The following is a 69,748-nucleotide window of genomic DNA, read 5'->3' on the forward strand; positions in this document are numbered from 1 at the left end:
TGTGGCGGGAGGGTGAGGGCTCTGTGGTGGGGCTGGGGATGAAGGGCTTGGGGTGCAGGAGGATGCTCCGGGCTGGGATCAAGGCGTTCGAAGGGTGGGAGGGGGATCAGGGCTGGGGCAGGGGGTTGGGGAGTGGGGAGAGGCTCAGGGGTGCAGGCTCCTGGTGATGCTTTCCTCAAGGGACTCCCGAAAGCAGCAGCATGTCCCTTCTCTGGCTCCTATGAGGAGGAGCGGCCAGGCAGCTTGCCTGCAGTTCCTGGCCAATGGGAGCAGAGGGGCTGGCACTTGGGGAGGGGGCAGTGCGCAGAGCAGAAACCCCTGGCTGCCCCTATGTGTAGGAGCCGGAGAGGGGGACATGCTGCTGCTTTTGGGAGCCACATGGAATGGTCCCCGACCCTGCTCCCCAGCTGGACCACAGAAGCAGGGCAAGCCCCAGACCCCACTCCCTAGTGGGAGCTCAAGGGCCAGATTAAAATGGCTGGTGGGCTGGATCCAGCCTGTGGGCCATAGTTTGTCCACCTCTGGGCTGGGAGGACTGAACACAAAATCTTCCTTGGGGCACTACCACGGTACCACCTAATGTGCAACAACAAGGCTTAGAAGCACAAGCCAAACTCCCTCACCTTCCCTGCAGCCCGGCCTCCTTCACCTCATCTCTCCCAGCTGCAGTCGCTCTTGCTCCCAAGTTGACACTGAACAAATCAGTGTTATAGACATGGGCCTGTTTCGACCCAGACACCGTGGACTCCGTAGTTTCCGTGCAGAGGTGAATCCTTCCCTGGAGTCAATGACTAACACTGCAGGCAAAAGCCACCACTTTTCATCTCGTCCCTGCAGTTCCCGCAGGAAGAGTTTAGTGTGAACAATCTCCAGCTGGCCTGGTGCGCACAAAGTGGGAGAGATCAGCATCCAGCTCGCTTCATTTACAGCACCAATTCAGGAAGAGACGAATGAAATGCCCTGCTCCCTGCAGAGAGACATTGGTTTCTAGCTTGAGTTTTAATAATCAAAGCCAAGAGGATGCTAAATTCGACCGGTTTTCTCTGCTCTGCCCTTCCTGTTCTCCCCACTCCATGCACCTACCTTGTAAAGCCTCAAGTGGCAGTCCCAATTCCCTCCACTCCTCACCCTTCTTTCCTACCCCCCAAGGGCACGGGGTGCATTTTATTGATTTTTGGAGTAAGAAGGATTTTCTTTCTCTCTCTAATTCTCCTTGTTTCCCCACAGGCTGCTGGGCAGCGGTAGGCCCTGGGACAGTGCACAGGCCCCTGGGCGGGTTGGTGACTGTGCGGTGCCAGTATGAGAGAGGCTACAAGGATTATCCAAAATTCTGGTGCAGAGCAGGAACCCTGCTCTGGTTCCAGTGTTCCAGTGCTCAGATCGTTGAGACCACGGGGTCGGAGGCAGAGGTGAAGCGGGGCAGAGTCTCCATCCGAGACAATCACACCCTGAGTGCGTTCACCGTGACCGTGGAGAACCTGACACTGGCAGACACCAGCATATATCACTGCGGGGTAGACAGGACTTTGCTTCCTGATCCCAGGGCCACTGTGGAACTCACCGTCTCTGAAGGTAAATCCCTGTGCTGCCCCCCGGCAGTGTCAGGGCTGCCAGGCTCGGGGCAGAGCTGGGGGGCGCTGGGCGGGGGAAGGAGGGCAGGTGTCTAGACCGGCAGATCTGCTGTAACCCGGGTGGTGCCAAATGCCTCAGCCCACTCTGCACAGGGCCCAGCCTGGGGCTGCGAGGGGCCAGAGGGCGGGCGCTACCCCTGGCTGCACACCGGCCATTGAGCCCCTCTGCGGTTCCCCGCAGCACCCTTTGATCAGTGCTGCTCGGTCCCTGCCCAGCCCCGCAGTGCCTGTGACCATGGAGAACCTCACAGTGGGAGATGTGGGGACTTACAGGTGTGGAGTAGCGAGGACTCTTCTTCCCCATCTCTGGGATTCTGTGAAAGTGTCCTTCTCCCCAGGGAAATCCCTGCTCTGCTCCCCCATGCTAATGGCAGGAGTGTAGGGGTTTGGGGAGCATTGGCTGGTAGGAACGTGGGAGTGCTCCTTAGACACAACTATTTACTGTAAGCCAGTATGTCCAGAAACTACATCCACCTGCCTTAAGGGAGCTGGAGAGAAGACTTCAAACATGGTCAACTGAAGGAAAACAACATGCAAATAAGGACAGAAATCTGCTGTGGATCCCCGCAGCGTTCTAGAGAGCACTGGAGGAGGGAGGGAAGGTTCTTGGTGCACAAAGTAGTTTCTGGGTTCTAAAGAGCTTCGCTCGCCTTGTGTGTTAGCCACCTACAGGAGTCTTAGTGCTGTACAGGGCAACACCACCAAAATGAAGACAGGGAGCTGAGCCGACTAGGAGAGCCAGTAACTTGGCTCACTTCTTGGGAGTGACCTGGAAGAAATGCCACTTTAGGAGAGAGACCTGCATGTGGGGTGGGGGTGGGTTGGGAAGTTGGGTTAGAGGATATTCCATGGATAGGAGCTGGCATGGAACTAGACACCAAGCCAGCAGTAAGACAAGGGGACAAGGAATGGTGGCAGAACAGGGAGGCTCATCTGGTCCAGCATTAGGCTCATCTGCTGCCTCAGTTTACCTTCCTTTAGATCACTCAAGCCACCACATCACTGGTGCTATTGCATCAACTCTCCCCTTCAGTGCTCTGGTTTATTCACATACAATAACACTCAAAGGTAAATATTCCAGCCTTCTTACTTCACATCAAATTGTCATTTCAGTGTGAATCAGGCTCACCATCCTCATCGCCCTTCCTCCGGGGCCACCCAGCTAAGGCGGCTCCCTCTTTCCCCACAGCTCCTCCCACATCTCTGAATCATTCACTGACAACCTCCAGGCTTGCTTTATATACCATGGGTAGCTGCAGGTCACATGCTCTGTCACCTGACCCCCAGGACTATAACTCCCAGATCCTTCAGGTAGCTACATATCCCAGCATGGCCACTTGTTACGGGGCTGAGCCTCCCTCTCTACTATGGGAATTCCCTGCCAGCTAGAGGGATTTGATTATTAGATCTCTGCATACTCTAAACCCAAAGCGAAGATCAGAGTTGTACTGGTTCATGTTTAATTCTGATGTTCACATGGCAGTTATTGGTGAACCTCTTAAAACTTCCTAAACATCATAAAAAAGGGGGCTTGGCCTTGGGACAGGGTTAGCTGGCCCCAGGCTTCCCTTAAAGGGGGCAAGCCACCCTGTTATATGAGTGGAGAGAGACGTGATAAGATCAGAGATGCGGACTGGGGTGGAGCTGGCTAGAGCCTTGAAGGCCTGGACAAGAAGTTTCAACTTGAAGTGAAAACCAGAAACCTTTTTCTTCTTCCTGTAATTCAAGAGCAATCTCTCCTTTAGCTTCCAGAGGTTGGTCTGGAAGCCAAGCAGTCATATAGGTACCAGGCAGTATCTCTCTGCAGTGATCATCCGGCTGAGTATATTAGATAAATACCAGAACAGTGCTTTCAGAGGGTGATCCCCAGAAAGGACAGCACCCAGCTCGTCCGCATCCCCCAGGGAGAGGAGAGTCACATCACACTCACGTAGGAAAGTTTGTATACCTATGGTACCTTCCTTGTGTCTGTCACACTCAGCTCTGGCATCTTCCTGTAAATTAGACTGTGAACTCTTCCTGGCAGAGGCCACCTTGTGCTGAGAGTGTCTGTCTATAAAATGCCTCCATTGCAAAACAATGCCATTATCATTGTTACGGGAAAGCCCACTAATCCCAACCAAAATCACAGCTCATTTGCACTGGGTGCTGCACATACATACCATGTCTACACAGTGTGACGGGTCGGGTCACAGAAACCCCACACAGCCCCTGCCCCAAAGAGCTTACAACCAGACAAAGCAAGCAGTGTTCTCCTCACTTTAAAAGGTGAGGAACTGAGGCACAGGAAGATTCATGACTTGCCCAGGGTCTCTCAGGAAGTCTGCGGCAGAGCTAGGAACTGAGCCCAGATCTCCTGAGTACCGGTCCAATGCCGTATCCACCAGGCCAGCCAACCACGCTGGAATGAATAAGTAAGAGCAACTGCCTAGAAGAAGCTAAAAAAATATTCTAATAATTTACAGCTTCTGATAGTTTTACTAGACAAAACTCTGTCCCCCAACCCCCTTCACTTTTGACTACTAATCTCAATACTAAAATGAAGATATAAGCTGGAGAACAGGAGCCCAGATATACTAAAGGGAGTAAAATCCCTAAGTACATTGTAGGAGTTAAACCAAGTCTCGCCCTACTGAGCTGGAGATGGCAGTGAGATGAGTACCTTCCCAGTGAGGTCTGAACTCCCGAAACAAGCAACTTTACTCTCTTGGTAACAGTGATTCAGGTTGGGGTTTCTGCAAGTAACGCTGGCTCTCTCTGTTTTTATCTGCAGGCAATTATACCTTCACCTCCGCTGGAAGGCCCCCAGCGACAAGAGAAAAGCCCAGCGGGGCTGCTTCCACATCCATTACACTCTCTATAAGCAGCAACGACACTCATGCACTGTGAGTTTCAGGGATCCACTGGACTGAGTCTCACTCTTATTACCATCATGTGACCCATGCCCAAGGGCCCTTACCTATCCCCCCAGCTCACCCAGAGGTTTCTCTGCATCTCTGCCCTTCCTGCCCACCAATGTTACACACAGTTCCTGTTCCATTCTACCCTAATAACAAGTCAGCTGATTTTCTCTCTGATGCTGGGATCCAAATCTCTTTCACACAATCTTATCGAAACCAGATTTGCCACATCGAGAAACTCCCAAATATCCGTCACATTGGATGAGAGCTATGAGATATTTATGGTCATCTAGAGCAGTGACTCAACCTTCCCAGACTACTTTACCCCTTTCAGGAGTCTGATTTGTCTTGTGTACCCCAAGTTTTGCCTCACTTGAAAACTGTTTGCTTACAAAATCAGATATAAAAATAAAAGTGTCCCAGCACACGATTCCTGACAAATTGCTGACTTTCTCATTTTACCATATAATTATTAAATGAATCAATTGGAATATAAATACTGTACTTACAATTCAGTGTATAGTATATAGAGCAGTATGAACAAGTCATTGTATGAAATTTTAGTTTGCACTGATTTTGCTAGTGCTTTTTTATGTTGTAAAACTAGGCAAATATCTAGATGAGTTGATGGACCCTCTAGAAGTCCTCTGGGTTCCCTCAGGGGTAAGCAAAGCCCTGGTTGAGAACCACTGGTCTAGAGAAAAAAAGGTCCCACACTTAAGCAGAGAAGCAAAGAATTCTCACATCCTTGGTGATAGGGTCTCACAGAACAAACTAAAATAGGGACCTTGTGGAGTTAGATTCCTTGCCTGGCAGCTAGCAACTCTTGTTCCAGGGAAGCACTGGGCAGGGCCTGTCTGGGTCCAATCACTTCAGGGTCTAGATGTCTGGATGACTGTCCCGTGGGTCAAAGGCAGCTAGTTAGATTAATTGGGCAATGTCTAGAAAGGGAAGGTGCTACGGCCTGTGTCCCTCTCTCCTCCTTGTTCATACTGTCACACTCAGGCAGAGCAGCCAGAGAACTCACAGTTGGGAGCAGTCAGGTCATATCTACAGGGTTTCACAGCTTCTACTTACTCTCTCGCCATAGATCCCAGTTCAGCAACATCCATTTCTTGCTCCTGTTCATCTGGAAAGTCCCCATCTTTCTGTGCATCATCTGGATGAACATACGGTATAGGAAGAACTCCAGGGAGATGCCAGACGGACATGGTGAGAGCCTCCAAATTTAACACCTTGGACTGACATAGTCCATCTAATTATGCTCAGTCTTGTTTCAGTCAGCAGCCCCCCCTCTCTGACTGTGTGTGTGAACCTGATGGACATCCCTTCCCTCCTGTTCTATCACCCTGATCAGGAACTCACACATGCAGGAGAACAAACATGCTCCATGATGGGTATGAACAAAAAGATACTAGTACCAAGCATGTCTCCTCCACTAACTGGTGGTTTCTGGATTTTTGCTGTAGCTCCTTCCTAGTTTAGGAATGGCTTGAAACCAGCAGAAGAAAGATTGAGCTCCCAGCTCTGTGCACAGCAGCTACTCCCACCTAGAGCCCACATGGATCTGTGTAAAGGAAATCCTGTAACAGTCAGCCCTGCTGAAGGGTTCAGTGGATCCAGATCTTACTCCAGAGTGAAGACAAAGGCGAGGATGAGCCCCCAGGGGCACAGTTCCCAAGAGCGGCACCAGAGTTTCTTGCGCCCTAGGTAGAATTCGGGGGGTGGCATTTTGTGCACTCCCCACGGGGCATGCAGGAGCTTCCAGTTCCACTCCCATCATGCAGCTGAAGAAGGACACTCCGCCGAAATGCCGCAGGTGACAGCAGCTGTCATTGAGCTGCTCAATTGCCTGCCACTGTTTTCCACAGCACATTGGCAGAAGGTCTTTCTTCTGCGGCGCGACAGGAGTGGAACCAGAAGCTCCCGTGCACCCTGTGGAGAGCGCACAAAATGCCACCCCCCAAATCCTGGCACCCTAGGCGACCGTCTAGGGTCACCTAATGGAAGCGCCGGCCCTGACAGTTCCCCATCACAACCATAGAGGAAACATAAGGTGTAGGAGCCTGAGTAGCTGAAAGGAAACACTCATCCCTTCCCGCAGTTTGAGTTTGGCTCTTTGCAGCTGGATTGCACTTTCTACACCTCCTTTTCCATCATTCATCTTCACCCCTCCGGTCTCTTCTACAGCAAGCTCCTAGCAACGACTCATACATAATCTCGTCTCTCAGACATGCACACAGAGAGGTTAGCCTCAGATTGTATCTTGAAAGTGGTCATCTTACTTACTGCTAACCTGTAACACACGGCACCAATGAAATGTATTTTACAATAAAGCTTCTTCCTGGTGTTCTGCAGAGAGGCTCTCCTGGAGACATCTGTCTGGCTCTCTGCCCCTCTGGCAGGCAGGTATCTGAATCCTTATCACTTACCGGTCAGGGCTGCCCAGAGGAGGGAGCAAGTGGGGCAATTTGCCCCAGACACTGTGTCCTACTGGGGCCCCCATGAGGATATAGTATTCTATAGAACTGCAACTCTTTTTATGGAAGGGGCCCCTGAAATTGCTTTGCCCCAGGCCCCCTGAATCCTCTGGCAGCCCTGTTACTGGTGTCAGAGAGAAAAATCCCTGCTGGAAGCTGTATGAGTTTGACAGGAGACTCCTACCAAGAAGAACAAGTGAGAAAGAGCTGCCCATGGGAGAGAGGGTGGGAGAACAAAAAGCCAAAGTCTCTGCAGGCGTAAGCCACTGTGGCTCCAATGCGGAGGTGAAAGTGAGCTGGTGCGGGCCGATAAGGACTACTGGTAAGAAAGCCAGTACACAGCCAACGGTACTGGCAGGGCCACTGATGGGGGGGCAAAAGGGGCAGCTGCCCCAGGGCCTGGTGATTAAATAGGGCCCAGAGCTCCCCGAAGAGGCCAGAGTCCCGGCCCTTTAAATTGCCGCCAGAGCCCCAGGCGGCACAGGCCAGTCAGTGCTGAAGGGCTGGCTGGGGGAGTCTGGTCTCAGCCCTGCCCCTTCCACCCAAGACCCCGCCCCTTCCAGGGGCCAAGAACCACCCCATCCCCACGCCCCGCCCAGGACCTCAGCCACCCTGCGTACCAGTAAGTTCGTTAAGTTACTTGCGCCCCTGCTCCAGTGACATCAAGCACCAGATTGTCCCCTCTGGTCTATCAGTGCTACCCTGTGTAGTGTGGAAAGACTTTGTCTCCACGTTGTATAAAGTGCCCCAGCACCTCCAGACCGTTTGGTTTCACTCTTGCCTTGGGAGAGAACGTGAGCATTCAGTGATCTCCAGTAGGCTGACTTGTGGTAGTAATTACGGTGGTGTGGTCCTGCCTCAATGGTTACGGAGCTGTCGGATGTTTTCAGTTTCACAGGAGTTTTAAACCTTTACTTTATAAAATTCCCATTGAAGAGGCAAAATGCAAAAGCCAGAACATGAACTTAGAGCATAATTTGAATTGTTCCTGTTCTAATGAAAAATGTTCCCATTTTGCAAGAAATCTAAGACTCTCTGGGCTCTGTATTTGGCCACATTGTTGCTCTTCAAATGCTAATTGCCCGAAGAGCAGTTACACAAGGGGGTATTTGCCTATAGAGTATTTTGTAACTTTCTAGTCATAACTACCTTGACAGGAGAACCCCTCCCATTGGTGATAGGTTGTGTCCACACCAGGGGTGGGCCAACTGTTTCGCGGTGCTGGGAGGGAGGAGATGCAGGACACTGTGGCGCGCTTGCAGAGGAGGCGGATGTGGAGCGGCAGTGAGCTGGAGCACGGGGGCGGGGCGGGGAGCTGCCAGTGGGTTCTGAGCACCCACCAATTTTTTTCCGTGTGCACCAGCCCCGGAGCACCCACGGAGTCGGCGCCTATGAGCATAGCGTCTTATCATCGGACTGAGCAAGCTAGCTACAGTGTTGAGTTAACCCATTCTCTGCTCTCTTCCTTCTTCCCCTTCTGGCCTCTCGCGACCTGCAAAGGAATCTTCCATTCCACACTCACTCACACCTTTGACCCTCCCCCAAAATGCCTTGCAATGCTTGCAACCCCGTTAGCAACATACAATGCTGCTCTGCCTCCGCATGGGACCCGTGAGAGAGGGAGTCCTTGGGCCTGTGACACAGGAAGGGTGTGAGGTGTAGGCAGCGGGCTTAGGGCAGGGTGTTGGGGGGCACAGTGCAGGAGGGGTTCAGGCTCCAGCCTGGTGCTGCTTACATAGAGCAGTTCCAGGTGGCCGTGATGTGCACTGGGGGCAGGGCAGGCTCCCTGCATGCCTGCCCTGTCCCTGTCCCTGCCCTGCTCCAGGAAGTGCTGCGACCCTTGAGGAAGGCGGGGCGGAAGGCTCTGCGTGTCCTGCCCTTGCTGTGCCTCCAGGTACCGTCTGCACAGCTTCCATTGGTTGCAGTTCCCCGTTCCCGGCCAATGGGAGCTGTGGGAGGCAGTGCAACACAGAGAGCCCTCTGCCCCCCTGCCCAGGGGCCACAGGGAAGTGGTGCCAGCCGCTTCTGAGAGCAGCGCGGGGCCCGCAGCACCACAGGGCCTGCAATGCCACAAGGGGCAATCCCATGAGCCAGATCCAAAGCCCCGAGGGGCCAGATCCAGCCCGCGGGCAGTAGTTTCCCTACCCCTGGTCTACACTGAAGGGCTACAGGGGCACAGCTACACCAGTGCCATTGCAGCCTTTCAAGTGTAGACAAGACCCCAGTCACTATCTCCAACCACAAAACCTTAACAAGCACTTGGTTGTGTTAGGGCAAAAGGAACTTGCCAAGTGCATGGGCCATGTAGCAGTCAGAGGTGCTGAGCTCTTGAGAGAAACACACATGAGGTCACTGTTAAGGGTGCAAGTTTGCTGACATTGGGTACATGTTGCGTTTGGTTGTTTAGAAATAGAAGTGGAAGCCTTGAGGGCTGAAGTGTGGAACTCCCAGCCCTACATGAAATACGGATGTGGAAAGAAATGCCAAAGTCTTTCCTCTTTATTTTTTATTTCCATGTGTTAACAGTTTTGGATGGAGGCGTGTGCGGGAGTGTAACCTTGGCTGCCATTGTTCTAGATAATTATGTCTAGCTCTGCCGTACCCAGAGAGCTCAACAGAGATCAGGGCCCAGTTGTGCTGGGAGCTGTACAAATGCCAAATAAGAGACTGCCCCTGCTGCCAAGTGTTTCCAATCTAAATAGGGACAAGAGACATGACAGTTGAGGGTAGGACAAAGCGGAGCTGATCAGAAAACAGACATTTTTCCTTATGAGAAATTACAAAACACCCCAAATTAAAAATCTTTGTTCAAAAATTCATTTGAAAATTTTCAAGTTTTCAACTTACTAAAAACAAGAATTTTCATTTTGAATCAACTTTTCCATTTGACTTCAAGTATTGTTTCATTTCATTCCCCCACCCACAAAAATAAAAGGAGCAATCCAAGTCAAAACAAAACTAAAATTTTAATTTCATTTTTTAATGTTGATTTAAAATAAAATAAATCATCCCAAATCTGCCTGCAGGAAAACACACACATTTCACTGGACTTTTCCCACAAAGTTTTTAGTTTCAATAACACATTGTTCAGCAGTGGGAAAGCTTTCCCCACTAAACCTTTCAACCAGATCTAAGGAGGAAGTTAAAACCTTAAGAGACATGTGGTGCCACTGGATGTGTTCATTTTCTGCAAGGCTAGGCTGGGTCACTGGGCAGCAGGAAGTTGGTTTACACACTGCCAAGCGCGTGCTTGGGGCGGCATGCCGCAGGGGGCGCTCAGCCAGTTGCCGGGAGGGCAGCAGGCGGCTCCGGTGGACCTCCTGCAGGCCTCCCTGCAGAGAGTCCTCTGGTCCCGCGGCTCGGGTGGACCTCCCGCAGGCATCGCAGAGCCACGGGACCGGTGAGTGGCAGAGCACCCCTCGCGGCGTGCCGCCGTGGTTGGGGCGGTGAAATGGCTAGAGCCGGCCCTGGACCCATGGAAAAGAAGCCCTTGAAGAATTCCATCATGATTTCAACAAATTCCACCTCACCATCAACCTCAGCCTGGACCAGTCCAAACAAAAGATTCACTTCCTGGACACTACAGTGCTAATAAACACGGCCACATAAACACCACCCTATACCGGAAACCTACGGACCGCTGTTCTTACCTACATGCCTCCAGCTTTCATCCAGACCACACCACTCGATCCATTGTCTACAGCCAAGCTCTACGATACAATTGCATTTGCTCCAACCCCTCAGACAGAGACAAACACCTACAAGATCTCTATCAAGTGTTCTTGTAACTACAGTACCCACCTGCTGAAGTAAAGAAACAGATTGACAGAGCCAGAAGAGTACCCAGAAGTCACCTACTCCAGGACAGGCCCAACAAAGAAAGTAACAGAACGCCACTAGCCGTCACCTTCAGCCCCCAATTAAAACCTCTCCAGCACATCATCAAGGATCGACAACCTATCCTGAATGACGATCCATCACTCTCACAGATCTTGGGAGACAGGCCAGTCCTTGCTTACACACAAGCCCCAAACCTGAAGCAAATACTCACCAGCGACCACACACCACACAACAAAAACACTAACCCAGGAACCTATCCTTGCAACAAAGCCCCTTGCCAATTCTGTCCACATATCTAGCCCACAAAAGCTTACGCTCAAATAAATTTGTTAGTCTCTAAGGGGCCACAAGTACTCCTGCTCTTTTTGCGGACACAGACTAACACGACTGCTACTCTGAAATTTGGGAATATTTGTGTGTTTAATATGAAGGGTTTCATGCTGGAAATGCACACACATTTCAGGAACTTCTTCCTACTGCAGCTCCCATTTTCCACCAGACCCTGTAATAGGTCCTGGTACAAGGAGCAACAAACAAATACAGAACATCCCAACCCCAGTAATCAAACCACCATGCACTGAGTAAGACACTTCCCCCTTGGTGTTTCCGAGGAAAGTGAGGTAGGGCAGATAAGAGGAACCCCTGCAGTGAAAGAACTAGTTAGAGAGGCTGTTTCATCGCAAATGCCTACAGGAGAAACCCGACCGGTGCTTCCTAGTAACACAAAGGACGGATTTTCCTGAAGACTCCCCTGGAGTCGATGTCCCACCAGGCAGTGGGGAGAGACAGAGAGCAATGAGGATTTTCCCCATTCTGGGTTGGATGCTTTTCCCAGGTAAGGCAGCAATGAGCTGCATATGCACCAGCAGAAACAGCGTTGTTCCTCCTCAGGCCCGTCACACACCCACGTGTGTGTTATGGGGAGCGGCTGCTGAGGAGGGATTCCAGGAACGGCCCCTGAGCCTGCAGGAGCCCCCGAGCACCGCTCCCGGAGACTGAGATTTTGTGCCTTTGCTAAGGGATCTGCCTCTCGGTCGGGGCAGGTATCATTTGAACGGCTCCTCGCGGTTCATGCAGCTGCTCGTTCAATAGGAGCTTTTTGGCAGCGATCCCCTGTTGGTAAAGCTACTGCGGGTTGGTAATTTACATTTGTAAGTTACCAAAAACTTCCCCCCTCAGAAGCGGACGACGGGTCTGTCCCGGAGTCTCTCTCTGAGGCCATGAAGGGTTTGTGTGAGGTTACATTTGCCCCCGCATTGCCCCGTGATGCTCCGTCAGGGGGTTACGGGGTGTCCAGACTTGCAGCAGCCCCTATGATCCTGCAAGCACGTTTGCTGCTCTGGGATATTCTGAGCGCCAGCGACCCGCTGCGGTTCCTGCAGAGGAGATACTTCTCCCTGCCCCGGCTCAGGAACCGGGAGAGGGAAAACTCCCCTCCGGTCAGGGCCAGTGCAACCATTTAGGCGAACTAGGCGGTTGCCTAGGGGCCAAGATTTGGGGGCGCCAAAAAGTGGCACCCCCAAAAAAATTTTTAAATGGTTGCAGCCGCTGCTGCTGGAGGGGCTGAGCTGCCTGCGGCAGCAGCTCCTGCAGCCGGCAGCCCGAGGTGTCCCCCCGGGTCAGGGCGCCGCCGCGGCACCCCAAGGAGCCCCCCCCAGGAGTCAGCGCGCCTCTGGCGGGGGGGGCAGCCCAGGGCGCCCCCCCCCCAGGGATCAGCGCGCCCCCGGGGTCAGGGAGCCGCCGCCGGGACCCGGCAGCCCCGGGCGCTCCCGCCGGGGTCAGGGTGCCCCCCCGTCAGGGAGCCACCCAGGGGCCGGCGCTTTCGCTGGGCGCCAGCATTGGGGGGCAGCATTTTGTCGGGGGAAGCCGCAAGACCCCGGCGCGGGGCGGCGAAATGGCCGGCGCCTAGGCACCAGAAACCCTAGCGCCGGTCCTGCCTGGGGTGTGTGTCTCCCTGGGGGTTAGTGATAGACGGACCCAGCCCGAAGGAAGGGACCAGGAATCCCACTGACCAGTGTCAACATCACGGACTCTGAGAGCAGGGGGTGTTAGCGGAAACCTGTGGGGGACAGTGATTGTTCGGGGGTTTTTGCCCGGCTGGCCATGAGGCTGGGTCCCTCATCTCCCAGCAGTGCCAGGCCGTTCCCTTGGGTCACAGGTCAGGGGCTCAGCTGGCGCCACCGACCGTCCCCGGGCCGTGGGGCGTTTTGTGTTTGTTCAGACGGAAGCGGCGCCCCGGGTCTCACTGTCTCTGTCCCTCGCAGGCTGCTGGGCGGTGACGGGCCCCGGGGCTGTGCGCGGCCCCGCGGGCGGGTCGGTGGCTGTGCGGTGCCGGTACCAGGCGGGCTACGAGGATTATCCGAAGTTCTGGTGCCGGGAAGGAGGCTTGATAGGTTTGTTCTGTTCCGACGGCGTCATAGTTCAGACCGATGGGTCGGAGGCGGAGGCGACGCGGGGCAGAGTCTCCATCCGAGACGATCGCACCCAGCGCGTGTTCACCGTGACCGTGGAGAACCTGACACCAGCAGACGCCAGCACCTACCTCTGCGGGGTAAGGAGAGATTGGCTTATTGATCTCAGGGACGCTGTGGAACTCACCGTCTCCCCAGGTAAATCCCGGCGCGGCTCTTAAAGGTACCGCGGGGGGCGGGGCCCGCAGCCAGGCAGGCCGGTGTCCGGCGCTCTGGACACACAAAGCCTCTGGGCTCCGCGGGGCTGCAGCGCCGGGCACGTGTGTGCGGGGGGGGGCACCGGGATGTCAATCAAGGCGCTGCCCTGGAGAGTCCGGTTTAGATCCAGGCCAGTTTCCTAGCGCCCCGCCCCGCGCTCGCTCCAGGGAACACGGTGAGCGCCCCTCGCCCAGGCCGGCTGGTAACACCTGTGAATAACGCTGCAGGGCGGTTTCCTGTGCATTGGGTCGTGTCCCGGTGTGGAGGGGGGTTGCAGCGGGGGAAGGGCTCTGGCTTTCACCCTGGGCAGCTCTCATCATAGATTGTGTGTGTCCCTCCCACTGAGGTCCCAGCCACGCACTTAGGTTTAAGGGGGAACCTTGATTGGGGACAGGGCTTTTGGTTCCCGAGGGCGGGGCTGTTAGCGCCCTGTGGACTCCTCCTGAACCAGGAGAGGACAGGGACTGGCAGCAGTGGGGGTAGGTATCACTGTTGCTGACAGGAATGGGGAAGTTCCAAGTGAATAAAAGACTCACAGTGTGAACCGGTGGAACTCCTCGCTACAGGATGTTGTGGAGGTGAACACTATAACAGTGTTAAAAAAAAAAACTAGATAAGTCCATGGAAGACATGTCCATCAATGGCTATTAACCAGCATGGGCAGGGATACAACCCCATGCTCTGGATGTCTGTAACCTCTGTTTGCCAGAAGCTGGGAAAGTGCGACGGGATAGATCACTTGATAATTACCGGTTCTGTTCATTCCCTGTGAAGCCCCAGACATTGGTCACTCTCAGAAGACAGGATTCTGGGCTAGACCGACCATTGGTCTGACCCCTAAGATTGTTCTTAGGAGAGGGATGATGTTTTGTGGGGACCAGCTTTCCTCCCCAGCTTTATGGCCCTGCCCTTTAGTCCCCCCACCCCCAATACACAAATCTCACATTCATAAAGAATTCCCATTAGCAGAGTCCAATTGCAGCGCTGAAATCTACATGGATTGACTTGTGATCCTTGATCCTGCCAGGCTGTACCCCCTAGTGCAGACAGTGCCCCAGGAAGGGGTGTAGCAAGGTTCATTGTTTACTTCCTGTGGCAGGGAATCAGTAACCAGTGTCTCTGCCAGGCAGTGGGGCTCTGCCCTGATTCAGCATCTGGACGCAGAGACTCCTCACTGCACTTAAACCAGATAAAGGAGCACGAGCGAAACGCAGAGCCCATTTACACATTTTCTAAAAAGCTGTCGATTCTGGCAGCTTTCCCCAGCTGATGCCCTGTTCCCTGGCTTCTTTCATCTTGCAGCTGCTGCTGTGGGTACCAGCCAGAGAGAGAGGCAAAGAGAACAGCAAGGGTGGATGTAGTAACTCTGTTGCTGGAGTGTTAGTTCAGCAAAGCATGAAGGGGAAGAATCTGTAACTAAAATTCTCTGCTCTGCCTCTGGGTGGCACACCCCGGGGGGGCGGGCAAAGATGGCTTTAAGTCGCCCTGGTGTCTTTCTAGGTCTGAGCTGTCACGTGTACTAGGTAGAGGAGCAGCTGCTCTAATTTCCCACCACCTGCCCCCACAGGCTGCCCATGTACTACTCTGCATCCCCCAAAAGCAGAGAGTTTCTATGGCCCTGAGTGATAGAGAGAGACATGCCTCACCAGCCTGGCACACCCCATGCCAGTGTTCTCAGTGGTGGGAGGCAGCATAGGGCCACTTGTTGCAGCCCGATGCAGTTGTTATGCTGGGCCAATTCTGCCCTGGTGACTGCAGGGCTTTCAGGGCCCCTCTACCCCATGGGAGCAGCCCGCAGGGGCCTCAGCAGAGAGGAGAATCCCTCCCCTGTGTCTCTTGAAGCCTAAACCTTGTTTTTAGGAACAAGAACGTTTAGTGCCATTGAGAAAACGACATTTCGTCCCAGGGAATCTGATTGAGTCTGCTTTTATCCACAGCTACTTCTTCCCCATCCCCAACAGAAAGGTCATCATCAGCGACAGTGCAACCAGCTTCTTCTTCCTCCTCAAAACCTATTTTCATCTGGACAACTGCTGAGGAAGGGAAATCCAGCTTCTCCACTAACCAAGACGCCACGTCCCCTGTGTGAGTACCAGTGCTCCAACCAGGGCCACTTATGGGTGCGTCTACACTGCAGCTGGGGGCGAGCGCCCAGCCTGGGCACACACTTGTGATTGTGGGGCTTGCGATAACATGCTAAAAATAGCTGTGCAGACATTGGAGCCCGGGCTCTCAAGCTCACACCTGACCCCTAGGTGTGATAACAGCCCAAACCACAAAGTCTAAGCAACAGCTACACAGCTACTTTTAGGACACTAGGGTGAGGTCCCACTACACAAGGAGGTTTGCCTGGGCTGGAAGAATCACTGCCAGCTGCAGAGTAAACATACTCCATGGGCTGCCAGCTCACTGGAATCAGTGCAACGTCAGGGTGTATATACCCCCTTATTCTTCCTTCACAGTTCACTATTGCATTTCACCAGACATTATGTCCAAGACTGGAAAAATCACAACTTGCCTGTGCCTCTGTACGTGAGCTCTCTGATCTGTGAGGCCAGGACACTAAACCCTGCTCCTCTGTCTTCTCTCATTTCCCCCTACAGCCTAAACCATGAGCTGTCTCCTGGGATGTGGAGCTGCCTGGGCTAAACCCTGCAGAACAGTCCTTCTGCCTGGGCTGCAGGAACAAGTGAAGCTGTTCTGGGCTCAGGGGCGGCTCCAGGCACCAGCACACCAAGCATGTGCCTGGGGCGGCAAGCCACGGGGGGCACTCTGCTGGTCGCCGCGATGGCGGCAGGCAGGTTGCCTTTGGCAGCATGCCTGTGGAGGATCCGCTGGTCCTGCGGCTTCAGCGGACCTCCTGCAGGCTGCTGCCAAATCCACGGGACTGGGGACCTCCCGCAGGCAAGCCGCCGAAGGCAGCCTGCCTGCCATGCTTGGGGCAGCAAAACACCTAGAGCCGACCCTGTCTGGGCTATAACCGAGACCCCTCTTCCTTCTCAGCAGTTTTGTGGGGCTGCTCGTGTGCTTAAAATGATGCACGTGGTTAGCTCTGTCAGGTTACATCTGATTACAACCCTCCCCCATTAAACCACTAAGATTTGCCCATCCCTGCTGGGAAGCGATGTGGTCACACTCCAGTAACCGTCCCCATTCCTCATTCATTTCCCTCCGTACAGCTTGTTTCTCCCACTCCTGTACCACCCCTGAGAGTCTGCCCCTGCTAGCATGTAGGCACATGGGCCATTTGAGTCACATGACTAGTCCCAGGGACATCTACATCCTGGTCTATATGATCTGTTCCTGACAAGGAGAGTCAGCAAAGGGTGCAGCCGAATCAGCAGTTAACAAGCTCCAACTAGACAAGCTGCAAGATCTAGAGCCAAAATATTTAAAACTAAGAATTTTAAAAATCGAACAATCTTTTCCCCGTATATTTTGTTTACTTTTTGTTTACTTTTTGAGCTCTGTGCATCTTCCAGAATGAAACCAACTGGTCAATTTCACTTTTGCTTCTAATTAATTCCACCCCAGGTTTGAGTTGCCAGATGCCAGCGCTACAAAGGACATCCTTACTTATTTACATTGGAATTTAAAACAATGCATGGAAACATCTCTGTTGGTCTTAGGTTTTTGTAAATGTTTTTACGACCTGCCTGCAGGAGTTTCCTCCAGAGCAGGAGAGAAGGTAATTCCCCCTCTCACCACCTCTGACAGCAAGTTAAACCGGAAATCTATCAGGATGTGGAATCAAATCAGGTCAGGCACCTACATCCCAGCCTGATTTCATACAGAAACTTAAAACCCATGGAACTGAATTTTGAACTGGTTGGACACTGGGCTATCACTATCTACAGAGAGGAGCAGTGCATGGGGAGGAACATGGGCCTCGGAGCTGTATCTATGCATTATTGGGGGAGATGGTATTATTAAGGTTGCTTCCCCAATACTTCTCATTATAATACCCTGTTTTAGTTGCTTAGAACTTTACCAAAGTTGAATTTTAAATTTTCCATGCCAGGTGTCTACCTCAGAATGGTTTTTGGTTTTGTGTGTTGTTGTTGTTTAAGTTTCAACCAAACAGTTCAGATATTTCTGAGAACAAGGCCAGGGATAAATATGCTGTGTTGCAATATTAAAAAAAAATTCTCTCCAGCTTTTCTTTGAGAAGCTCTAGTGCCGCCACACTTTGGAGCTGGGACTTGAAATCTGGCATATGGTGGCCTGTATGTCAGGGATGTGCCTTTTGCTGTGAAAATCCAGCCAAATTTGCCCCATTCATAAGCCTTTGAGAAATCCGTGTTTGAACATGCTCAGTAAAAACTTCATCCAACAGCACAGACCACCTTAATTCCGGCATTTCCTATCTTTTCATTGCTTGATTTTGCAACCTTAATATTCTTTTAATGTATTTTTTTGCATATAACATGTTATGCAAGGAGGGCCTTCTAACCCCCATCTTTCCCTCACCCTGCAGTATGGATTGAAGGCTTGGACATTTTATTTATTTTTCTTGCAGATTTAAGCCTCTTTCTTCTTGAAAAGGGAATTTGTGACCATCCAGAAACAAGGGATTATTATAAATTCTGTTTCAGTGGCAACAGTCATTTACACCCCATGACTAGTGTTAATCAGGCTTCCTACAGAAAGCCCAATTAGGGTGAGAGGGTCGAAAAGCAACTGAACATTGCTGCCCTTCTTAATAAATATCTGGAGCCAGCCATGAATTGCATGTGTTGCCGTGAACCGTGGGAAACAAAGGACCCTGGAAACAGAAGGCATAATAAAAAAGAAGATCTGGCTTGCATTTGAGGTGCTGAGCTAGGGTGTATAAGATCTAGATTCAATTCTCATATCTACCACATATTTCCTGTGTAACTATGGGCAAATCGCTTATCTCTGTGTGTGTCGGTTCCTCATCTACAAAACAGAAGTAATACTACTTCCCTAGTTACCAAGGGTTTCTTGAGAGTAAATTAATTAATATCCATAAAATGCTCACTTACTATAACGGGTGGGGTTGTAACAGTGTCAGCACCCAGCTCATGTGAATGCCCCCTTCGGGCTGATGCGTGCCAGCAATTACTCAGTTTTTTCACAGGGCAGCACCTACCTCTCACAGGCAAACACTTTTTAGTTGGGGTAACAGTGTTATCCTCATTTTACCCATTTTAGGAATCTGATTTGTCTTGTTTACCCCAAGTTTCACCTCATTTGAAAACTACTTGCTTACAAAATCAGACATAACAATACAAAAGTGTCCCAGCTCACTATCCCTGACAAATTGCTGACTTTCTCTTTTTTACCATATAATTATAACATAAATCAACTGGAATATAAATATTGTACTTATAGTTCAGGGTATAGTATATAGAGCAGTATAAACAAGTCATTGTCTGTATGAAATTTCAGTTTGTACTGACTTTGCTAGTGCTTTCTATGTAGCCTATTATAAAACTAGGCAAATATCTAGATGAGTTGATGTACCCTCTGGAAGTCCTCTGTGTATCCCCAGGGGGTAAGCAAAGCCCTGGTTGAGAACCACTGGTCTAGAGAAAAAAAAAAAAAAGGTCCCACATTTTACGCAGAGAAGCAAGGAATACTCACATCCTTGGTAATAGGGTCCCAGAGAACAAACTAACATAGGGACCTTGCGGGGTTAGATTCCTTGGCAGGAAGCCAGTAACTCTTGTTGCGGGGAAGCACTGGACAGGGCCTGTCTGGGTCCAATCACTTCAGGATCTAGATGTCCGGATGACTGTCCAGTGGGTCAAAGGCAGTCAGTGTGATGAATCAGGGGATGTCTAGAAAGGAAGGTGCTGCGGCCTGTATCTCTCTCTTCTCCTTCTTCATACTGTCACCCTCAGGGGTGGCACTTCCATTAGGTGACCCGAGGCGGTCGCCTAGGGTTCCAGGATTTGGGGGGAGCCATTCTGTGCGCTCCCCATGGGGCGCACGGGAGCTTCCGGTTCCACTCCCGTCGCGCCACCAAAGAAGGACCTTCTGCCGACGTGCCGCGGGAAACAGCAGCAGGCAATTGAGCAGCTCAATGACTGCTGCCGTCGCCTGCGGCATTTCGGCAGAGGGTCGTTCTTTGGCAGCGCGATGGGAGCGGAACCGGAAGCTCCCATGTGCCCCATGGGGAGCGCACAAAATGCCGCCCCTTGAATTCAGCCTAGGACGCCAGAAACCCTGGCGCCACTCCTGGTCATCCTCGGGCAGAGCAGTCAGGGAACGCTTAGTTGGGAGCAGTTAGGTCATATCTACATGGTTTCACAGCTTCAACTTACTCTCTCCTTCATAGTTCCCAGCTCAGCAACGTCCATTTCTTGCTCCTGTTCATCTGGAAAGTCCCCATCTTACTGTGCATCATCTGCGTGAACATATGGTACAGGAAGAACTCCAGGGAGATGCCAGACAGACATGATGAGAGCCAACAAATTTCACACATTGGGCTGACACATTCCATCTAATTATGCTCAGTCTTGTTTCAATCAGCAGCCCCCCCTCTCTGACAGTGTATGAGTGTATGTGTACACAGTGGACATCCCTTCCCTCCTGTTCTATCGCTCTGATCAGGAACTCACACATGCAGGAGAACAAACATGCTCCTTCATGGGTATGAACAAAAAGATACTAGTACCAAGCATGTCTCCTCCACTAACTGGTGGTTTCTGGATTTTTTGCTGTAGCTCCTTCCTAGTTTAGGAATGGCTTGAAACCAGCAGAAGAAAGTTTGAGCTCCCAGCTCTGTGCACAGCAGTTACTCCCACCTAGAGCTCACATGGATCTGTGTAAATGAAATTCTGTAACAGTCAGCCCTGCTGAAGGGTTTGGTGGATCCAGGGCTTACTCCAGAGTGAGGACAAAGGAGGGGATGAGCCCCAAGGGGCACAGTTCCCAGAACAAACATAGAGGAAACATAAGGTGTCAGAGCCTGAGTAGCTGGAAGAAGAGACTCATCCCCTTCCCACAGTTTGAGTTTGGCTCTTTGGAGCTGGATTGCACTTTCTACACCTCCTTTTCCATCATTCATCTTCACTCCTCCGGTCTCTTCTACAGCAAGCTCCTAGCAACGACTCATACATAATCTCATCTCTCAGACATGCACATAGAGAGGTTAGCCTCAGACTGTATCTCGAAAGCAGGCATCTCACTTACTGCTAACCTGTAACACATGGCACCAATGAAATGTGTTTTGCAATAAAGCGTTTTCCTTGTGTTCTGCAGAGAGGCTTTCCTGGAGACATCTGTCTGGCTCTCTGCTCCTCTGGCAGGCAGGTATCTGAACCCTTAGCACTTACCAGTCAGGGCTGCCCAGAGGAGGGGGCAAATGGAGCAATTTGCCCCAGACCCTGTGTCCTGCCAGGGCCCCCATGAGGATATAGTATTCTACAGTATTTCAACTCTTTTTATGGAAAGGGCCCCTGAAATTGCTTTGCCCCAGGCTCCCTGAATCTTCTGGGCAGCCGTTACTGGTGTCAGAGAGAAAGATCCCTGCTGGAAGCTGCATGAGTTTGACAGGAGAGTCTACGAAGAAAACAAATGAGAAAGAGCTGCCCATGGGAGAGAGGGTGGGAGAACAAAAAGCCAAAGTTACTGCAGGCGTAAGCCACTGTAGCTCCAATGCGGAGGTGAAAGTGAGCTGGTGCGGGCCGATAAGGCTCACCAGTAAGAAAGCCGGTACACAGCCAACATACTGGCAGGGCCACTGATGGGGAGGCAAAAGGGGCAGCTGCCCCAGGGCCTGGTGATTAAATAGGGCCCAGGGCTCTCCATAGAGGCCAGAGTCTCGGCCCTTTACATTGCCGCCAGAGCCCCAGGCAGCACAGGCCGATCAGTGCTGAAGGGCTGGCTGGGAGAGTCTGGTCCCAGCCCTGCCCCTTCCACCCAAGACTCTGCCCCTTCTGGGGGCCCAGAACTGCCCCACCCCCAGGCCCAGGACCCCAGCCACCCTGCGTACCAGTAAGTTCGTTAAGTTACTTGCGCCCCTGCTCCAGTCAAGCATCAGATTGTCCCCTCTGGTCTATCAGTGCTACCCTGTGTAGTGTGGAAAGACTTTGTCTCCACGTTGTATAAAGTGCCCCAGCACCACCAGACTGTTTGGTTTCACTCTTGCCTTGGGAGAGAACATCAGCATTTCAGTGATCTCCAGTAGGCTGACTTGTGGTAGTAATTACGGTGGTGTGGTCCTGCCTCTATGGTTACGGAGTTGTCGGATGTTTTCAGTTTCACAGGAGTTTTAAACCTTTACTTTATAAAATTCCCATTGAAGAGGCAAAATGCAAAAGCCAGAACATGAACTTAGAGCATAATTTGAATTGTTCCTGTTCTAATGAAAAATGTTCCCATTTTGCAAGAAATCTAAGACTCTCTGGGCTCTGTATTTGGCCACATTGTTGCTCTTCAAATGCTAATTGCCCGAAGAGCAGTTACACAAGGGGGTATTTGCCTATAGAGTATTTTGTAACTTTCTAGTCATAACTACCTTGACAGGAGAACCCCTCCCATTGGTGATAGGTTGTGTCCACACCAGGGGTGGGCCAACTGTTTCGCGGTGCTGGGAGGGAGGAGATGCAGGACACTGTGGCGCGCTTGCAGAGGAGGCGGATGTGGAGCGGCAGTGAGCTGGAGCACGGGGGCGGGGCGGGGAGCTGCCAGTGGGTTCTGAGCACCCACCAATTTTTTTCCGTGTGCACCAGCCCCGGAGCACCCACGGAGTCGGCGCCTATGAGCATAGCGTCTTATCATCGGACTGAGCAAGCTAGCTACAGTGTTGAGTTAACCCATTCTCTGCTCTCTTCCTTCTTCCCCTTCTGGCCTCTCGCGACCTGCAAAGGAATCTTCCATTCCACACTCACTCACACCTTTGACCCTCCCCCAAAATGCCTTGCAATGCTTGCAACCCCGTTAGCAACATACAATGCTGCTCTGCCTCCGCATGGGACCCGTGAGAGAGGGAGTCCTTGGGCCTGTGACACAGGAAGGGTGTGAGGTGTAGGCAGCGGGCTTAGGGCAGGGTGTTGGGGGGCACAGTGCAGGAGGGGTTCAGGCTCCAGCCTGGTGCTGCTTACATAGAGCAGTTCCAGGTGGCCGTGATGTGCACTGGGGGCAGGGCAGGCTCCCTGCATGCCTGCCCTGTCCCTGTCCCTGCCCTGCTCCAGGAAGTGCTGCGACCCTTGAGGAAGGCGGGGCGGAAGGCTCTGCGTGTCCTGCCCTTGCTGTGCCTCCAGGTACCGTCTGCACAGCTTCCATTGGTTGCAGTTCCCCGTTCCCGGCCAATGGGAGCTGTGGGAGGCAGTGCAACACAGAGAGCCCTCTGCCCCCCTGCCCAGGGGCCACAGGGAAGTGGTGCCAGCCGCTTCTGAGAGCAGCGCGGGGCCCGCAGCACCACAGGGCCTGCAATGCCACAAGGGGCAATCCCATGAGCCAGATCCAAAGCCCCGAGGGGCCAGATCCAGCCCGCGGGCAGTAGTTTCCCTACCCCTGGTCTACACTGAAGGGCTACAGGGGCACAGCTACACCAGTGCCATTGCAGCCTTTCAAGTGTAGACAAGACCCCAGTCACTATCTCCAACCACAAAACCTTAACAAGCACTTGGTTGTGTTAGGGCAAAAGGAACTTGCCAAGTGCATGGGCCATGTAGCAGTCAGAGGTGCTGAGCTCTTGAGAGAAACACACATGAGGTCACTGTTAAGGGTGCAAGTTTGCTGACATTGGGTACATGTTGCGTTTGGTTGTTTAGAAATAGAAGTGGAAGCCTTGAGGGCTGAAGTGTGGAACTCCCAGCCCTACATGAAATACGGATGTGGAAAGAAATGCCAAAGTCTTTCCTCTTTATTTTTTATTTCCATGTGTTAACAGTTTTGGATGGAGGCGTGTGCGGGAGTGTAACCTTGGCTGCCATTGTTCTAGATAATTATGTCTAGCTCTGCCGTACCCAGAGAGCTCAACAGAGATCAGGGCCCAGTTGTGCTGGGAGCTGTACAAATGCCAAATAAGAGACTGCCCCTGCTGCCAAGTGTTTCCAATCTAAATAGGGACAAGAGACATGACAGTTGAGGGTAGGACAAAGCGGAGCTGATCAGAAAACAGACATTTTTCCTTATGAGAAATTACAAAACACCCCAAATTAAAAATCTTTGTTCAAAAATTCATTTGAAAATTTTCAAGTTTTCAACTTACTAAAAACAAGAATTTTCATTTTGAATCAACTTTTCCATTTGACTTCAAGTATTGTTTCATTTCATTCCCCCCACCTACAAAAATAAAAGGAGCAATCCATGTCAAAACAAAACTAAAATTTTAATTTCATTTTTTAATGTTGATTTAAAATAAAATAAATTATCCCAAAAATCTTGCCCGCCAGAACACACACTTTCACTGGACTTTTCCCACAAAGTAGTTTTTAGTTTCAATCACAATTGTTCAGCAGGAAGCTTTCCTCACAAAACTTTCAACCAGATCTAAGAAGGAAGTTAAAGCCTTAAGAGGCATGTGGTGCCACTGGATGTGTTCATTTTCTGCAAGGCTAGGCTGGGTTCCCTGGGCAGCAGGAAGTTGGTTTACACACTGCCCAGGATCTGCCAAAGAAGGAAAGGCGTGGACCCATGGAAAAGAGGCCCTTGAAGAATTCCATCATTATTTCAACAATTTCCACCCCACCATCAACTCAGCCTGACTCGTCCCAAACAAAGATCACTGTCCTGGCACTCCACGCTGTTAATAAAATGGCCAATGACACCCTATACCGGAAACTACTGACGCGTACTACCTACATGCCTCCAGCTTATCCAGCACACCACTCGATCATGTCTAAAGCAAGTCTACATACAATGTTGCATTTGTCCAACTCTCAACAGAGACAAAACTACAAGATCTCTAATTCCCAAAGGTTTCTTGTAACACAGTACACCACCTGCTGAAGTGAAGAAACGATTGACAGAGCCAGAAGAGTACCCAGAAGTACCTACTCCAGAACAGTGCCCAACAAAAGTAAGAACACCACTAGCTACCTTCAGCCCAACTAAAACTCTCCAGGCGTCATCCAGAATCAACAACTATCTCTGAATGACGATCCTACTCTCACAAGATTCTTGGAGACAGGCCAGTCCTTGCTACACAACCCCAAACCTGAACATATCTCACCGCGACCACACACCACACACAAAAACACTAACCCAGGACTATCTTGCAACAAAGCCCCTGCCATTCTGTCCACATATCTAGCCCACAAAAGCGATGCTCAAATAAATTTGTTAGTCTCTAAGCGGCCCCAAGTACTCCTGTTCTTTTTGCAGATACAGACTAACACGGCTGCTACTCTGAAACCTGGGAATATTTGTGTGTTTAATATGAAGGGTTTCATGCTGGAAATCCACACACATTTCAGGAACTCCTTCCTACTGCAGCTTCCATTTTCCACCAGACCCTGTAATAGGTCCTGGTACAAGTAGCAACAAACAAATACAGAACGTCCCAACCCCAGTAATCAAACCACCATGCACTGAGTAAGACACTTCCCCCTTGGTGTTTCCGAGGGAAGTGAGGTAGGGCAGATAAGAGGAACCCCTGCAGTGAAAGAACTAGTTAGAGAGGCTGTTTCATTGCAAACGCCTACAGGAGAAACCTGGACCCAGTGCTTCCTAGTAACATAAAGGATAGATTTTCTTGGAGACTCTCCTGGAATCGATGTCCCACCAGGCAGTGGGGAGAGGCAGAGAGCAATGAGGATTTTCCCCATTCTGGGTTGGATGCTTTTCCCAGGTAAGACAGCAGTGAGCTGCATATGCACCAGCAGAAACAGCGTTGTTCCTCCTCGGGCCTATCACACACCCACGGGTGTGTTATGGGGAGCAGCTGCTGAGGAGGGATTCCAGGAACGGCCCCTGAGCCTGCAGGAGCCTCCGATCACACTCCCGGAGATTGGGATTTTGTGCCTTTGCGAAAGTACCTGCCTCTCAGTTGGGGCAGGTATCATTTGAATGGTTCCTCACGGTTCATGTAGCTGCTCATTCAATGGGAGCTTTTTTTGCAGCGATCCTGTTGGTAAAGCTACTGCAGGTTGGTGCTTTACATTTGTAAGTTACCAAAAACTTCCCAGCTCAGAAGGGGACAACAAGACTAGCCCGGAGTCTCTCTCTGAGGCCATGAAGGGTTTGTGTGAGGTTACATTTGCCCTCACATTGGCCCCGTGGTGCTCCATCAGGGGTTTACGGGGTGTCCAGACTTGCAGCAGCCCCTATGACCCTGCAAACACGTTTGCTGCTCTGGGTTATTCTGAGTGCCAGTGACCCGCTGCGCTTCCTGCAGAGCAGATACTTCTCCCTGCCCCGGCTCAGGAACTGAGGGAGGGGAAACTCCCCTGGGGTGTGTGTCTGCCCGGCAGTTCGTGATGACGGACCCAGACCGAAGGAAGGGGACCAGGGATCCCGCTGACCCAGTGTCACATCACGGACTCTGAGAGCAGGGAGGTGTTAGTGGAAACCTGTGGGGGACAGTGATTGTTTGGGGGTTATTGCCCGGCTGGCCATGAGGCGGGTCCCTCCATCTCCCAGCAGTGCCAGGCCCGTCCCCTCGGGTCACGTTTCAGGGGCTCAACTGGCGCCACCACATCCCCCGGGCCGTGGGGGCGTTTTGTGTTTGTTCAGAAGGAAGCGGCGCCCCGGGTCTCACTGTCTCTGTCCCTCGCAGGCTGCTGGGCGGTGACAGGCCCCGGGGCCGTGCGCGGCCCCGCAGGCGGGTCGGTGGCTGTGTGGTGCCGGTACCGGGCAGGCTATGAGGATTATCAGAAGTTCTGGTGCCGGGCAGGACGTTGGCACTGTTCCAACGGTCACATCGTCGAGATCGATGGGTCGGAGGCGGAGGCGACGCGGGGCAGAGTCTCCATCCGAGATGATCACACCCAGCACATGTTCACCGTGACCGTGGAGAACCTGACACTGGCAGACACCGGCACGTACCACTGCGGGGTAGGGAGAACTGGGCCTGATCTCAGAGCCACTGTGGAACTCACTGTCTCCCCAGGTAAATCCCGGCGCAGCTCTTAAAGGTACCGCGGGGGGTGGGGCCCGCAGCCAGGCAGGCCGGTGTCCAGCGCTCTGGACACACAAAGCCTCTGGGCTCCACGGGGCTGCAGCGCTGGGCACATGTGTGCGGGGAGGGGCACCGGGGTGTCAATCAAGGCGCTGCTCTGGAGAGTCCGGTTTAGATCCAGGCCAGTTTCCTAGCGCTCCGCCCCGCGCTCGCCCCAGGGAACACAGTGAGTGCCCCTTGCCCAGTCCGGCTGGTAACACCTGTGAATAACGCTGCAGGGCGGTTTCCTCGTGCACTGGGTCGTGTCCTGGATGTGGAGGGGGGTTGCAGCGGGAGAAGGGCTCTGCTTTCACCCTGGGCAGCTCTCATCATAGATTGTGTGTCCGGCCCTCGTCTGGAGCCTGCTGACTCGTGTTACTCACTGAGCTCCCAGTTACTCGCTCGGGTTTAAGAGGGAACCTTGATGGGTAACACGGCTTTGGTTCCCGAGGGCAGGGCTGTTAGTGCCCCGTGGGACTCCTCCTGAACCAGGAGAGGACAGGGGCTGACAGCAGTGGGGGCTGGGTATCCCTGTTGCTGACAGGATTGGGAAAGTTCCAAGTGAATAAAAGACTCGCAGTGAAGGTCAACACTGAAACAGGGTTAAAAAAAGAAGGGGACAAGTTCACGGAGGATAGGTCCATCAATGGCTTTTAGGCAGCATGGGCAGGGATGGAGTCCCTAGCCTCTGTTTGCCAGAAGCTGGAAATGGGCAACAGGGGATGGATCACTTGATGATTACCTGTTCTGCTCATTCCCTCTGAAGCACCTGGCATTGGCCACTGCCGGAAGACAGGATACTGGGCTAGATGGATCTTTGGTCTGACCTGTAGGGCCATTCTTATGTCCTTAGGGGAGGGCTGATGTTTTGTGGGGACCAGTCCCCTCCTCCCCTTTCCCCACTTTATGCCCTACCCCACTGGTTAAGGGGAAATATAAATATTGGCCCTGCCCTTTAGTCCGTCCCCACCATACCTAATACACAAATCTCTCATTCATAAAGAATTCCCATTAGTGGAGTCCAATTCCAGCCCTGAAATCTACATGGATTGACTTGTGATCCTTGATCCTGCCAGGCTGCACCCCCCAGTGCAGACAGTGCCCCAGGAAGGAGCGTAGCAAGGTGCACTGTTTACTTACGGTGGCAGGGAAATCAGTAACCAGTGTCTCTGCCAGGCAGGAGGGCTCTGCCCTGATTCAGCATCTGGACGCAGAGACTCCTCACTGCACTTAAACCAGATAAAGGGGCACGAGTGAAACGCAGAGACCGTTTACACATTTTCTAAAAAGCTATTGATTCTGGCAGCTTTTACCAGCTGATGCCCTGTTCCCTGGCTTCTTTCATCTTGCAGCTGCTGCTGTGGGTACCAGCCAGAGAGAAAGAGGCAAAGAGAACAGCAAGGGTGGATGTACTAACTCTGCGGCTGGAGTTAGTTCAGCAAAGCATGGGCTGGCCAGAGGTGAATAATAAATAATAATAATAATAATTGGAGATATACCTATCTCCTAGAGCTGGAAGGGACCTTGAAAGGTCATTGAGTCCAGCCCCCTGCCTTCACTAGCAGGACCAAGTACTGATTATTGCCCCAGTTCCCTAAGTGGCCCCCTCAAGGATTGAACTCACAACCCTGGGTTTAGTAGCCCAATGCTCAAACCACTGGCTAAAATTCTGGCAGTGCACCCCAGAGGGAGGGGGGCAAAGATGGCTTTACGTCACCCTGGCATCTTCCCAGGTCTGAGCTGTCACATGCACTAGGTAGAGGAGCGGCTGCTCTAATTTCCCACAACCTGCCCCCACGGGCTGCCCAGGTACCACTCTGCATCCCCCAGAAGCAGAGGGTTTCTATGGCCCTAAGTGACAGAGAGAGACATGCCCTCCCCCAGCCCGCCACACCCCATGCCAGTGTTCTCAGTGGTGGGAGGCAGCATAGGGCCCTTGTTGCAGCCTGATGCAGTTCTTACGCTGGGGCAATTCTGCCCTGGTGACTGCAGAGCTTTCAGGGCTCCTCTACCCCATGGGAGCAGCCTGCAGGGGCCTCGGCAGAGAGGAGAATCCCTCCCCTGTGTCTCTTGCTGCCTAAACTTTGTTTTTAGGAACAAGAATGTTTAGAGTCATTGAAAAAACAGCATTTCATCCTGGGGAATCTGATTGACTGAGTCTGTTTTTATCAACAGCTACTTCTTCCCCACCCCCAACAGAAAGGTCATCAGCTAATCAAGACATCACTTCCCCTGTGTGAGTATCATGCTCCAGCCAGAGTCGCTTATGGGGGTGTCTACACTGCAGCTGACTGTGAGTGTCCAGCCTGGGTACAGACTTGTGATGGTGGGGCTTGCGATAATGTGCTAAAAATAGCTGTGCAGACATTGGAGCCTAGGCTCTCTAGCTCACACCTGACGCCCAGGCATGATGACAGCCCAAACCACACAGTCTAAGCATGTGCATATGCCTGCTGAGAGGCCATGTGGTCACACTGCTGTAACCGTCCTCTTCCTCATATATTTCCCTCCTCACAGCTTGTTCCTCCCACTTCCTGCACCAGATCTGAGAGTCTGCCCCTGCCAGCAGGTAGGCACATGGGCCATTAGAGTCACATGACTAGTCCCAGGGACATTTACATCCTGGTCTATATGATCTATTCCTGACAAAGAGAGTCAGCAAAGGGTACAGTCGAATCAGCACTGCACAAGCTCCAACTAGACAAGCTGCAAGATCTAGAGCCAAAATATTTCAAACTAAGAATTTTAAAAATCAAATGATCTTTTCCCTGTATATTTTGTTCGCTTTTTGAGCTCTGTGCATCTTCCAGAAGGAAAACCGACTGGTCAGTTTCACTTTTGCTTCTAATTAATTCCACTCCAGCCCATGCACTGACTAGCATAATCCTGCCAGGTTTGGGTTCCCAGATGCCAGCGCTGCAAGGGGCATCCTTACTTATTTACACTGGAATTTAAAACAATGCATGGAAACATCTGTTGGTCTTAGGTTTTTGTAAACGTTTTTACAACATCTAAATCTGGGGCCAAGTTTGAGCTGATGCTGTCCCTTTAAACAAAGGGAGATTTCTATTGGCTAAAATTAAAAGTGGATTAAAACTCCAGAATCCCTGGTACCAGGAAAAAACCTAAAGGAAACCAAAATGTCTAAGGCCTTTATCCTGCAAACCCTTCCACATACTTGCTTAACTTTAAGCATGTTTATAACATTAAGTATTTGCTTAAAATGTTTGTAGAATTAGAGCAGAAAATACCAAAGAATTAACAAAAGTCACCAAAGGTTAGTTAAAGCACATATTTATCAGCTGTACCAGACAGGCTGAAGCTCATTTCAAAGACAAGATTAAAAAAAGAGACAGATGAAATTAGTTAAGTAGCTGCCTAAGCACATTCCCATGCAGTGTCCAGATACAATACTGTGCATGATAAATAAGCCAAGAGATGGGGGAAATCACCAGACCAATGCAGCTTTGGACATCCTTAGTGTCAGCTGGACAGGACGGGGTGGCTGGGTGTGACCAACCCATCCGAGGGGTCCAGACAAAGCTTCACCCTCAAAGTTTCTATGACCTGGGCAGACAACAAAGGGGTGGAGGGGATAATATTATCTATTGTGATGGGGCAAGGCCAGATGGCTACAGTAAAGTACTGAGAAACAGGTATGTTAGCCCCAGGCTAAACAAATCCCTAGTACCCTGGTAACCAAATGACAGTTGCTCAGGTTAATCAAGCACCTGGAGCCAATTAAGATCTTATTACGGAAGAAACGCGTAGAGATAGCTACTTTTATTAGACACTGCAGCAATCAAGGCAGGTTATCAGGGCACCTGGGTTTGAATAGAAGCGTCACTCCAGCAGGCAGAGGATGCCAGAGGGAAGGAGCATGTGTGAGAAGCTGGAGCAAGAAGGCAAGGAGCTAGGAGAGTGATAGAGAGTATATTGCTGGAAGACTTGGACGGACAAGGTCTATCAGACACCAGGGAAGGTCTGGGTAGATGATAAGAAGGTGTTTGAGGGGCCATGGGAAGGTAGCCAGGAGTTGTAGCTGTAATGCAAGCTGTTTACAGGGGCACTATAGACAGCTGTTGATCCACAGTGGCCCTGGCTGGAACCTGGAGTAGAGGGCGGGCCCGGGTTCCCCCCAAACCTCCCAACTCCTGATCAGACACAGGAGGAGCTGACCCAGACTGTGGGTTCCACAAGAAGGGAAGATCACTGAGGTGAACAAATCCGCCAATAAGTGCAGGACCCACCAAGGTAGAGGAGGAACTTTGTCACACTATGAATAAAGGTGCTGACACAGCTAGCCTAGGCTAAAAATAAACGTGACATTTATCTCCTCCAATGCACCAAGGCCTGGCCTGTGTCTTGCTTCCCCACATATACAGGGCACAGACCATGTCTACTGTATCAGACTCTTCCTACAGACTGCACGATCTTGCTGGCTATTCACATTTGTATGTATTTGGTACAGGTGCCAAACTCATTGGATAGGTGACCTGAGTTAGATTTAGCCCGGACTAGGATATTAATCTGCTGGACCCCGTGGGTCTGGTGCACAACACACAGTTGCTCCTGGCTGAATTAGCAGTTGAATGAGAAAGTGGGAAACAGACACTCGCTCTTTTTCCAACAGGGATCCGGACCCAGACTCAGACATCCTCCTCCACATCCTGCTACCATGTGTCCTGCTGCTTCTCATTTTGTTTCTGCTCTCTGCTATGATGTTGGTGAGAGTGTCCAAGAAGCGGAAAAAAGGTAAGTGAAATCCTGCATGTGTCCTCCAGTGAGTCATGTTTCTGATCCTTGCTGCTTCTCTCTCTCCCTCTCTCTTCCCCAAACGGGAAAGTCCAGAACTCCGATAAGCACGGGGGCTGGAAATAGGGGAGCTGCCGCATCCCCTGGCTTGAAGTGGTTTTCATCATATTCAGAGTTTACAGTTTGGTTCAATGGCTCTCAGCACCCCCATTATACACATTGTTCCACTAAGGGCTTGTCTACATTACTCACTGGATCAACGGGCAGCAATCGATCCAGCGGGGGTTGATTTTTCGCGTCTACTCTAGATGCGATAAATCGACTGCTGCACGTTCTCCCATCGACTCTGCCACTCCACCAGGGCGAGAGGTGCAGGCAGAGTCAACGGGAGACTGTCAGCCATCGACTTACCGCAGTGAAAACACCACGGTAAAAAGATCTAAGTACGTCAATTTCAGCTACGTTACAGTTCACGTAGCTGAAGTGGCATAACTTAGATGGATTCTTCCTCTCCCGCAGTATAGACTAGGCCTTAGTGACTTCTCTGCTTATTGCACCCTGCTGAGCTGGACAGAGCATGTCTGAAATGCATGAGAGACCCACGGGCAACATTGTCCAAAACTGCAAAGAATTCTGGTTATGGTGTTTGTTCTACATCTCGACTGGAGCTGGGCAAAGTTTTACCACCAAAACTATTTTTCAAAGAAAAAATGCAGACTCAGCAACACCAACACGTTTTGCCAAGTCATTTCAAATTGTTTCAGGGGGAGAAAAAACCAGCCCTACACATCCAAAAAAATTGATCTATTTCATTTTAAAAGGTCAAAACTAAACATTTGGGTTTTTCAATTTGAAACAAATTCTTGTTTCAAAAATTGTGTAAAAAAACAATCAAATGTTGAAAACGGTCAAAACTGAAGAGAAACATTTCAATTTTATCTAAACAAAACGTTTCATTTAACCTGAAAAGAAAATGGATTTCAATGTTTAAGTTGCCAGCTCCCCTCTATCCGTTAATTGCCCAGCTCTAAACTGCATATGCACATACCAGTAGCTGCTTACTCCATCACTGAAATCAGTGGGATTCCCTGTGGAGTAAAGGTGTTACCCTAAGTAAGAGTACCAAAGTCCAATCCTAGACACCCAGGTCTCCTTCCTTTTCACTTACTGTGTCACTACGTGGGAGCCTGGCTTGAGAGCTCAGGTGAGCTCTGATCAGTCCAGGATCTGGCAGTGTGTGGATAGCGATGGATCATTTCAGGGTCAGTCAGTTCCACAGGATCAGCTGTTGCTAAAAACATTACAGCCTCAGACAATGGAGCATAGCTGTTGTCAGCTGTGGTGTGTTGGACCATTCCTGTGGAAGACATCATTTTCATAGGGGAGCTTGTGCTAGCACCAAAGGATCTTTTCAAGTTTGGTTGTATTGACTGGATGGATTTATGCTGATATGCCCCTGTTTGGTTTGGTTCAGTAGCCTAGCTCCACACTGAGTCTAAAGAGAAGCTGGAGTTTGGTTCAGAGGCCTGTATTGTGCAGGTGATGGAAAGCGGTCACTGGCTGGTGCAGTCGCCCGGATCTCAGTTAGCACCTACAGAACAGACCCCTTTCCTTTTTGATCAGTGGCCGGGCAGCGCAGAGTTAACCTAGACTCAGTGTGTGTGTTGCCTGAAAAACAGTTACAGGTCAGCCCTGCAACTTAGAACTTCAAAGCTGTGAGAGCCGGAGTTACCCCCTTACCTGTTGCTATAACTTGGCTCTAATTTGATCTCTCTTCTGTCTCATCCAGAGCTTTCAGGAGCATCTGTGCAGAAGGACAAGAAAATCAACCTGTCTAATTTGGTAAGGCAAATTATAGTATGTCCTCGTAACATCACCTCTGAAATGCTGTCCTTGGGAGGTGTAATATCACAGGTGCAGGGGGAGGGGAGTGCAATGGGATGGGTCACAGAGACCCCCTTGGGACTGCCACCTGATGTGCTGAGACTACCTCTAAGCCCGTTTTTCCTGCCAGCTTGGGACTTCAGTACCATGTCTTGTTGAGCCAGACACACTAGCCTGCTGCAAACACAGACCCAGGTCTGAACCACGTCCCCCAAAAGCTGCAGGCTTAACTGAAAACAGCTTAAGAAGTGCTCCTGTCTCCAGCACCCAGACACTCTGTTCCCAATGGGGACCAAACCCCAAATAAATCCGTTTTACTCTGTATAAAGCTTATATAACACTTATAGGTATGCACAGCTGTTTGCTCCCCCAGGTATTAATTACTTGCTCTGGGTTAATTAAGAAGCAAAAAGTGATGTTATTAAATATAAAAAGTAGGATTTAAGTGGTTCCAAGTAGTAACAGACAGAACAAAGTAAATTACCAAGCAAAATAAAAAAAATAAACCAAAAACATGCAAGTCTAATACAGTAAGAAACTGATTACAGATGAAACCTCGCCCTCGATATGTTGCAATAAGCTTCTTTCACAGACTAGACTCCTTTCTAGTCTGGGCCCAATCCTTTCCCCTGGTACAGTCCGTGTTCCAGCTCGGGTGGTAACTAGGGGATTTCTCATGACTGCCGCCCCCTTTGTTCCATTCCACCTGCTTATATATCTTCTACAGAAGCTAGGAATCCTTTGTCCCTCTCTGGCTTCCCACCGGAGAGGGACAAAGCACAAGATAGAAAATAGAAAAGCACAAGGTTAAATAGAAAAGCACAAGGTTAAAGATGGATTCCAGTTCAGGTGACATGATCACATGTCACAGTAAGACTTCATTGCCCACTTGCCAGCACACACGTATACAGGAAGACTTACAAGTAAACAGAGCTATTGACAACCAATTGTCCTGCTTTATGGGAGCCATCAAGATTCCAGGGCACCATTAATGGCCCACACTTTGCATAATTACAATAGGACCTCAGAGTTATATTTTATATTCCTAACTTCAGATTCAAGAGTGATACATTTATACAAATTGCATGACCACACTCAGTAGATTATAAGATTTGTAATACCTTACAAGAGACTTTTTGCATGAAACATATTCCAGTTACATTATATTCCCACTTATTAGCATATTTTCATAAAATCACATAGTAGACAATGTCACAGGGAGAAATAAAGCAATTAATTGCCTGCAGATACTCAAACTTTTAAATTAATTTACTTCAACCCTATTTGTGTCCCTTTAACATCTGCTTTCTGCAGATACCCTAGGGATAAAGTTTTCTACCAGCAGGAACGTTTGCCTGAACAGTGAATTTTAAGCAAAGGTTGCAGAATATTCACAGAAAAGCACATTTTGAATTTGGAAGCATGAGTATTCACCAGGGGAATCAATGCCATGATCATGCTCACCAACTGAGGAGTAGAATTGTACCATGTGACCTATTTATCCAATCAAAACAGCTCAAACTTTTAAACTTGCAACAAATTGCTCATAAATAAATTACGGACCTGAAATTTTTCACAAAAGTTGTTCATTAAATAATTTCTAATAATGAACTTAAAAAAAAAACAAAAAAAACCACCACCCTGATCTCTTCATGGAAGGCAGGCCAAGCTAACAAAGTAAATGCCTCAGTAGAAACTTTTAACCAAGCCTCTCATGGTCCTTCAACACGCTAAAGCAGTGGTGGGCAACCTGCAGCCCGCGGGCCACATGCAGCACAACAGGGTAAGCTGATTGGGGCCATAAGATATCTTTGCAGCGTTGACCGGGGTCTGACGCTTCCTGCAACTTCCATTGGCCGGAACGGTGAACTGTGGCCACTGGGAGTTGCGGGGGGCTGTGCCTTTGAACGGTTAATGTCCTCAAAATGTCTCACGGACCACAATCAGCTTACCCTGATGGGCCGCATGTGGCCCCCAGGTTGAGCACCACTGCCTAAAGGGTAGAGATTGGAAAAGATTCTGCTCAATTCAGAGGCAGAAATTTTTCAGATCCACTTCATTGAGGGCAGTGAGCAGATCCAGACTGGAAAATATAAAGTTTGTCATGCAGCTACCAGGACATGGGACTGTGTTTCTCCTTGCCAGAACAGAACCTAGTCACCATACCATTGTGATGTCTAAGTCAGTTCTCGGGTAGCTAAGAAGCACATGTACGTGGGGTTCTGAACACATCAGCCCACAGGTCTATTCTCAATAGACTGACTCAGACTTCAATGAATTGCATCACAGTGACCTATGGTCTCATTTCCAAAAAAGAGAAACTGCAGAAATGGGGAATCTCTGAATTCACACAGGAAACTAACTTGGTTATTCAGATCTATTGGCAACAGGAAAACTAAAACAGAACAGTGTTCCAGGAGGAAGTTGGTCTTTTTCCTAGACACCAGCTCAGGAGAAGAACCACATAGCTCAGTTCACAAGGCCTTTACCTCAGAGCCCTGACTGAGAACAAAGCATGTAGGGCCCAGCTCAGACTAGCGAGCTAGGGCCTGGGATAGCCAACAGGCACTTGGGTTTCACTTCCCTGTTCTCCTCCTTGCTTCCTTTTCCTGTTTATATAGCTCAGCCGCAGGGCAGGGCTTCCTGATTGCACCCAGACTGCTCTGGCTGAAAGGGATAATACACCCGTCCACAGATACTTTAGGGATCTTAGAGACAAGTCCTCAATACGCAGCCCAGACAAGTCACTTGGTTAAAGGGACCCGCTGAAGTTCATGAAGCCAGAATCTGCTCAGATGCAGATACTCCTATTCTAGCTTCTTCCCTCTGATCAACGAGATTTTTATTTCAGGGGTCAGAAGAGACAGAAGAGGTTTCTTATGTCACTGTAACGATTTCCACCCCCAACCAGCAGCCCATCTATGCCAACATGGAGCAGCGTCCCAAGACAACACGCCCAGCCAAGCCCCCTGAGGAAACCCTGTACAGCGCTGTGAAGTAGCCACCCAAACACTAACTCTGGATATGAGGCAGAGTGGGGATGGGGGCTGCATAGTCCTTACCCAAGCTGCTTGATCCCTACCTGGCAAAATTTGAAGCAACAGGGTTTAGAACCAAATCTGACCTGTTCAAACTCCGGCAGCTGTTGTAGGCAGAGGATTTACGGACACACTCAGCTGGAACTGGAGTCTGTGGTTTGTTCGATGGACAGGTGGCCTGATGGAATTAATCAGTTGCTGTTCTCTTGTGAGGAGTGAGTTCAAAGAGCCAATGGCTGGGCTTACAGACAATGAAACTCCCCAGGATCTGGTCAGCAGGACAGGAGAGAAACCTTGTGTCTGTGTTTGAATTTCATGCACCTGGTGCAAAAAGGGAGCTTAGCAGGACCATGAAGCAAACTTGCCTGCAGGAGGAGTTTCCTCCAGATCAGGAGAGAGGCTGGTTCCCCTTGTCACCACCTCCAACAGCAAGTTCACCTGGAAACAGACCCGGGCATCCGAGAGATGGATGGAAAGAAAAGTTATATGCTCACAGGTGTCCTTGTGATTAAATCTATCGGGATCTGGAACCAAATCAGATCAGGCACCTACATCCCAGCCTGATTTCATACAGGAACTTAAAATGCACAGAACTGAATTTTGAACTGGTTGGACACAGGGCCATCACCATCTACAGAGAGGCGAAGTGCATGTGGAGGAACATGGGCCTCGGAGCTGTATCTATGTGTTATTGGGGGTATGGTATTATTAAGGTTGCCTCCCAACACTTCCTATTATAAAACCCTGTTTTAGTTGTTTAGAACTTTGCCAAACTTGAATTTTAAATTTTCCATGGCAGGTGCCTACCTCAGGATGGTTTTTGTTCTGTTTGTTTTTTTTAAGTTTCTGAGAACAAGGCCAGGGATAAATATGCTATGTTGCAATGTTAACAAAACTTCTCTCCACCTTTTCCTTGAGAAGATCTAGTGCCTCCACACTTTGGAGCCGGGATGAAATCTGGCAGTCGATGGTCCATGTGTCAGAGACGTGCCTTTTGCTGAAAATCCAGCCAAATTTGGCCAATTTATAAGCCTTTGAAAAATCTGTATTTGTACATGCTCAGTAAAAACTTCATCCAATAGCACAGACCACCTTAATTCCGACATCTCCGATCTTTTCATTGCTTGATTTTGCAACCTTAATATTCTTTTAATGTAGTTTTTTGCATGTAACATGTTAGAAAAGGAGCGCCTTCTAACCACCATCTTTCCCTCACCCTGCAGTATGGTTTGATGGCATGGAAATTTTATTCATTTTTCTTGCAGATTTAAACCTCTTTCTTCTTGAAAAGGGAATTTGTGACCATCCAGAAACAATGGATTATTATAAATTCTGTTTCAGTGGCAACAGTCATTTATACTCCATGACTAGTGTTAATCAGGCTCCCTACAGAGAGCCCAATTAGGGTGAGAGGGTCGAAAAGCAACTGAACATTGCTGCCCTTCTTAATAAATATCTGGAGCCAGCCATGTATTGCATGCATTGCTGTGAACCATGGGAAACAAAGGACCCTGGAAACAGAAACCATAATAAAAAAGATCTGGCTTGTGTCTGAGGTTCTGAGCTAAGGTGTAAAAGATCTAGATTCAATTCCCACCTCTCCCACAGACTCTCTGTAACTGTGGGCAAATCACTTATCTCTTTGTGTGTCGGTTCCTCATCTATAAAACAGAAGTAATACTGCTTCCCTACTTCAAAGGGATTTTGTGAGAGTAAATTAATTAATGTCTGTGAAACACTCACTCACTGTAAGGAGTGGGGTTATAACAGTGTCAGCACCCAGCTCTTGTGAGCGCCCTCTTCGGGCTGATGCACGCCTGCAATTACTCAGTTTTTTCACAGGGCAGCACCTACCTCTCACAGGCAAACGCTTTTTAGTTGGGTTAACAGCGTTATCCTCATTTTACCCCTTTTAGGAATCTGATTTGTCTTGTTTACCTCACTTTAAAAACTACTTGCTTACAAAAATCAGACATAAAAATACAAAAGTGTCCCAGCACACGATTCCTGACAAAGCGCTTTCTCTTTTTTACCATATAATTTAGGAAATAAATCAACTAGTACAATACTTGTATTGCTATAGTTCAGTGTCTGGTATATAGGGCAGTATAAACAAGTCATTGTCTGTATGAAATTTTATTTTGTACTGACTGCGCTAGTGGTTTCCATGTAGCCGGTTGTAAAACTAGGCAAATATCTAGATGAGTTGATGTACCCTCTGGAAGTCCTCTGTGTACCCCCAGGGGTAAGCAAAGCCCTGGTTGAGAACCACTGGTCTAGAGAAAAAAAGGTCCCACGCTTTTCTTTGCTTCTCTGCGTATACTCACATCCTTGGTGGTAGGATCCCAGAGAACAAACTAACATAGGGACCTTGTGGGGTTAGATTTCTTGGCAGGAAGCTAGCAACTCTTGTTGCAGGGAAGCACTGGACAGGGCGTGTCTGGGTCCAATCACTTCAGGATCTAGATGTCTGGTTGACTGTCCCGTGGGTCAAAGGCAGTTAGTGTGATGAATTGGGGATGTCCTAGCAAGGGAGGGTGCTGCAGCCTGTGTCTGTCTCTTCTCTTTGTTCACACTGTCACCCTCAGGCAGAGCAGCCAGAGAACGCTCAGTTGGGAGCAGTGAGGTCGTATCTGCAGGGTTTCACAGCTTCTACTTACTCTCTCCTCCATAGATCCCAGCTCAGCAATGTCCATTTCTTGCTCTTGTTCATCTGGAAAGTCCCCATCTTTCTGTGCATCATTTGGGTGAACATACAGTACAAGAAGAACTCCAGGGAGATGCCAGACAGGCATGGTGAGAGCCGCCAAATTTCACACGTTGGGCTGACATAGTCCATCTAATTATGCTCAGTCCTGTTTCAGTCAGCAGCCCTCCCTCTCTGACTGTTTGTGTCAATGTGTGTGTACAGGGTGGACATCCCTTCCCTCCTGTTCTATTGCTCTGATCAGGAACTCACACATGCAGGAGAACAAACACGCTTCATGATGGGTATGAACAACAAGATACTAGTACCAAGCATGTCTCCTACACTAACTGGTGGTTTCTGTATTTTTTGTTGTATCTCCTTCCTAGTTTAGTATCAGAGGGGTAGCCGTGTTAGTCTGGATCTGTAAAAGCAGCAAAGAATCCTGTGGCACCTTATAGTTTATGAATGGCTTGGAACCAGCAAAAGAAAGATTGAGCTCCCAGCTCTGTGCACAGCAGCTACTCTCACCTGGAGCTCACATGGATCTCTGAGTGTAAATGAAATCCTCTAACAGTCAGCCTTGTAGAAGGGTTCAGTGGATCCAGCACTTACTCCAGAGTGAGGACAAAGGAGGGGATGAGCCCCAAGGGGCACAGTTCCCCGCCATGAATGTAGAGGAAACATAAGGTGTCAGAGCCTGAGCAGCTGGAAGGAGAGACTCATCCCCTTCCCACAGTTTGAGTTTGGCTCTTGCAGCTGGATTGCACTTTCTGCAGCTCCTTTTCCATCATTCATCTTCACCCCTCCAGTCTCTTCTACAGCAAGCTCCTGGGAACCACTCAAACATAATCTCGTCTCTCAGACATGCACACAGAGAGGTTAGCCTCAGTTGTATCTCGAAAGCGGGCATCTCACTTACTGCTAACCTGTAACACACGGCACCAATGAAATGTGTTTTGCAATAAAGCGTTTTCCTCGTGTTCTGCAGAGAGGCTCTCCTGGAAACATCTGTCTGGCTCTCTGCCCCTCTGGCTGGCCAAGCCAGGGTGTAATGTAAGAAGAAGAGGGGGAAGGGTGGACGGGAGTTCTGTCTTGGACCCAGGTTGTCCCGGGTCCGCTCTAATCTCCGAATTGTTCCAGCCCTCAGGAGGGTTTTTAAGTCCAGGCTTCCTTTGGGGTTGTTTCGTTCCATGACCTCTGTTCCTGGTGTTCTTTCTACCAGTCCAAACCGGCTTTCTGTGGTCTCAACTTTCCCAAAACACACCAGTTCTAGGGACACGCAGCTCTGCTTCCCCACCCCTTGTCGTCTCACCTGTATTTTCCATCGCTGCAGCCCTAGTTCAGTTTACTGTTTCTTTTCTCATGGCTGTCTGTGGCTGAGAGAGAGATAAGCACTGAAGATTTCTCATCTGGAGCCGTGGCCTTGGACTGGAGCCAGCAAAGCATCTTATCATCGGATGCAGTGAACTACCTACAGTGTTGAGTTAGCCCATTATCTGTTCTCTGCCTTCTTCCCCCTCTGGCCTCTCGTGACCTGCAAAGAAATCTTCCATTCCACACTCACTCACACCTTTGACCCTCCTCCGAAATGCCTTGTGATGCTTGCAACCGCGTTAGTAACATACAATGCTGATCTGCCTCCCCATGGGGGAGGTAGTCCTTGGGTATGTGACACAGGAGGGGTGCGAGGTGCAGGCTGGGGGCTTAGGGCAGTGAGTTGAGGGCTGGGGTGCAGGAGAGGTTTGGGCTCTGGCCTGGCACTGCTTACTTAAAGCAGCTCCGGGGTGGCAGCGGCGCACATTGGGACCAGGGCAGGCTCCCTGCATGCCTGCCCTGGCCCTGGCCCCGCACCGCTCCAGGAAAAGTGCTGCGGCCCCTAGGGAGGAAGGACAGAGGGCTCCACGTGTGCTGCCCTTGCTGTGCCTCCAGGTACCTTCCCTGCAGCTTCCATTGGTCGTGGTTCCCTGTTTCCGGCCAATGGGAGCTGCGGGGGGTGGTGGCTAGAGGCAAGGGCAAGAGCCCTCTGCCTCTCTGCCCAGGAGCCACAGAGAAGTGGTGCCGGCCGCTTCTGAGAGCGGCACAGGGCCTGCAGCACCACAGGGGGCAATCCCATGGGCTGGATCCAAAGTCCTGAAGGGCCAGATCCGGCCCGCGGGCAGTAGTTTGCCCAGCCCCCTCTACACTGAAGTGCTACAGGGGCACAGCTATACCAGTGCTGTTGCAGCCTTTCAAGTGTAGACAAGCTCCCAGTTACTATCTCCAAACACAAAACTTTAACAAGCACCAGGTTGTGTTAGGGCAAAAGGAACTTGCCAAGTGCATGGGCCATGTGATAGTCAGAGGTGCTGAGCTCTTGAGAGAAACACACATGAGGTCACTGTTAAGGGTGCAAGTTTGCTGACGTTGGGTACACGGTGCCTTTGGTTGTTTAGAAATGGAAGTGGAAGCCTTGAGGGCTCAAGTACGGAACTCCCAGCCCTACAGGCAATACGGATGTGGAAAGAAATGGCAAAGTCTTTCCTCTACAGTTTTTATTTCCATGCGTTAACAGTTTTGGATGGAGGCGTGTGTGGGGGTGTAAACTTGGCTGCCATTGTTCTTGATAATTATTTCTAGCTCTGCTGTACCCAGAGGGCTCAAGAGATCAGGGCCCAGTTGTGCTGGGAGCTGTACAAATGCCAAATAAGAGACTGCCCCTGCTGCCAATTGTTTCTACTCTAAATAGAGACAAGAGACATGACAATTGGGGGTAGAACAAAGCAGAGCTCGTCAGAAAACAGACATTTTTCCTTATGAGAAATTACCAAAAAAACCCAAAATTAAAAATCTTTGTTCAAAAATGCATTTAACAATTTTCAGGTTTTCCCACAAGTTTTCATCTTATTAAAAACCAGAATTTTCATTTCGAATCAACTTTTCGATTTGACTTAAAGTTTGTTTCATTTCATTCCCCCACCCCCTCCGACCACAAAAACAAACAAAAAAACACTAAAGGAAGCAATCCATGTCAAAACAAAACTCAAATTTTCATTTCATTTTCAAACGTTAATTCAAAATAATATTAAAAAATCATCCCAAATTTGCCTGCAGGAAAACAAACACATTTCACTGGAATTTTCCCACAAGGTTTTCAGTTTCAATTACACATTGTTCAGCAGTGGGAAAGCTTTCCACACTAAACCTTTCAACCAGATCGAAGAAGGAAGTTAAAACCTTAAGAGGCATGTGGTGCCACTGGATGTGTTCATTTTCTGCAAGGCTAGGCTGGGTCACTGGGCAGCAGGAAGCTGGTTTACACACCTCCCAGGATCTGCCAAATAAGAGAAGGCTGGGAATACTTAGGTGATTAATATGAAGGGTTTCATGCTGGAAATCCACACACATTTCAGGAACTCCTTCCTACTGCAGCTTCCATTTTCCACCAGACCCTGTAATAGGTCCTGGTACAAGCAGCAACAAACAAATACAGAACATCCCAACCACAGCTATCAAACCACCATGCACTGAGTAAGACACTTCCCCCTTAGTGTTTCCGAGGGAAGTGAGGTAGGGTAGATAAGAGGAACCCTGCAGTGAAAGAACTAGTTAGAGAGGCTGTTTCATTGCAAAGGCCTACAGGAGAAACCCGGACCCAGGACTTCCCACTAACACAAAGGACGGATTCTCCTGGAGGCTCACCTGGAATCGACGTCCCACCAGGCAGTGGGGAGAGGCGGAACAATGAAGATTTTCCCCATTCTGGGTTGGATGCTTTTCCCAGGTAAGGCAGCAATGAGCTGCGTATGCACCAGTAGAAACAGGCAGTGTTGTTCCTCCTCGGGCCCCTCGCACACCCACGTGTGTGTTATGGGGAGCGGCTGCTGAGGAGGGATTCCAGGAACGGCCTCTGAGCCTGCAGAAGCCCCCGAGCACCGCTCCCGGAGACTGGGATTTTGTATCTTTGCTAAAGTACCTGCCTCTCAGTCGGGGCAGGTATCATTTGAACGGCTCCTCGTGGTGCCTGTAGCTGCTCATTCAGTAGGAGCTTTTTTGGCAGAGATCCCCTGTTGGTAAAACTACTGCAGGTTGGTGCTTTACATTTGTAAGTTACCAAAAACTTCCCAGCTCAGAAGGGGACAAGACTGGGGTGTGTGTCTCTCCTAGGGGGTTAGTGATGACGGACCCAGCCCGAAGGAAGGGGACCAGGAATCCCACTGACCCAGTGTCACATCACGGACTCTGAGAGCAGGGGGGCGTTAGCGGAAACCTGGGGGGGGGGTAAATCGGAACGAGGCAGTGATTGTTCGGGGTTATTTGCCCGGCTGGCCATGAGGGCGGTCCCTCCATCTTCCCAGCAGTGCCAGGCCGTTCCCTTGGGTCACAGGTCAGGGGCTCAGCTGGCGCCACCACGTTCCCCGGGCCGTGGGGCGTTTTGTGTTTGTTCAGACGAAGCGGCGCCCGGGTCTCACTGTCTCTTCCCTCGCAGGCTGCTGGGCGGTTGACGGGCCCCGGGGCTGTCGCGGGCCCCGCGGGCGGGTCGGTGGCTGTGCGGTGCCGGTACCAGGCGGCTACGAGGATTATCCGAAGTTCTGGTGCCGGAAGGAGCTTGATAGGTTTGTTCTGTTTCCGACGGCGTCATAGTTCAGACCGATGGGTCGGAGGCGGAGGCGACGCGGGCAGAGGTCCCATCGAGACGATCGCACCCAGCGCGTGTTCACCGTGACCGTGGAGAACCTGACACCAGCAGACGCAGCACCTACCTCTGCGGGGTAAGGAGAGATTGGCTTATTGATCTCAGGGACGCTGTGGAACTCACCGTCTCCCCAGGTAAATCCCGGCGCGGCTCTTAAAGTACCGCGGGGGGCGGGCCCGCAGCCAGGCAGGCCGGTGTCCGGCGCTCTGGACACACAAAGCCTCTGGGCTCCGCGGGGCTGCAGCGCCGGCACGTGTGTGCGGGGCGGGGGCAGCGGGTGTCAATCAAGGCGCTGCCCTGGAGAGTCCGGTTTAGATCCCGGCCAGTTTTCTGGAGCCCCCCCGCGCTCGCCCCAGGGAACACGGTTCACACTCCTGCACTGGGTCGTGTCCCGGGTGAGGACGGGGAGGGGTGCAGCCGGGAAGGGGCTCTGCTTTCACCCTGGGCAGTCTCATCATTAGATTGTGTGTCCATCGCTTCGTCTGGAGCCTGCTGATCCTGTTTGCTCACTGAGCTCACAGCCACTGGCTCAGGTTTAAGGGTGTTAGCCAAATAGGCTCGTTTCCCCTGGAGCTAGTCAATTACCCCAAGGGGCACGGAAGACAGGAAGACGGGTACATACATTTCTTGAATTCCTTTTACAGATAAGTATTGGATCTGTTTAGCATCTTTCTCCTAGGTATTTTGCCTACGTGCATCTAAGAAGAGTTACATACGTGCAAAGATTAACTGGGATGATACTGGGATGATAAGCAGAGGACTGCCATAAGCAAGGAGTTAACAAATTCCTTTTGCTCTAACAAGGGGGAACCTGGATGGGGGACATAGCTTTGGTTCCCGAGGGCGGGGCTGTTAGTGCCCCGTGGGACTCCTTCTGAACCAGGAGAGGAAGGGACTGGCAGTGGTGGGGGCTGGGTATCACTGTTGCTGACAGGATTGGGGATGTTCCAAGTGAATAAAAGACTCACAGTGTGAACCGGTGGAACTCCTCGCTACAGGATGTTGTGATGGTCAACACTATAACATGGTTTAAAAAAGAACTAGATAAGTTCATGAAGGACAGGTCCATCAATGCCTATGAGTCAAGATGGGCAGGGATGCAATCCCATGTTCTGGATGTCCCTAGCCTCTATTTGCCAGAAGCTGGGGATATGCGACAGGGAATGGATCACTTGAAGATTACCTGTTCTGTTCATTCCCTCTGGGGCGCCTGGCATTGATCACTGTTAGAAGACAGGATACTGGACTAGATGGACCACTGGTCTGACCCATATGGCTGTTCTTATGCTCTTAGGAGAGGGCTGATGTTTTGTGGAGACCAACCCCCTACACACACTATGCCCTGTCCCACTGGTTAAGGGGAAATATAAATATTGACCCTGCCCTTTGGTGTGTCCCCCCATACACAAATCTCACATTCAATAAGAATTTGCATTAGTGGAGTCAAATTCCAGCCCTAAAATCTACATGGATTGACTTGTGAGCCTTGATCCTTCCAGGTTGCACCCCCCGCTGCAGATGTACAGAGAACAGCAAGGATGGATGTACTAACTATGTTGCTGGTGTGTTAATTCAGCAAAGCATGGGCTGGCCAGAGGGGAAGAATCTGTGAATAAAATTCTGTGCTCTGCCTCTGGGTAGCACACCCCGCGGGGGGGGGGGGGGGCAAAGATGGCTTTAAGTCACCCTGGCATCTTCCCAGTTCTGAGCTGTCACGTGCACTAGGTAGAGGTGCGGCTGCTCTAATTTCCCACAACCTGCCCCCATGCGCTGCCCAGATACCACTCTGCATCCCCCAGAAGCAAAGAGATTCTATGGCCCTAAGTGACAGAGACATGCCACCCCACCCCAGCCTGGCACACCCCATGCCAGTGTTCTCAGTGGTGGGAGGCAGCATAGGGCCACTTGTTGCAGCCCGATGCAGTTGTTATGCTGGGGCAATTCTGCCCTGGTGACTGCAGGGCTTTCAGGGCCCCTCTACCCCATGGGAGCAGCCCACAGGGGCCTCAGCAGAGAGGAGAATCCCTCCCCTGTATCTCTTGAAGCCTAAACCTTGTTTTTAGGAGCAAGACTGTTTAGTGCCATTGAGAAAACAGCATTTCGTCCTGGGGAGTCTGATTGACTGAGTCTGTTTTTATCCACAGCTACTTCTTCCCCACCCGCAACAGAAAAGTCATCATCAGCGACATCATCAGCAACAGTGCAACCAGCTTCTTCCACGTCAAAATCTACTTCCATCTGGACAACTGCTGAGGAAGGGAAATCCAGCTTCTCTGCTAACCAAGATACCATGTCCCCTGTGTGAGTACCAGTGCTCCAGCCAGGGCCACTTATGGGTGCGTCTACACTGCAGCTGGGGGCGAGCGCCCAGCCTGGGTACACACTTGTGATGGTGGGGCTTGCGATGACGTGCTAAAAATAGCTGTGCAGACATTGGATCCCGGGCTCTCAAGCTCACACCTGACCCCCAGGCATGATGACAGCCCAAACCACAAAGTCGAAGCATGTGCACAGGCCTGCTGGGAAAGCCATGTGGTCACACTGCTGTAACCGTCCCCCTTCCTCATTCTTTTCCCTCCTAACAGCTTGTTCCTCCCACTTCCTGCATGACCCCTGAGAGTCTGCCCCTGCCAGCACGTAGGCACATGAGCCATTAGAGTCACATCACTAGTCCCAGGGACATCTACATCCTGGTTTATACGATCTATTCCTGACAAGGAGAGTCAGCAAAGAGTGCAGCCGAATGAGCGCTGAACAAGCTCCAACCGTAGACAAGCTGCAAGATCTAGAGCCAAAATATTTCAAACTAAGAATTTTAAAAATCGAACGATCTTTTCCCCGTATATTTTGTTCACTTTGAGCTCTGAGCATCTTCCAGAACAAAACCGACTGGTCAGTTTCACTTTTGCTTCTAATTAGCTCCACTCCAGCCCACGCACTGACTAGCTTAATCCTGCCAGGTTTGGGCTGCCAAGTGCCAGCATTGCAAGTGACATCCTTACTTATTTACATCGGAATTTAAAACAATGCATGGAAACATCTCTGTTGGTCTTTGATATGATATGACGCTGTCCCTTTAAACAAAATAAGATTTCCATCGGCTAAAATAAAAAACTCCAGAATCCCTGTCACCAGGAAAAAACCTAAAGGAAACCAAAACGTCTAAGGCCTTCATCATGCAAACCCTTCCACGTGCTTGCTTAACTTTAAGCATGTTTATAACATTAAATACTTGCTTAAAATGTTTGTAGGACTGGAGCTGAAAATACCAAAGAATTAACAAAGGTCACCACAAGTTAGTTAAACCGCATATTTATCAGCTGTACCAGAGAGGCTGCTGCTCATTCCTGCTCATCTCTAAGACAAGACTAAAAAAAGGAGCAGAGGAAGTTAGTTAAGTATCTGGCTGTGCACATTCCCATGCACCATGAGGCAGTGTCCAGATACAACACTGTGCATGAGAAATGAGCCATGTGATGGGGAAAATCACCAGACTAGTGCAGCTTTGGACATCCTTAAACTTGCCCTACCCAGCATCAGCTACATAGTGTCAGCTGGGCAGGAGGGGGTGGCTGCGTGTGACCAACCCACCTGAGGGGTTCAGACAAAGCTTCAACCTCAAAGTTACTATGAGTTGGGCAGACAACAAAGGGCGGGGTGGAGGGGGAATAATATAATCTATGAATAAAGGTGCCGATACAGCTAGGGCAGGTTAAAAACAAAAGTGACATTTATCTCCTCCAGTGCACCAAGCGCTGGCCTGTGTCTCGCTCCCCTACATGTCCAGGGCACAGAGCATCCCTGCTGCATCAGACTCTTCCTACAGACTGCACGATCTCGCTGGCTACTCACATTTGTATTTGGTACAGGTGCCAAACTTATTCTATAGGTGACCTGACTTAGATTTAGCCCAGACTAGGATATTAGCCTGCTGGACCCCGTGGGTCTGGTGCACAACACACAACTGCTCCTGGCTGAATTAGCAGTTGAAGGAAAAAGACCTTCTCTCTTTTTCCAACAGGCCCCGAGACTCAGACATCACCTTCTACATCCTGCTACCATGCGTCCTGCTGGTTCTCATTTTGTTTCTGCTCGCTGCTGTGATGTTGGTGAGACTGTTCAGGAAGAGGAAAAAAGGTAAGTGAAATCCTGCATGTGTCCTCCAATGAGTTGTGTTGCTGATCCTTGCTTCCCTTTCTCTTCCCCAAACAGGAAAGTCCAGAACTCCACTAAGCACAGGGGCTGGAAATAGGGGAGCTGCCACACTCCTTGGCTGGAAGTGGTTTCCTTCACATACAGGGTTTACAGTTTGGTTCAATGGCTCTCAGCACCCCCACTATACACATTGTTCCAGCGCCTCTGCCACTAAGTGACTTCTCTGCTTACTGCACCCTGCTGAGCTCGACAGAGCATGTCTGAAATGCATGAGACCCTCATGTGCAATGTTGTCTAAAACTGCAAAGAACTCTGGTTATGATGTTTGTTCTACATGTCGATTGGAGCTGGGCAAAGTTTTACCACCACAACTATTTTTCAGAGAAGAATGCAGACTCAGCAGCACCCAAACCTTTTGCCAAGTCATGTCAAATTGTTTCAGGGGGAAAAAAGCAAAACCTACACATCCAAAAAAATTGTTCTATTTCATTTAAAAAAGTCAAAACTAAACATTTGGGTTTTTCAATTTGAAACAAATTCTTCTTTCAAAAACTGTGTATAAACCAATCAAATATTGAAAATGGTCAAAACCGAAGAAAACATTTCAATTTTATCTAAACAAACATTTCCTTTAACCTGAAAAAAAAAGTAATTTCAATGTTTTGAAGTTGTCAGCTCCCCTGTCTCCATTATTTGCCCAGCTCTAAAATGCACACATACTCACACACCATTCATGCTGGGTAGCTGCTTACTCCACCACTGAAATCAGTGAGACTACCTTTGGAGTAAAGTTGCTGTCCTAAATCTGACCCTAAACACCAAGGTCTCCTTCCTTTTCACTCACTATGTCACTATGTAGGAGCCTGGCTTGAGAGCTCAGGTGACCTCTGATCAGTGCAGGATCTGGCAGTGTGTGAATAGTGATGGATCATTTCAGGGTCAGTCCGTTGCACAGGATCAGCTATTACTAAAAACATTACAACACTCTCTGGTGATTGCCTCACACAATGGAGCGTAGCTGTTGTCAACTGGGGCATTTTGGACCATTGCTGTAGAAGAGACCATTTTCATGGAGAAGCTTTTGCTAGCACCGAAGGATCTTTTCAAGTTTGGTTGTACTGATTGGATGGATTTATGCTGACTTGGTTTGGTTCAGGAAGCTAGGTCTACACTGAGTCTAAAGAGAAGCTGGAGTTTGGTTCAGAGGCCTGTATGGTGCAGGTGATGGAAAGTGGTCAGTGATTGGTGCAGTCGGCTGTATCTCAGCACCCAGAGAACAGACCTATTTCCTTTTGGATCAGTGCCAGGGCAGCATGGAGTTAACCTGGACTCAGTGTGTGTGTCCCCTGAAAAACAGTTATAGGTTAGCCCTGCAACTTAGAAACTACAAACCTATGAGAGCCACAGTTACCCCCTTACCTGTTGCTGTAACTTGGCTCTAATTTGATCTCTTTTCTGTCTCATCCAGCGCTTTCAGGAGCATCTGTGCAGAGGGACAAGAAAATCAACCTGTCTAATTTGGTAAGGCAAATTATAGTATGTCCTGGTAACATCACCTCTGAAATGCTGTCCTTGGGAGGTGTAATATCACAGGAGTGGGGGAGGGGAGTGTGACAGGTTGGGTCACAGAGACCCCCTTGGGACTGCCACTTGATGTGCTGAGACTATCTCTGAGCGAGTTTTCCCTGCCAGCTTGGGACTTCAGCACCCTGTCTTGTTGAGCCAGGCACACTAGCCTGCTGCAAACACAGACCCAGGTCTGAACCCCATCCCCCAAAAGCTGCAGGCTTAACTGAAAACAGCTTAAGAAGTGCTTCTGTCTCCAGCACCCATACCCCAGTTCCCAGTGGGGTCCAAACCCCAGTTCACAATGGGGTCCAAACCCCAAATAAATCCATTTTATTCTGTATAAAGCTAAGTCAGACTAGCAACCTAGGGCCTGGGATAGCCAACGGGCAGTTGGGTTTCAGTTCCCTATTCTCCTCCTTGCTTCCTTTTCCTCTTTATATAGTTCAGCCGCAGGGCAGGGCTTCCTGATTGCACCCAGACTGCTCTGGGTGAAAGGGGTAATACACCCGGCCACAGATACTTTAGGGATCTTAGAGACAAGTCCTCAATACACAGCCCAGACAAGTCACTTGGTTAAAAGGGACCTACTGAAGTTCATGAAGCCAGGGTCTGCTCAGCTGCAGATACTTGGGCTCCTATTCTAGCCTCTTCCCTCTGATCAATGAGGTTTTCATTTCAGGGGTCAGAAGAGACAGAAGAGGTTTCTTATGTCACTGTAACGATTTCCACCCCCGACCAGCAGCCCATCTATGCCAATGTGGAGCAGCGCCCCAAGACAACACGCCCAGCCAAGCCCCCTGAGGAAACCCTGTACAGCGCTGTGAAGTAGCTACCCAAACACTAACTCTGGAGATGAGGCAGAGTGGGGATGGGGGCTGCATAGTCCTTATCCAAGCTGCTTGATCCCTATCTGGCAAAATTTGAAGCAACAGGGTTTAGAACCAAATCTGACCTGTTCAAACTCCAGCAGCTGTTGTAGGCAGAGGATTTATGGACACACTCAGCCTGGAACTGGAGTCTGTGGTTTGTCCGATGGACAGGTGGCCTGATGGAATTAATCAGTTGCTGTTCTCTTGTGAGGAGTGAGTTCAAAGAGCCAATGGCTGGACTTACAGACAATGAAACTCCCCAGGATCTGGTCAGCAGGACAGGAGAGAAACCTTGTGTCTGTGTTTGAATTTCATGCACCTGGTGCAAAAAGGGAGCTTAGCAGGACCACGAAGCAAACCTGCCTGCAGGAGGAGTTTCCTCCAGATCAGGAGAGAGGCTGGTTCCCCCGTCACCACCTCCGACAGCAAGTTCACCTGGAAACAGACCCAGGCATCCGAGAGATGGATGAAAATATAATTTATATGCTCACAGGTGTCCTTGTGATTAAATCTATCAGGATCTGGAATCAAATCAGGTCAAGCGCCTACATCCCAGCCTGATTTCATACAGGAACTTAAAATGCACAGAACTGAATTTTGAACTGGCTGGACACAGGGCCATCACCATCTACAAAAAGGAGCAGTGCGTGGGGAGGAACATGGGCCTCGGAGCTGTATCTATGCGTTATTGGGGGGGATGGTATTATTGAGGTTGCCTCTCAACACTTCCCATTATAAGACCCTGTTTTAGTTGCTTAGACCTTTGCCAAAACATGAATTTTACATTTTCCATGCCAGGTGTCTATCTCAGAATGATTTTTGTTTTGTTTGTTGTTGTTGTTGAAGTTTCAACCCAACAGTTCAGATATTTCTGAGAACACGGCCAGGGATAAATATGCTGTGTTGCAATGTTAACAAAAATTCTCTCCATCTTTTCTTTGAGAAGCTCTAGTGCCTCCACACTTTGGAGCCGGGAGTTGAAATCTGGCAGTCGATGGCCCATGTCTCAGAGACGTGCCCATTGCTGTGAAAATCCAGCCAAATTTGGCCAATTTATAAGCCTTTGAAAAATCCATGTTTGTACATGCTCAGTAAGAACTTCTTCCAATTGCACAGGCCACCTTAATTCCAGCATCTCTGAACTTTTCATTGCTTGATTTTGCATCCTTAATATTCTTTTAATATATTTTTTTGCATGTAATATGTTATGCAAGGAGGGCCTTCTAACCACCATCTTTCCCTCACCCTGCAGTATGGGTTGATGGTGTGAAAATTATATTTATTTTTCTTGCAGATTTAAGACTTTCTTCTTGAAAAGGGAATTTGTGACCATCCAGAAACAATGAATTATTATAAATTCTGTTTCACTAGCAACACTCATTTATACTGCATGACCAGTGTTAATCAGGCTCCCTACAGAAAGCCCAATGAAGGTGAGAGGGTCAAAAAGTGACTGAACATTGCTGCACTTCTTAATAAATATGTGGATCCAGCCATGAATTTCATGCATTGCTGTGAATCATGGGAAACAAAGGACCCTGGAAACAGAAGGCATAATAAAAAAGAAGATCTGGCTTGTGTTTGAGGTGCTGAGTTAGGGTGTGTAAGATCTAGATTCAATTCCCACCTCTACCACAGACTTCCTCTGTAACTGTGGGCAAGTCACTCACCTCTTCATGTGTCAGTTCCTCGTCTACAAAACAGAATACTACTGCCCTACTTCACAGGGATTTTGTGAGAGTTCACTAATTAACATCTGTGAAATGCTCACTTACTATAAGGGGTGGGGTTGTAACAGTGTCAGCATCCATCTGTTGTGAGCACCCCCTTCTGGCCGATGCACGCCAGCAATTACTCAGTTTTTTCACAGGGCAGCACCTACCTCTCACAGGCAAACACTTTTTAGTTGGGGTGAACCTGCTTTTCTTTGGGTTCTGGTGCCCCCCTGGCCACTGGTTGTTCAGCAGGTCTTCAGCAACTCAGCCCTCCGGCCAAGACACAGACATCATCACCCCTTCCGGGGTATACAATCTTTCCTTCTCCCAGTCCTGGTATGGGGAATTAGCACCAAGTCTTCCTCCCAAGAGGCACTGCCTTCTTTAACAGCCTAACAGGGGCCCATCTCAGGCCTGGTCTACACTACGTGTTTAAACTGAATTTAGCAGTGTTAAACCGACTTAACCCTGCACCCGTTCACACAACGAGGCCCTTAATATCGATATAAAGGGCTCTTTAAACTGGTTTCTGTACTCCTCTCCAACAAGAGAAGTAGCGCTGAAATCGGTATTGCAATGTCGGATTAGGGTTAGTGTGGCCGCAAATCGACGGTATTAGCCTCCGGGCGGTATCCCACAGTACACCATTGTGACCACTCTGGAAAACCATCTGAACTCGGATGCACTGGCCAGGTAGACAGGAAAAGCCCTGCAAACTTTTGAATTTCATTTCCTGTTTGGCCAGCATGGAGAGCTCACCAGCACAGGTGACCACGCAGAGCTCATCAGCACAGGTAACAATGCAGTCTCCTGAGAATCGAAAAAGAGGTCCAGCATGGACCGCACGGGAGGTACTGGATCTGATCGCTGTATGGGGAGAGGATTCTGTGCTAACAGAACTCCGTTCCAAAAGACGAAATGAAAAAACATTTGAAAAAATTTCCAAGGCCATGATGCAGAGAGGCCACACCAGGGACTCAGTACAGTGCCGTGTGAAAGTTAAGGAGCTCAGACAAGCCTACCAGAAAACCAAAGAAGCAAACGAAGGTCCGGGCAGGGCCGAAAAACATGCCGCTTCTACGCTGAGCTGCATGCAATTCTAGGGGGGTCCGCCACCACTACCCCACCCTGTCTGTGGATTCCGAGGTGGGGGGGTAATCTCAGCCATGGCTGAGGATTCTGCAGACGGGGAAAGAGGAGGAGAAGAGGAGGACAAGCTTGCAGAGAGCACACAGCACTCCGTTTCTCCCAACAGCCAGGAGCTTTTTCTCACCCAGACGGAATTACCCTCCCAGCCCTCCCAAGCCACTAGCCCAGACAATGAAGCCATGGAAGCGACCTCTGGTGAGTGTACCTTTGTAAATATAAAAACATGGTTTAAAAGCAAGCGTTTTTTAATGATTAATTTGCCCTGAGGACTTTGGATGCATTCGCGGCCAGTACAGTTATTGGAAAAGTCTGTTAACATGTCTGGGGATGGAGCGGAAATCCTCCAGGGACATCTCCATGAAGCTCTCCTGGAGGTACTCCAAAAGCCTTTGCAGAAGGTTTCTGGGCAGGGCAGCCTTATTCCGTCCTCCATGGTAGGACACTTGACCACGCCATGCATGTAGCAAGTAATCTGGTATCATTGCATGACAAAGCCTAGCTGCGTATGGTCCCGGTGATTGCTGGCATTCAAGCAACATCCGTTCTTTATCTCGCTGTGTTATCCTCAGGAGAGTGATATCGTTCATGGTAACCTGGTTGAAATTCAGGAATTTAATTAAGGGGACAGAGATGGCCATTCCTACTGGGCTGTTTGCCTGTTGCTTAAAAGAAATCCTTCCTTGCAGGTAGCCAAGCAGGGGGAAGGGGGTGATTGGCGCTGAGCTTTTCGCATGTTTGGCTAGCAGGGATCTTCCCTGCTACCAGGCGGTGGGGGGGGAGGGGAAGGGGGTGTTTAGCAGTGATCTTCCATGATACCAGCCACACGGTGGTGGGGGAGGGGTAAAGCGATCATCCCAGAGAATTGGATGGGGGGGGTGGTTTCTGCTGCTGCATGTTAACAGGAAAGAAGCAGCACTGAACGGGCTTTGCTTGGTATTTGGAAAGGAGGGCACTGTGTATATGAAGGCTGCAGAAGCCGAAAGACAATGGCTTACCATGGCCGCATGCAAGCTGAATTCTGCTGCCTGGACCTGCGTCTGTGAGATCTCTAACACCAGAGCCGCAGGCACTCAATATTAAGATGCAAAATGCGACCTTGTAGCAAAAATCACATGTGCTATGTAAGGTGAATAGTGTTGTTCACCGTGAAAGAGTATAAGCATTGTTCTGTAAAATGTATCTTTTTAAATACTTCTCTCCCTTTTTTCCCTCCCTCATGCAGCTGCAAATTTTTCAAGCCTCTCCCTACTCCATCCCGAAGGCTATCTCAGATAAGGCGGCAGGGAAAAAAAAGACGCGAGAGACAAAATGTTCTCGGAAATCATGGAAGTGACCCGCAATGAAAGAGCTCATCTGAATGAGTGGAAGGACGTGGTATCAAATTACAGGAAAGATGCCAGTGAACGTGAGGACAGGAGGGACGCTCGAGATGAGAGGTGGCGGCAGGAGAGTCAGGCAGGAAGGCGTGGGCAGGATGCAACGCTGGGGCTGCTGCGTGATCAAACTGACATCCTCCGACGTCTGGTGGAGCTTCAGGAACAGCAGCAGGATCACAGAGTGCCGCTGCAGCCCCTGTGTAACCACCCCTCACCATGTTCCATATCCTCCTCACCCATGTGTAAGAACGCGTGGGGGAAGGCTTCGTGCACCCGCCCACTCCCACCCCGTGGACAGCCCAACCAAAAGGCTGTCATTACTTTGAAATTTTTTTTAGTGGCCTTTTCCTTCCCTCCTATCCTCCTCTCCAAACCACACCCGGGCTACCTTGTCAGTTTCTCCCTCTTTTTATAATGAATTAATAAAGAATACATGATTTTTAAATGATAGTGACTTTATTTCCTTAGAAAGCAAGCTGTAATCGAAGGGGAGGGTGGGTTGCTTACAGGGAATGAGTCAATCAAGGGGGGGGTTCATCAAGGGGAAACAAACACAGCAGTCACACCGTACCCTGGCCGTGATGAAACTCGTTTTCAAAGCTTCTCTGATGCGCACCGCTTCCTGGTGTGCTCTTCTAATCGCCCTGGTGTCTGGCTGTGCGTAATCAGCGGCCAGGTGATTTGCCTCAGCCTCCCACCCCGCCATAAAGGTCCCCCTTACTCTCACAGAGATTGTGGAGCACACAGCAAGCAGCAATAACAAATGGGGACATTGGTTTGGCTGAGGTCTGAGCGAGTCAGTAATGTGCGCCAGCGCGCCTTTAAACGGCCAAATGCACATTCTACCACCATTCTGCACTTGCTCAGCCTGTAGTTGAACAGCTCCTGACTACTGTCCAGGCTGCCTGTGTATGGCTTCATGAGCCATGGCATCAAGGGGTAGGCTGGGTCCCCAGGATAACTACAGGCATTTCAACATCCCCAACTGTTATTTTCTGGTCTGGGAAGTAATTCCCTTGCTGCAGCCGTTTAAACAGAGTAGTGTTCCTGAAGACATGAGCGTCATGAACCCTTCCCGGCCATCCCACGTGGATGTTGGTGAAACGTCCCTTGTGATCCACCAGTGCTTGCAGCACCATTGAAAAGTACCCCTTGCGGTTTATGTACTGGGTGCCCTGGTGCTCCGGTGCCAAGATAGGGATATGGGTTCCATCTATCGCCCCACCACAGTTAGGGAATCCCATTGCAGCAAAGCCATCCACTATGACCTGCACATTTCCCAGAGTCACAACCTTTCGTAGCAGCAGCTTAATGATTGCTTTGGCTACTTGCATCACAGCAGCCCCCACAGTAGATTTTTCCCACTCCAAATTGATTCCCGACTGACCGGTAGCTGTCTGGCGTTGCAAGCTTCCAGAGGGCTATTGCCACTCGCTTCTCAACTGTGAGGGCTGCTCTCATCTTGGTGGCGTTTCAGGGCAGGGGAAAGCAAGTCACAAAGTTCCATGAAAGTGCTCTTACGCATGCGAAAGTTTTGCAGCCACTTGGAATCGTCTCAAATCTGCAAAACTATGAGGTTCCACCAGTCTGTGCTTGTTTCCCAGGCCCAAAATCAGCGTTCAGTGGCTAGAACCTGCCCCATTACCAGCAGGATCTCCAAAGCGCAGGGGCCCGCGGTTTGAGAGAATTCTGTGTCCATGTCCTCATCACTCTCGTCACTGCACTGCCGTAGCTTTCTTCTCCTTGCCTGGTTTAGACTGCACGAGAATGCGCAAGGTGTTTACAACGTCCACGATTGCGGTCTTGAGCTGAGCAGGGTCCATGCTTGCTGTACATTGGCGTTTGCACAGTTCACCCAGGAAAAAAGGTGCAAAACGGTTGCCTGCTGCTTTCATGGAGGAAGGGGTGAGGCTGTACCCAGAACCACCCGCAACAATGTTTTTTGCCCCATCAGGCACTGGGATCTCAACCCAGAATTCCAAGGGGCAGGGGAGTCTGCAGGAACTATGGGATAGCTACCCACAGTACAACGCTCCGGATATCGACACTAGCTTCAGTACATGGACGCACACCGCCGAATTAATGTGCTTAGTGTGGCCATGTGCACTCGACTTTATACAATCTGTTTCACAAAATCAGAATAATCCCGTAGTGTAGACGTACCCTCAGTACTCACAATTGGTGTCCTCACGGAAGCCCTCACCTAGGCTCAGTCTTCAACCTGGCCTGGCTAAGTTCTGGGCTCAGTTCCCTGAGTTCAGCCTGTCCACAATGATCTGTCCATGGTCCTGCTGCTCTTCCAGGCACCCAGTCCTCCATCTTCAAGCTCCGGGCAACAGACTGCTCTGCCTTTGCTGCTTCCTTTTTTTATGGCCCTTGGGGCCCCTGACTGGTTGATCCAGCAGCCCTCTGATTGGCTACTTCTCACTGATTGGCTACTTCTCCACAGCCACTCTAGGCCACCTGGAGGACTTCTCTGCTTTTTTTGCAGGGGGCAGGAGGTGGAGGCAGGGCGATGAGGTCTTCAGCAGGGGTCCTCCAGACCTAGTCCACCCCATCACGGGAGTCAGTATAAGTATCTAGATAGATATTTGCATGCCATGAGGGATTAAATTAGTTTCATAAACTAAGAACCCCTCAGAAGTGTTAAAGCAAAAATAACTTCTCAAGTGCATGAATCATGTGACAGTCAGCAATGCTGATCTCTTGATACAACCTATTTTTTTTAAAAAAAAAAGCATATGAGGTCTCTTAAGGTTTTGCATTAGGATACAAGTTTGATACATATCACATCCTTGGTACCTCTTGGAGATGGAAGTGCAGTGCATTATTGGCAGTGTTCCAGGCAATGTGAAGGTGGAAAGGAATGCAAAAGACATCTTTTTATTTACATGCTTTAAAGGTTTTGAAAGGAGGGGATGTGTCCTGATGCAATATTACCTGCCACTAAATATAGTTTTTCTTTGCTAATTATTTCTGGTACAGCAGCACTCGGAAGCCCAAATCAAGATCAGAGCCCAGTTGCACTGAAAGTTGTACAAATGCAAAATATGAGCCTGTCCCTTCTCCAAAGTGCTTACAATCCAACTACGGATAAGATGTGATAGGTGGACGTAGGGCAAAGCAGTGCTGGTCACAGAACAGACATTTGTCCCCATGAAAAATTTCAAATGGACTTTGTTTGAACTTCTCCAGTTTTCCCACAGGAAGCTTCAAACTGATTCAAAACAAGAATTTTCATTTTCTATCAACAGTTTAACTAAAAGTGTCATTTGTTTGGTTTTTTTTAAAAAAAAAACCTAATTAAAATGACATTTAAGTTAAAGCAAAACTAAAATTTCTCTTTTCTTTTGAACTATCCATTCCAAGTAAAAAATTTAATTTTGAATTTTACTGAAGAAACTGAAATCTTTCATTGGAATTTTCCTGTTACAAAACAGGATGTTAACATAACCTACAGCCATCTTGTATACTTAGCCATTACAAGCTGGAAGCGAGGACACCACATGGTCAGGAATAATTTGACCTAGCTATAAGCAGAGCAGACAAAACAGCTGCACAGCATCAGTGTGTGTTAGTGAGAATAAGAAAGTGACAGGTTCATAGGAATGAAAGGGAGTGTGAAGAACTGATCTTGGCTAGGGTGACCAGATAGCAACTGTGAAAAAACAGGACAGGGAGTGGGAGGTAATAGGCACCTATATAAGAAAAAGTCCCCCAAAACAGGACATCTGGTCACCCTAATCTTGGCTCTAGGTGTCTGTGATTATAAGTTGTTTTCTGCTGAGAGCTGCTTTACTGATAGGAAGAAATTGAGGGGTTTTGTTTTTTTTTAAACTGTTGCTAGGGAAACGATCGGCCTATTAGAGATTTTCTATAAAAAGATTTATAAGGACGAGGAGTACTTGTGGCACCTTAGAGACTAACAAAATTTGAGCATAAATAAATTTGTTCGTCTCTAAGGTGCCACAAGGACTCCTCATTCCTTTTGCTGATACAGACCAACAGGGCTACCACTCTGAAAACTTTAAAAAGATTAGTCACTGACAAAAATCTTTCCAGTGGCTAGGAGGAAGGCTGGCCACTGGAGACCTGCTACTGCCACTGGACAATACAAATGCGTTGGGGATGAAAGCACTCGTTTGTACCAATCGTTCATCGGACGGAGGAGCTGTGTCCCCATTGATTTATTTCCTGCCAAGTGGATTTTTTCCTCCACAAAGGGTGTAGTGCTTATGTCGACGTAGTTAGGGTGATGTTGTATTTGTGTAGACACTGTTACTTACATTAGCTGTCAGCTCTGAATGGGGCTCACAGCTTGAGCCCTTCCCCCACCCCCGGAGCTGACAACCTGAGCAGTCCACCAGGCTCTCAGCCGGGAGCCTCTGCCCTGGCACTGACAGCGGGAGAGGCAGCTGAGAGCCTTTACCTACAACTGAGGCTGTCAGCCCCAGGGCTGCAGGGCTCCAGCTGTCAGTGTCCCACAATGCCCCACTTCTGTCAGTGGAAGTGACCCTGGTGACAATTTGCTTGAACCAACAAAAGGAGCACATGTGAACATGAACCACCGATTTAATTACTGCAGTGGCTGTATGTCAACTTAACTCAAGTCAACTTAATTTTGTAGTTTAGACAAGCCCTCAGTCAGAGTTACTGCCCTCCCAGCCTTTCCCAAGAGAAGTGAGGCAGCTGAGACACTGAGAACCCACAATGAAAGAAGTGGTTAGACAGCCACAGAGTTTCACTGCAAACTCCTACTGAAGAAAGAAGGGCCCAGTTCTTCCTAGTAACAAAATAAAGAAGATTTTCCTGGAGAGAGACTCACCTGGAGTTGACATCCCGCCAGCTTGTGGGGAGAGGCAGAACGATGAGGATTTTCCCCATTCTGGGTTGGATGCTTTTCCCAGGTAAGGCAGCAATGAGCTGCATATGCACCAGCAGAAACAGGCAGCGTTGTTCCTCCTCAGGCCCGTTGCACACCCACACGTGTGTATTATCAGACAGCAGCTGTTGAGAATGTAAGAGGACTTCCAGGAATGGTCCTTGAGTCTTCCAATAAACCTGCAGGAGCCCCATTGCCCTGCTCCTGGAGACTGGGATTTTGTACCTGCTTCTCTGGTGGGCCATGTATCATCTGACCCGCTTCTTACAGTTTATGCAGGAACCAAAGCTGCTCATTCATTAGGAGTTTTTTCCAGAGTGCACTTGTTGGTAAATTTACTGCAGGTTGGCCCTTTACCTTTGTAAGGTCACCAAAACATCCTAACCCAGCAGGGGAGAACAGGAAGGTCCTAGAGTCTCTCTGTTTGGCAATGAAGAGTTTGCCCACAGATTTCTTCCTGCAATGCTCTATTTTTGTCAGCAGGAGTCTGGGGGCATCCAGAAAGGGCAGCAGCCTGCAGGCCCATTTTCTGCAATAGCTCTAAGCACCAGTCACCAGAAGAATGGGATGTTCTCTCATTGCAGAGAAGATACTTCTCTCTGGCTTAGTAAATAGGAGTTGGCAGTGGGAACTCCACTAGTGTCTCTCTTCCCTTGAGTTAGTGATGATGGAACAGTCTCCAACCAGCATGAAAAAACGGAACCAGGGATCCCACTTACCCAGTTTCTCATCATGGAATCGGAGAGGAGGGGAAGAGTAATGGATGTCTGCTCTCGACTGTGTGGATGGCTGGGGAGGAGGAGTGATTGTCTATTCAGGGTTTTTATTGCCCAACAGGCAAGGATTTGGGTCCCTCCATCTCTCAACATTGCCAAGCTCTTCTCCTCTGGTCACATATGTCAAAGGCTCAGATGTCACCACAACATTCCCCAGGGCACTGAGGGCATTTTGTGTTTGTTTAGAAAGAAGTGAGTCCTTGTGCCTCTCACTGTCTCTGGCAGGCTGCTGGACAGTGATAGGTCTCAGGGCAGCATAAGGCCCTGTGAGCAGATCAATGTCTGTGCTGTGATGGTATGAGAGAGACTAAGAGGATTGTGCAAAATTCTGGTGCAAAGCAGGATTTCCGATCTGTTCCAGCAGCATCAGAAGCAAGATCACAGGGTCAGCAGATGAGGTGAAGCAGCAGAGTCTTCATCAGAGACAATCACACCCACTACACATTCCCTGTGACTATGAAGAACCTGACACTGGGGGCATGGGGACCTACTGGTGTGGGGCCCACCCTCTACTCCAGGTTTCAGCCCAGGGTCCCTCTAGTCTAATCAGAGGCCAAGGTCTGTTCCCTCCTGAAACCTGCTGTCTTTCCCTGAGCTCTCTCGTATCTTCTCCTGGGTCTGCCAGGCTAAACTCTCTCCATCCAGGGAGTGACTGACAACTACTTCCCTGCAGTCGCCTTCTCTGGCTTTGTAGAGGCCCTGCCTGTCCCTCACAGGTGATCTTCTCTCAAATTAATTGCCACCAGCCTAAATCTCCCCCAGCCTAGCTGGCTGATGGGGTCCCACTTGTCCTAATTCAGCTCTTGCAGGGCCAATGTGGGGAGGACACCCCATCACACATCCTGATTAGCTAGGCAGAAAGACAAGAGCATGTCTGGCATACTTGAGTGACCATGTGCAACATTGTCCACAACTGTAAAGATCTCCTGTGATGGTGTTCAGCCTACATCCCTGCAGGAGGGTCAGATTCAGGTACCCTTACTCAACAAGCAGCTCATCATTGATTTCAAAGGGCCTACTTATGGAGGAAAGTGCTACTCAGTGTGAGTAAAGGCACCAAACTCTGGCCCTGAATTCGTTGCGCTCTTAGAATTTCACTTCCTCTGCACTAAATGTGTCACTACATAGAAGCATGGCTTGAGAACTCTGGTGAGCCATCTCAGCTCTGATCAGCCTGGGATTAGTTATATATGGGTACAGTTGGATCATCTCTGTGTCAGTCAGTCCCATGGGACCAGCCCTTACTCTGCAGTAATTTCCCCAAATATTCCAGCACAGCAACTGTAAGCTGTGGTGCATCAGACCACTCCTGTGCAATTGGGCACTACATTTCCTATGGCCGATTTTGCTGACAATTAAGGGTCATTTTGAGTTAGGCTGTTGTGCTGGGTGGCTGGTTTTAGCTGCGGTTCCAGGTCAGGTTCCGTTCAGAAGGCTACATCTGCACTAAGTCTAAGGAGAAGAACAAGATTAGTTTAAAGGGATGTGTCTGGGAGGCAAGGGAAAATGGTCACCAACCGGATTAATAGATGGAGTTTGGGTTGGCATCTAGAGTTACAGATGAGTCTTGCCATTTAGATTCGGGGAGCTATTAAATCAGCAATTGCCTCCTTACCTGTCCCAGGGGCTCTCAGCCCAGCAGCCCACAGGACCTCACATCACGTGAGAGATGCTGGAGAATTCAGCAGGGAACATTTCCCCATAATTTTACTGAATTGCATCAGAGCACCCCGCTGATCCATTTCCAGTGAGAGAAATTGTAGAATGGAGAAGCTCAGATTCACACAGGAAACAGTTTGGTTACTTAGGTTCCATGGTGACAGTACGTGTAAAACAGAACAGCAAGCCACAACAGGTGCATGTGGAGGCTACTGCTGTACACATGTTGGGCGTGTAACTGGTTTCATGCTGTCAGCTGCCAGTAACTCACTAATATAGCCCCCGCTGTGGCTTATTGCTATTACCAGCCCGCAGGGCTCAGGGAATGTACCTTTCTATTGTTTGAAGCATGCACTAGGAACTGAACATCTTAGGCTCAATGCTCCACTCACCCCAGTGTAAATTCAGGGGGACTCTATTAAGATCAATGGGCAAGAGTTTCCCCAGCAGTATGGTATCTTTGTCCTCCTACGTCGGAGTAAACCTGCCCCAAAGTCAGCTGAGCTCACTATTGGAAGGTCATCCCAGCACAGGGGAATTGTTAGATGACAAGTGCAAGCTTATATTGAAGTGTTCTCATATATTGGCCCTGTAACAGCTCTGACCCAGGGGTCTGGTTGGGGAGCATGGCCTAGTAGTCATGACTGCAACCCCTGACTGCCAAGGGCGTTGTAGGGAGGGGAGCCCAGGCTCTCTCACTCCACTGGGCTCCAACCCAGGGCCCAGGTTACCAGTAGTCTAGCAACCAAAAATTAAGGCTGCCCCCCAAACGTCTTCCCCCTCCTGGTCAGCTTAGTTCCAGGCTTTCCTGGTGGGGAAAGCCAAACCAAAATAAGTAAGAGGGGGTTACCAATGTCCAAGGTCCACAGGATACTTCCCTCTTGAGTTGTCTCTGGGGTGGGTCCTCCCTGAGGGAAGGGAGGACCCTTATGGGCAGCTATGCCAGAGCCTTTTAGGCTTTACCCTGCTGGAGCTGTGAGCTGCAGATCTGCTTACCTCCAGTTTTGGCACCCAAATAAACTAATTTGCTGTCTTTTAATTCCTCCAGCAGATGGAGAATTTGCTATAGGTGTGGCAGGGCAGGGCTGACTGAGCCCAAAATAATCCCTTAACCCCTTGTTGCCCAGTGTGGGGGTTTTACACCCCATCACAAGCTCTTATGTCAGCTTCCCCCCATTTCATCAGCATTTTTTATCCACCTATGAATCACAATGGACTGGACTTTCCAAATCTTCCTGTCGCGTTTGCCTGAACAATGCAGCAATTGTGCACACAAATTAGGTACATGCATGGGCAACAGTTGGATGTGTTGTGCAAGCAACTGCAGTATGGCAAGCACAATGTAAGTGCAAAATCGTGCCTGCGTTTTCACGTGTGTGCTGCCTGGAGGATTTAACCATCAATCAGACCCACAGGGGGCAGGGATTTAGGGGTTCTTTCAGGATGGTGAGATTCTAGGGCCACCCTGCTGAGAATTGCTACATGGCTGTATCTTCAGTCAGAAGGCCAATCCACTCAGCATGTGACAAAGCAGGGGGATGAATAGAAATACCTGAGTCCTGTGGGCAGATCCATATTTATTTAAGCTAGGTGTGTAAGAACCTATGCACATGCCCTTTGCTGCAAATCAACCCCTTATGACCCAGGACCAGCTGCCTGACAAACCAGTGTCTTTATTATGATATGAGGAAATTCCTTGCCTTTAAAATCTCTTGCAGCTTTTAACTGCCCTCATCAGGTGGATGGGTCCCATAAGGATCACTCGATTCCAGCCCAGCATCCCGCCCAACAGCAGCGCTTATGGTCTGATTCAGGTGGGCTCTGTAGTGCGTCTGTCTCTTTGTACTGATCTCAGCTCATCTTTGTCTCAAGAGGTTGAGAACATTGCAGCAGACGGCAGCCCAGAGTACATGGTTGTAGATCCTCCTGTCACTGGCCAAACCCACATCCTTCCTAATTCTGTGAACCCTGGTAGCAGCTACGAGGAAATCCAGCCCCACAGTTGCGTAAGAAGAAAACGCAACAGTTGCAGTGAAGAGCTCAGGGCTGCAGCTAATTTAATATCCCCCATTCAGGGCTGGAGGAGTCTAACACGTAATGAGGGCATAGCTGGAGGTTTCTTCCCAGTGGAACACTCCATTGCAGTGAGGGATGTGATCGCCTTTAACCCTGCAGTGAATACTTTGCAAACAGGAGCGCATGCCTGGGGCAGCAAGCCACGGGGGGCGCTCTGCCAGTCGCCACGAGGGCGGCAAGCAGGTTGCCTTCGGCGGCATGCCTGTGAAGGGTCCGCTGGTCCCACAGCTTCAGCGGACCTCCCGCAGGCAAGCCGCCGAATCTGCGGGGCAGGGGACTTCCCACAGGCAAGCCGCCGAAGGCAGCCTACCTGCCATGCTTGGGGTGGCAAAATACCTAGAGCCGCCCGTTTGCAAAGCACTTGGACTCGTTCTTTGGATGTTAATAAGCAGCACTGGGAGGTCTCTTTTAGAATAGCTTCTCCCTTATGCTGCGGATGCCTTGTTTTTAGTGCTTCCCCCACCTCCACCCCCCTCGCACTATAGACTCTGGCAATACTACCCTTGCCTGGATGTCATCTCTGAATTTTAAGGTGGCCAGGTGTCCTGAGTTTCTGAAGACAGACCCATTTTTCAGCAGTCTGCCCCAGAAACATGTCACCCTCAAAAAGATGCACATAAGCTTTACGCTCATCAGCTGCCCTCACACCTCCTGGCTAGCAAGGGGAGCTGCTGCAGACTCTGGGAAGCTACTCTCCTCAGCCCCTGGGAGAGCAGAGGCACCAGGTTGGTACCACAACTGCCATGTCCCTGTAGGCAGCACCCCCAGGCTGTAGGAGCAGGGCCTGCCCAGCGGGGCCAGGCCAATGGTGGCACCAGCCCAAGAGGCGATGCATTTGTACATGTGCTTCCAGGCTGACAGGTGGCTGGGTCCATATTGGTTCTCAGACAAAGCCCCTTGCCACAGGATCCGAGGGTCCTGTTCACATGCAGATTGATAAATTAAGGGCTGATTCTATCCCCCGCAGTCACTCCCTTTGAGTAGCACTTCATTCAATGCATAGTCCCATTGAAATCAATCGGAATAGCAAGGTACTATCTGGCATGGGTGTGGGTAGCAGACTCTAGTCCTAACTATGTCCTGCCAAATGAGAGACCCTGGCTGCTGACCATGTTACCAAGAGGCCAGCCCCCTCCCTCTAGGAATGGAGAAACACACGCTACAAATGAATGCGCACACAAAATATATTATTACACATACACCCCTGAATATTCCAGTCTCCCAGCGCTCTTAGGAGACAAGGTGCAAAACACACAGTCCAGAAGAACCCCTGACTACAGAGCCGGTGTTTTAAATCCCCTGCTTTCTCTCCACATTAGCTACTCCCTCTGAGATCCCACAGCAGCAGGCCACCCCCAGACAGTGGGGCCTCAGGAGAGCTGAGAGATCTGATGCTCCAAGCCTCTTCTAGCACCAGGGAGCTTCTGGAGGATCTTCAAAGCTTTCGCACATTCTCTAAAACCAGAGAGAAAACAGAACGATGAGTGACTAGGGTGGAAAGGAGGGGCGCTGGGGAGAATTTCCCTCCCTTGGTCCTTGATTAGTCCTCTACCTACACCGTGGAGATGTGTACCCTGCCTTTGGGCCACTCTTTTCCTGTCCTTCATGTGTTCCCTGAAGCAACATGAACTTCTTCTGAGCTGGCATATGCCTTGCCCATTTCTTATCTAGCTCAATCCAGCTGAGTTTGTTCACTTCAATCCTGGTGCTTCACAGACCTGCCTAGCCACCCCAAAACAGGCAGAGGTGACCTGGAGAAGCATCGCTGCAGAACTCCAGCAAATCAACCCCTGTGGCACCTCGCTCCCTAAAATCTCAACCCACCTTGGTCATTACCTCTGATCCCTCAATCTGCACGGTACCTGGCTAGAGCCCCATCTGTCTGCTCCTTGAGCATCAAGGTCTTCAGCACATGCGTATTGTTCATTCCCAAGGTGCAAAACGTCCTAATGACCTGCAGTGAGAAGTGACATGCACACAGGTGAAGCCTTTGCTCCTGGAAACCAAGAACCACACACATCGCTGGAGAACATCACTAACCTGGATGCGAACGGCCAGACTGCTGTCCACCTCCAGCATTTCCAGCAAGGTAAAGAACACATGCTTATTGCGAAGACCAAGGACCCCCTAGTGACAGGAGACGTGGAAGCAGAGCGTCACGGAGCATTTTGAAAGATCGGTTTGAAAAAAGAATCTGACATGACGATTTGTTTCCAAAGCTGATTAGGCACCACCCTATGGTTATAACTGGCACAAGTCTACAGCACACTAACATTACACCAGGGCTATTTTAATGAGTGACTGTAATGCTGACGTGAGGCATGAGATGGCCACCTCTGGGGACCAAAGTCTTCTGTTTGTTCCCAAAACAACTACAGCAAGGGCTGCATCTGTGCAAGATCCCCCCACCAATGCACCTCAGTCCTGACCAGGAATCACCTCCAGGGCCGAGGGGATCAGCCCATCTCCATGTCTAGGCAATATTTGGACACTGTCAATGAGAGTGAACAGTTCTGGAAGCAGTTTGAGGTGTGGACAGTGTCCAGCAGAAAATGAACTGCCAGCCAACCGGCCATTGGATGGTAACAGCTTTCACTAGCCAGCTGCCTAGGCTGTATTTTGTACCCTCAGGAGGCTCCACAACCCAGCAGGCCATTTCCGGAGTCATTCGGCCTTGCTGTGGTCCAGCCAAGCTGCTCTGAAAGCAGACAGGCTGCAGGCCAAGATAAAGAGGCGGCGATGTACCAAGAGATTAATGCATAGCTCCCAAGTTAAAGGAAGTCACGTAGGGAGGACGGAGCCCTAGTCTGAGGAACTAAGAGAAAGGCAGAGAGAGACAGAATAGACTTGACAGCAAGTAGAGAATGGATTGGAGCTGGAAACACAAGGCAGGTGGGGATCCAGCCCATAGAGAGATCACACAGCCCACTCCATCACCCACACACTGTCTCTAAGGTAATGCTTGTCTCACACATCTAGTGGTTCAGGACAGAACGTGACTTACCAAGGAAACCACAGCCTGTCTTCGGCTCACCTCGCTCTTCTCCTTCAGCTGCCTGCCACGATGCACACAGCATTACTGGAGAGAAATGAGGCTATTTCTCCCCTCCCGCAGGGTTTAAAGGGAGCCACTCCCACTATGCTTTTGTCTTCTGCCGCCACTGTGAGGGGATGCAGATCCCACCCTCTCTACATAAGGGACCACTGTGGGCCTTTAAAACCCTGGTTTTCCAGCCTATGCTGCGGAGAGTTAAAGGCCTGAGAAAATCTGCTCCTTTCCCCAGCCTTGTGCATGGAGGGGAAGAAATCCGCTTAGCTGTCTCCAGCAATCTCAGCTCACTTTCTGTGGGGTTCCTGGGTCCAGGCCTTAGGTGGCTTCTTGCTTTGGGGTAGCCCCCAGCCTCTCTGGCAGCCACCCCCCTTCGGCCTAAGCTGTAGCCTTTCCTCCCACTCTTGTTAGCCAGGTATTTAGGAGCAGGTGAGGAGGTAGCTGCTCTGTACATTAAGCCCTTTGGGAGGAGAGGCTTGGGAGGGGCTGTCATAAATAGATAGCTAAGGGTTAATGTTTCTTTTACCTGCAAAGGGAACCAAACACCTGACCAGAGGACCAATCAGGAAACCGGATTTTTAAAAGAAAGGGAGGGAACCTCAGGAGGGATTTGGCTTGAGTCTGTGTCTGTTTGGTTTCTTTCGGCTATGGAAGAACAACTTTTCTTTCTATCTCCAATCTTCTTTCTACCCTTCGACTACCAAGTTGTAAGTACAAAGTAGCAAAGCAATAGCTGTTATATGCTTTGTTGTATTTACATGTTGTGCTGTGCTGGACTGATTTAAATTGGCTATTTTTTGAATCAGACTGGTATTCCTAATCTTATAAGCATTGCCCCGTATGAGCTTTTTATGCAGAGTTGATTCTATGTAATTTCTTTCTTTTATAATAAAGTTTTCTTTTAAGACTTGCTTAGGGTTTTTCTCTAGTTACGGCTACGGCAACAAGGGGGTGGAATAATCTCTTTGTGTTAGCTTGACTAGGTTTGAATGCATAGCCCAGGGGAGGTAGATTGCCCTCTCTGGTTGTATTCAAGGAATAGTACGGCATCGCTCAGGCTAACCAGGGAAGGGGGAAGCTGGGATGAGATAGAGGAGACCAGGGGCTCTGGGTATTGGGGGTCCCCCAGGGATAGGTTGGGGCGACTTGGGGGCGATCAGGAGCCCTGAATCCTGATTGGTGGCAGCAAGATCAGATCCAAGCTGGTAGTAAGCTTGGAGGTTTCATGTCAGCTTCTCAGTTTATGAACGCTAAGGTTCAGAATCTGAGTAGGAGGCTATTACAGGGGCGCGTCTTGAATGCGGTCTCAGATCATCCCAGGTGAAACTTCCCTGAATCATGGTGGATGTCAGCAAACTGAGGGATTTCCCCAGCCCCAAACCTGAGGGCTTGTGCTGTAACTCTGGGGGTGGCTAAATTTCACCATACACCCACTGGGGAAAGAGGAAGATCTTGGGTGGAGGGCCAAAGCTGTCCCACCCAAGCGATCATGTCTATGCCTTCCCTGGGCTTCTGCCAGTCACTGCTAGCCGCCATCTGGCCTGGAGGAAAGGCTAAGCCTTGGAACCGTGGGAACCAAGAGAGACATGAACAAGCCAGTGAAAATTAGCGCAGCCGGCAGGTTCCTAAAGATGTGGGCCCAGGGAAAATATCCTGGAATCCAACCCAGACCATGCCACCGGCCTTTAGGTTTTATTCAACGCACATGGTGGGACAGAAGCAGTAGAGAACTGGGTCTCTGGCTGTTCTGCTGGCCACTTACTTCTCCACAATATCCCAGATTCGCCCCTTCATCTGCAGAGCTGCCGCAGTCATTGCCACAGTCTGTCTCACTACCTGTGAACGGGAGAGAGATGTGAGTCAGGAAACAGATGCAGCGCAGGCCGCGGTGGGAACATTTCAGAGCAGGTGGGGCTGTGGGGTATGTGCGCATGTGGGGAGTATTTATCGGTCAGCCTCAGCCCCAACATCTTTTCAGTGTTTTGTTGACCCCACATGAATCCAGAGTGAAGAACAATAAGATCAAGACTAAGATTAGCCTGAACCAAAACCTGGCTTTGGGTTCTGGTGATCTGGATCCAAACCTCTTGGCTGGTCGCTGGCTAAACACCAGATTCAAATACTCCTGGATTTTGGATCCTGACTGTGTCTTGGGCTCATGTTTAAATGGAAGTGAATTCAGTAGCACATCCTCCATACTGATGGCCCATCAAAGTGGGAGGTAGTTGGGGTAAAAGCTCTATTAATGTCCCTTTTTTTGGAGCAGGGAAAGCCTGGAGGTCATGGCCCTGACGCGCTCTCTTGGAAAGGGAATCTGCTATTCCCTTTCATTGTGATTAAATCCTCCATGCTCCGAGCCTCACCAGAAATGGCTCCTGGTGCAGCTTTTCCACCAGCAGCTGGAACACCTCCTCTTCCAAGCCTGCCCATTGGATAGGATCCAGCCCAATAGTGCTCAGCAAATTGGCGGCATCGGCGCGATGCTGTGAGGAAGCAGCGTGAAGAGAGCGCGCTGGGTCAGCCACTCGTCATAGACCCTCCGTGCAACACAAGCAGGAAGTGTCTGTGTGCGCGTGTTGGGGAAGAGGGAGGAGCGGGAGGGGCTCTGTGTTACAAGTGAGGTCACTCCATGTCTCTCCAGTGCCCAAGCTAGGGATCCTTGCTGGCAGTGCCACCAGCCAGAGAGGGCATTGCTGTGCCTTTAGCCCAGAAAGGGAGGCTGAGGTGGTGCCATCCTAGGAAGAACTGAGGCCCACTCCAGGAGTCCCACTAAATGAGAACCCAAGAGTCTCTCCAACTACAAAAGACTAGGAGATGTGGATGCTCCACTGGGCAATTAG

At 49.9% G+C, this 69,748-nt stretch overlaps 4 protein-coding genes, 1 long non-coding RNA gene and 1 pseudogene across 5 annotated transcripts in view; 5 read left to right on the forward strand and 1 right to left on the reverse strand.

The window, feature by feature from the left end:
* LOC142047669 (CMRF35-like molecule 7) overlaps positions 1-6,250 on the forward strand; it is a 10,330-nt gene extending 4,080 nt beyond the window's left edge. The window contains exons 2-5 of the mRNA XM_075071815.1: positions 1,228-1,572; positions 4,405-4,516; positions 5,622-5,743; positions 6,001-6,250. Coding sequence (XP_074927916.1) covers positions 1,228-1,572; positions 4,405-4,516; positions 5,622-5,743; positions 6,001-6,011 — 590 coding nt within the window. The 3' untranslated portion in view covers positions 6,012-6,250. The remainder of the gene's footprint in view (positions 1-1,227; positions 1,573-4,404; positions 4,517-5,621; positions 5,744-6,000) is intronic.
* Positions 6,251-11,636: 5,386 nt separating this feature from the next.
* On the forward strand, positions 11,637-20,749 carry LOC142045772 (CMRF35-like molecule 5). Its single transcript, XM_075071814.1, has 4 exons — positions 11,637-11,686; positions 13,116-13,460; positions 15,458-15,605; positions 19,825-20,749. Exons 1-4 carry the CDS (start codon positions 11,647-11,649, stop codon positions 19,991-19,993), a joined length of 702 nt encoding a protein of 233 aa, XP_074927915.1. The 5' UTR covers positions 11,637-11,646; the 3' UTR covers positions 19,994-20,749.
* Positions 20,750-25,102: 4,353 nt separating this feature from the next.
* On the forward strand, positions 25,103-37,696 carry LOC142047668 (CMRF35-like molecule 1). Its single transcript, XM_075071813.1, has 6 exons — positions 25,103-25,287; positions 26,215-26,547; positions 28,771-28,831; positions 31,229-31,350; positions 33,140-33,192; positions 36,086-37,696. The coding sequence occupies exons 1-6, from the start codon at positions 25,248-25,250 to the stop codon at positions 36,233-36,235; spliced, it is 759 nt and encodes a 252-aa protein (XP_074927914.1). The 5' UTR covers positions 25,103-25,247; the 3' UTR covers positions 36,236-37,696.
* A 4-nt stretch (positions 37,697-37,700) lies between these two features.
* LOC142047671 (uncharacterized) lies at positions 37,701-54,539 on the forward strand. The gene is made up of 3 exons (XR_012656930.1): positions 37,701-37,841; positions 51,835-53,285; positions 54,036-54,539. It is a non-coding gene; the product is annotated as an uncharacterized LOC142047671 (long non-coding RNA).
* On the forward strand, positions 42,113-51,020 carry LOC142045763 (CMRF35-like molecule 1; annotated as a pseudogene).
* Positions 54,540-65,025: 10,486 nt separating the features above from the next.
* The window catches only part of HEATR9 (HEAT repeat containing 9), a 16,260-nt gene continuing 11,537 nt past the window's right edge, over positions 65,026-69,748 (reverse strand). The window contains 6 exon segments of the mRNA XM_032785058.2: positions 65,026-65,314; positions 65,722-65,813; positions 65,900-65,986; positions 66,864-66,915; positions 68,671-68,744; positions 69,272-69,391. Of these exon segments, the coding sequence (XP_032640949.1) occupies positions 65,230-65,314; positions 65,722-65,813; positions 65,900-65,986; positions 66,864-66,915; positions 68,671-68,744; positions 69,272-69,391 (510 nt within the window). The 3' untranslated portion in view covers positions 65,026-65,229.

Source organism: Chelonoidis abingdonii, chromosome 13 (assembly GCF_003597395.2).
Source record: "Chelonoidis abingdonii isolate Lonesome George chromosome 13, CheloAbing_2.0, whole genome shotgun sequence".
NCBI classification, from domain to species: domain Eukaryota; kingdom Metazoa; phylum Chordata; order Testudines; family Testudinidae; genus Chelonoidis; species Chelonoidis abingdonii.

Excerpts from the sequence above, each read along its gene's own strand:
- LOC142047668 (XM_075071813.1), top strand. The coding sequence starts at position 25,248 with ATGAGGATTTTCCCCATTCTGGGTTGGATGCTTTTCCCAG. Across the intron at positions 25,288-26,214 it reads GGGTTGGATGCTTTTCCCAG|GCTGCTGGGCGGTGACAGGC; the intron begins GTAAGACAGCAG and ends TGTCCCTCGCAG. Across the intron at positions 26,548-28,770 it reads GGAACTCACTGTCTCCCCAG|CTACTTCTTCCCCACCCCCA; the intron begins GTAAATCCCGGC and ends TTTTATCAACAG.
- LOC142045772 (XM_075071814.1), top strand. The coding sequence starts at position 11,647 with ATGAGGATTTTCCCCATTCTGGGTTGGATGCTTTTCCCAG. Across the intron at positions 11,687-13,115 it reads GGGTTGGATGCTTTTCCCAG|GCTGCTGGGCGGTGACGGGC; the intron begins GTAAGGCAGCAA and ends TGTCCCTCGCAG. Across the intron at positions 13,461-15,457 it reads GGAACTCACCGTCTCCCCAG|CTACTTCTTCCCCATCCCCA; the intron begins GTAAATCCCGGC and ends TTTTATCCACAG.